We start from the raw sequence: 53,983 nt of genomic DNA, 5'->3' as shown, positions 1-53,983 counted from the left end.
GTAATTTTTAATTAATATATATGATAAATATCTATTTTCATTCCTGAAAGTGTGTAGCGCTAATAACTCCATCCCTGCAAAATGAAAAAGATAAATCTAGTCCCTAAAAGTATAGAAAATTAGACAAAGTTTATCCCACCATTAACTTATGTTAGTTAACATTAGGGCATTCACCTATGTGGCACGCATGGACAAAAATTTTATGAAATTGATGCTCATGTGGACATAGGGACTAAAGTTACTAACAAATATGTTCCTAAATTTAACAACTTATTGACATTTTCGTCCTTCAAAAATATAACTTATTGACAAATATATCAACGAAATATATAAACCTAATTAGTTAACATTAGTAATAATACACGCAGTAACAACACATTAAACTTAGAAGTTTTTGATTTTATTATTGCAAATATTTATTATAATGTAATATAACTATAATTATAATGTAAACTTATCACGGAAGAATCAAGACTCAAGAAGAGGCAATGCAAGAGTAGGTTCTCAAATAAATAAATCAATTTGTCAAATCTTAAATGGATGATCATCCACAGGAAGAAGAAAACAAACATGAGAGGTCTAATAAGCAGGACTACAATACTTTTATAGCTTTCCCAAGCTCACTAATGACCACCTATATAATTATAATGTATTTGCAATAACAAAAAGTGAGACAAAATCAAAAACTTCTAAGTCTAATATGTTGTTGGTGCATGTATCTTGTTAGTAATGTCAACTAATTAAGTTTATATATTTCATGGATATATTTGTGAGTAAGTTGTATTTTTGAAGGACGAAAATATCAATAAGTTATTAAATTTAGGGACATATTTATCAATAACTTTAATCCCTATGTCCACATCAGCATCAATTTCATAACATTTTCATCCATGCATGCCACGTAGGCAAGTTCCTTAACCTTAACCGACAAAAGTGAACAATAGAGGATGAATTTGTCTCACTTTTTACATTTTCGATGACTAAATTTTCCTTTTTCATCTTTTACGGACGAATTTGCCAGCACCACTCACTTTCAGGGACGAAAATAGTTATTTATCCTAATATATATTTTTTGATTTATTAATTTTATACATAAGTAAAATATGGGTCGCAGGTGTAGGTATGGGTATATAGGTACCCAGAGGGTACAATGATGGGGATTAAAGTTGCTACTCGTGTAGGTTTAGGACAAGATATGTTTTTTTTAAAGCAGGTATAAGGACAAATACTATAGGACCCTACCTAGACCTTACCCATTGTCATCCCTAATCTGTGTTGAAGAAGACTGAAGCTTAACCACCCCCCCCCTCGGTTCTATGCAGTGACTAATGATTTCAGTCGATTGTCGGCGAGGGTCCTATGAAAGTTCAATTGGCAACATGTGCCACCCTTGAATGCACATAATCAAAGGCTTTCTTTGTCCATACGTGGTTGTTTTTTGTTGGTTAGTTTTTATGGTCTCTTTCCATTGTCACGTTTGGTTTTCAATTTTGTTGGTAGTACTGGGTGAGTGTTGAATAAAGGGTTTTCGTTTTCCCCGAATTTCAATCGATGTGGTTGTTGTATTGTAGTGGCTATTGCTTTTAGGGTTGTTTGAAGATAAGGCATTTTAAGGTTGGTTGAAGATGGTACATGTTTCTATGATAATGTTTTGTTTTTTGTTCGAAATTTGTTTAGAATATACGTTCTGTTTGGATAAATTTTTAGCAAATAATTGATTTATAGGAGAAGAAAATGTTGGAGAATTTAATTTGAATTTATTATGGGAGAAATTGATTTCAAGATATGAAAGAAACTATTTTAACTTATGATCATCTCGTAAATTGTCATGGTGGAAGGGTGGAACAAAGGACAAGACTTTGTTGTTTAAGGTGTGGTCCATATGCTAGAATAGATTTTGATGCCAACTGTTTATTGTTTGAACTAGAGTTGATTTGCACACTAGATTCTGACTTTTTGGTGTATTAATTGGTGTGGTTCAATATTTGAGTATGTCATTTGTGTTTGAATTAACAATGAAACAATGTTTGATTTTAATAAAAGTTTGATGTCCACCAATTGGTTGATATATTGGATATGTGTTATTCTGTATTCTTATTAAGGTTACTATGCATAACATTGATTTGTTTTGCAACATTGCCTTCTTGTCACAAGTGTTGCTTCCCAAAGGCAACAAAGTTAAAGCCTCCAATTCAATGATTTAAATTTAGTTCTTGTTCTTGTTTGTTTTATAGTTTATTAAAATTTGTTTACCTTCATTTGAAGACAATTTTGGTTTTCCTATTTTTGGTGCAGATTGTAATAGCCCAAACGAATCACATCGGAACGAGAGAGATCTAAAGGTTATGTAGGTATGAGATTATATGAATAAGGATGACTTAAAGGAATTAATTAGTGCTACTTATACCAACAAGATGCATATACTTTCGGGTAGCCTATATCACTTAAGAACTCCACACTTAAACGTATTTGACTTAGAGTAATTATGAAATGTGCAACCTTTTAGGAAATTTCTTGAAATGTGTGTGAGTGAGGACTACAACAACAACAACAACAACGCCTTATCCCACTAGGTGGGGTCGGCTACATGGATCAACTTCCGCCATAATGTTCTATCAAGTACCATACTTCTATCCAAATCATTAAGTTCGAGATCCTTTTTGATAACCTCTCTTATAGTCTTTTTGGGTCTTCCTCTGCCTCGAATTGTTTGCCTTCTCTCCATCTGGTCTACTCTCCTCACTACAGAGTCTACCGGTCTTCTCTTTACATGCCCAAACCACCTAAGTCTATTTTCCACCATCTTCTCTACAATAGGCGCTACTCCAACCCTTTCTCTAATAGCTTCGTTTCTAATTTTATCCTGTCGAGTCTTACCACACATCCACCGCAACATCCTCATCTCCGCTACACCTACTTTATTCTCATGTTGGCTCTTGACTGCCCAACATTCTGTTCCGTACAATATCGCCGGTCTTACCGCAGTCCGATAAAACTTTTCCTTTAGCTTGATCGGTACCTTTGCATCACATAACACCCCCGATGCTTTTCTCCATTTCATCCATCCTGCTTGAATGCGATGATTCACATCCCCTTCAATTTCTCCATCATCTTGTATTACAGACTCAAGATATTTAAACCGTGTGACTTGAGGGATAATATGGTCTCCTATTTTCACCTCTGAGTTAGAAACCCTCCTTCTTTTGTTGAACTTACATTCCATATACTCCGATTTGCTTCTGCTTAGGCGAAAGTCATGTGTTTCTAGAGCTCGTCTCCAAGTTTCCAACCTCTCATTCAACTCCTCCCTCGACTTTCCAAGGAGGACTATGTCATCTGCAAAAAGCATGCATCTCGGCGCTATCTCTTGGATTTGTTCCGTGAGGACATCCAGAATTAAGGTAAAAAGGTAGGGGCTAAGGGTTGACCCTTGATGCAAACCAATTGTGATGGGAAAATCGTCTGACTCTCCACCCTGTGTCCTAACACTAGTCGATACCCTATCATACATATCTTGGATAGCTCGAATATATGCAACCCTAACCTCTTTCTTCTCTAGAGCTTTCCACAAAATCTCTCTAGGCACTCTATCATACGCTTTCTCCAAGTCAATAAAAATCAAGTGCAAGTCTTGTTGGTTCATGCGATATTGCTCCATCACCCGCCGTAATAAATAAATCGCTTCCATGGTCGACCTTCCCGGCATGAAACCAAATTGATTATGAGTAACTTGAGTCTCCTTTCTTAATCTCCGTTCGATCACTCTTTCCCATAATTTCATGGTATGACTCATGAGCTTGATTCCCCTATAATTTGCACAATTTTGTATATCCCCCTTGTTCTTATAGATTGGCACTAACGTGCTTCTCCTCCATTCCTCCGGCATGCGTTTTGACCTCATAATTTCATTAAAGAGTTTGGTGAGCCACTCAAGACCTCTATCTCCAAAAGTTTTCCACACTTCAATAGGTATGTTGTCTGGCCCCACCGCCTTACCGTTACTCATTCTTTTCAACGCTTCCTTTACTTCCTATTTCTGAATCCGCCGATAGTACTTATAGTTCCGGTCCTCTTCTCTTGTGTCTAGACTGCTAGAGTCATATCCATATCCATCATTAAATAAGTTGTGGAAATACGCCTTCCACCTTTCCTTGATATCTTTGTCATGCACTAAGACTTTGCCTTCTTCATCCTTAACACACTTTACTTGATCCAAATCTCTAGTTTTCCTCTCTCTACCCTTAGCAAGCCTATATATAGATCTTTCTCCGTCCCTGGTTCCTAGAGCTTGGTATAGTCCGTCAAAAGCTTGGGCTCTTACCTCACTCACCGCCTTTTTGGTTTTATTTCTAGCTATCTTATACTTATCCCAAGTTTCAGAATTTCTACACCTAGACCACTCCTTGAAACACTCCTTTTTTACTCTAACTTTGCTCTGAACACTTTCATTCCACCACCACGATTCTTTACCCCTAGGTCCAAAACCTCTAGATTCACCCAACGTTTCTTTAGCCACTTTAATAATCTCTTGGGACATCTTGTTCCACATATTATTTGCACTTCCTTGTGATTGTCCACACCATCCCTCCCATATCTTTTGTTGGAAGATTCCTTGTTTCTCATCCTTCAAGTGCCACCATTTGATCCTTGGTGCTACCATAGGACTTCTTCTCTTTGCCCTATCTCTAATTCTTACATCCATAACCAAAACTCTATGTTGGGTAGTCAAGCTCTCTCCCGGGATAACTTTACAGTTCAAGCAATACTTCCTATCAGACTTCCTGATAAGGAAGAAATCTATCTGAGAACATGTCCCTCCACTTTTATAAGTGATAAGATGTTCCTCTCTTTTCTTAAACCATGTGTTGGCTATAGAAAGATCCAAAGCCTCCGAAAACTCCAAGATGGATTTACCCTCCCCATTCATCTCCCCTAGGCCAAAACCCCCATGCACCCCCTCAAAACCTCTAGCCACACTACCTACATGTCCATTGAGATCCCCTCCTTGGAAAACTTTCTCTCCTTGGGGTATATCCTGAAGTACCCCTTCTAGATCCTCCCAAAATTTTACCTTAAAGTGTTCTGCTAACCCAACCTGAGGTGCGTACCCACTAATAACATTAAAGGTGTCCTGTCCCACTACCAATTTTAAGGCTATGATACGATCTCCTACTCTTCTTACATCCACGACATCCTTCTTCCACTCCTTGTCCACAATAATCCCTACCCCATTTCTTGATCTGATTTGTCCCGTATACCACAGCTTAAATCCTGAGTTGTCTAATTCTTTCGCTTTTTCACCTGTCCACTTAGTTTCTTGTAGGCACATAAAATTGATCTTCCTCCTCACCATAACATCCACTATTTCCATAGATTTTCCAGTAAGTGTGCCTATATTCCATGTACCAAAGCGAATCCTCCTGTCATGAACTAGCTTCTTTACCCACACCCGTTCACGAAAATGTGGGAACCCTTGCTTACTTTTCACTACATCCGGGCGGCGATGCAGCGGCCCTTGCTCTTTTGACACTGTACTCGAGCCATACAGCGCGTTGCTTCCGGGCAACGACCTAGCATTCACATTATTACGTAATTGATCCATGTCGTAGAGATTCGACAAAGTTTTACGTTGGCTGTCGAAAGCCTAACACAACCCTCTCTTTTTATCCGGGCTTGGGACCGGCTAAGAATAGCAAAGCTAACCTAGGCAGGATTTGAGTGAGGACTAAACACGCTAAAAATTCTTATGATGTTTTATGTGACAATCATTGATCCTAAAAGTAACCAAAACAAATTATTGAGGTCTTGAAAAGTACTACCTTGGAGAATTTTAACCAACAAGGAAATTGAGTAAAGTGTCAGGCATAACACAGATCCATGAAAAGGTTGATAAAGTTGTTCCAGTTGAATTTCCTCTGCATATATGTGAAGCTATGAGATATTGAGTCATTGGCATAGGTGGCAAGCGAGGCCAACCTTCTATGTGCTTTGAATGTATGTTTAGTGGAAATTATGTTGTGTTGTTCCGCTGCTAATAAGTGTTTTGAGCCATTTGCTTCTTAAAATTTTGAACATTCATTCATAGTTATATGTTTGTTTTTAAATGTCATATTCGTGTTGAATGCAAGTGTGTTGCTAGTGATTGATACACTGTTATCTTCTTTCAATTATGATTCCCATGATGATGAGATGCATGTTTTGAAACTAGATTGTGACATATAGTTTAAGATACTCCATGTGACATTGTGGCTGAGTTGCATAGTGAATTCCTGGGGCACTTCGTAGGCTCCATTTTAAAATAAGGTTTGAATTTTATTTAATAGATTTTGAGTACATTGAAAACCTTCTTGTTGGGGAGTTGAGAGTAATAATAATTTGGTCATCATAAGAACCTGAATCCATTAGTACATTGTATGTGTGTAGTTTTAAGCAGGCTATGGTGTGTTGGTTGTGCTTTGATGTTATTGAAATTTCAAATATGCAAAAATTGAAGGTTGTCATCTTGTCGAAGTATAATTTGTGGTTGATAATGTAATATATTTAAAGGTGTGAGAAATTTGTCTTTGGGCCTATCCAAATATGTTTGTGAGTCATGGGTTTGAAATGTATGATTATGTAAACCCAATCGAATTGTGAATGATTTTTTTAAACTTACTTAGATATAGGCTTTGTGAATAGGCACAATATATTCAAGTTATGTTTAAGACCCAATATAGTCAACTAATGTTGAATGCCCAAAATTTGTTGTTATAGTCTAGCATTTACCGACACAACTAGATGATACTATCTTAAAGTGGGCCTACATAATGTTAACATCATAGTTATTAAAAGTTGAACCCCAGGGTCGATGTTATTTGTTGTAATGGCTGAAAAATATCTTTTCAAAATTTTAAAAATCAAATATTTTTTTAAAAAAAATTAGCTAAGATAACTTTTATTATTATTATTATTATTATTATTATTATTATTATTATTATTATTAGCTACCAAATGATTCCCATTTGACAACAAATGTAAGTAGAATAATTATTCTATATTTTTAATAAGTATAAAAATAAAATAATTACATAATTATATAATAGTTACATATCATATATTTAATAATAGAATTATATATAATTAGATAACTATATTATTAATAACTATAAAAAGTTATGTAGTGGGGCTTTTATGTAATGGATCAAGTACAAGGATGAGAAGGGGCATGGAAAACCCAAAGTCAACACAAATACTCACATGTTTAGTTTTTATTGGCATTCCTAATTATTAATTGTTACACTAATATAAAATTGTTTAAATATGAAATATGAATTTGATTGTGTGAACATTGACCTTAATAATGTATCTTAAATAAACCACTTAGATGTGTTAAATGATTTTAAAATAGGTGACCTGGATGACCATGTGTTCCATCTCAATTTTTGAGCCAAATTTAAGTGTAGAAAAAATGAAACATGCAAAACAAAAGTTAAATAAAATAAATAAATAAATAAATATTTTGTTTTAAACTTCATAGCCTTTTAATTCAATTAAAGTGCCAAGGGATGGAGATGGAAATCAAACATTGCATTTTTTTTTGCAGAGAATTAAGCATTACAAATGGTATAATCACAATTCATAATTTGATCAGTTAGAGTGATCTTGTTTTGACTATGCATACATCTTTAAACTTCATCCAATTTACTTTTTTATCTCTACAAAGAGATTTGGGAGAGAATAGATAAATTAGTCTCTTCACTATGAAGGATCAAGGTTGAGTATCTTAGATGTGAGTGGAAATTGAAATAGCATTAAATAAAGAAATACCTTAACATTGTATCAAGGGTAGTTAGGCATGTTATGTCTCAATATATTTTAAATTCTGAATTTATCTTTAAGCATTTAAACACATTATCATCATCTTTATCTTCTATCTTTATCATCTTCTACTTTAAATATTTATCTTATCTTTTATTTTAAATTTTTTATCTGTTACGTGTAAATTTGGTTTGTATTAATCTAAGTGCAAACAAAATACATGTGAATTTAACCCTCGAACTTCTGATTATTTTACTAGACAAATTGGTCCACTTGCCAATGAGTCAACAAGGAACAATCTTGATGCCTTGAATGTTGATTTACAGGACTTCTTTCTCTATCTTTACAATCTTGTACTTGAATACAGGCCAGGAAGGTTTGCATTAAAATATGATATTCTGAAGTCTCGCTTCCATTTTTTTTTTTCAATTTATTTTTCAAATGATCAGTATTTTCTGTTTCTGAAAATCTACTAGACGCATGCAAGATAGGTCATTGCTGTGGATAACCGGAGATGATATTAATGTACTTGTTTTTGTGTTGTCTTACATGCTAGTTTACACACGTAATTAGTATGCACATAAGTTTAGTAACTACAATACGTCCTACAGATCTCTCCCCAATGTCTTAAGCTTTTTGAATAAGTAGGTATCAAACTCTTCATTATCCTATAGTTAGGAATTCATCAGTCATTTTCCTATATATTGACACCTAAAGCCCCAGTGGCCTTTTCATGAATGAATGCATTAGAGACTTGGAGATAAAAATGATTATCAGGCCTTCACCTAGCTAACTGGTTCCTTTGATTGTTAGAAAATTGATCTTGTTCCATATATGCATGATATATATATATATATATATATATATCCAATGGAAGCATGGAAATATAAAGTGCTATTGAATTTTGTTTGTCTTTTTTAATTTTTTCCTTGTTTCAACTTTAATGTTGTACAAGGAGATGCACCTTGTTAGTGAATTTTTCAGTTTTTTTTTAAAACTTATTCCAGTTAATTTATATGATTGATTTTTATGATACAGAGATCAAGGAGAGGTGTTGTCAGAAGCTTTGAAGATAATGTTGTGTGATGATAAGCAATATGACATGCAGAAGACTGCGGCATTTATAAAACGATGATTAGCAACGCTTTCAGTGTGTGTTGGATAAGCAGATTCCATGGCTGGTATGTTTTAATATTCTTATATCAACCTTCAATTTCATATGCCCTACTACCTTTGGTAATTAAACACGGGAAATAGAATACTAAAAGAATAAAAGAGAAAAAACTTATATTTATTTAATAGAATTCATACTATTTAAAAAAAATTAAAAATATTTAAATTTTTATCATAAATATACTCAAATTTAGATAAATATTATACATCATATATATATATATATATATATATATATATATATATATATTATTACTTGAAGAAAAAATAAATTATAGTAAAATTCAATAGGTTTAATAAATTTAAAGAGAAGATTAAAAATATAATATTTAAAATTATTTTTCAATTTTAATATTTATATATTTTTTTTCACTACTAAAAATCTTTAAAATAAATAATTTTATTTATGTATATTTTTTTTCAAAAGATATTACATCACCATTATTACTTAAATAAATAAAAAATTATAATAAATTTTAATATACTTAATTTTTAGGATAAAATTAACTCAATTAAAAATATAATTAATTGAATTTCTCATTAATAATATAATTATGTTTAACATAATACTAAATATTTAAAAATTATTATTTTTATTTATATAAATAAATAAATATAAAATGATATATATATATATATATATATATATATATTTATAATATATAAAAATTGAGCTCTTACCTCAATACAATTGATGATTTGAAGGAAAGAAAATGTCCATCTTTTGTATTTATCACTTCTATTTTTCTTCTCCATTCTTCAATGTTACTCACAACATAACAAAATCATATATCAAAAGAGTAAATATATATTATCTTTACTTTATCATTAATTATAAATTTTGTTTAAATAATAATTTTGTATAATTCATTAATATATATTTCTTTACATAATAAAATATAATATAAAATATTATATTTTTCACATATCCCTTTTTAATTGGTTATTTTCAGAAATGAAGTTATTAAAATTACTTTGCGGACAAACATAGCCTAAAAAAACCTATCTTTCTTTTCTTACTACTCTTTTCTTATATATATATATATATATATATATATATATATATAGATAATTAGGCCAAAAAAAATATGAATAACTAGATAAATAGATGGTTAAATTCTACTTAATGTTTACATTAAATGATTATTATATGTCATTTCACTATGGAAATTATAATTAATTTTTAAATACATATATATATATATATATATATATATATATATATATATAACATTTAAATAGAAATTGATCAATAATTTTCTATCTCATTATTTTTATATTAGCATGTTTATTTAATTTGATATTTATTTATTTGAGATGTTTCTTTATTGTCTTAAGTATTGTTTTCAATTCAACTTATTTAACAAATAAATAATTTTAATTGAATTAAGTTTGTATCATACTTTTTGCTTACAATAATTTTTTATATTTTATTTACTTTAATAATTTTAATTTACTAACAATTATATTTTAATAATTATTTTTCATATGAGTATTCAATCAACTCAACATCAAGTACAAAGATCTGTATTAACCTAAATAATCCTGATTTTACAAAGTTCAAGATAGGGTAAAAGGAATTTCTTTCTTTTATTTTATTTATTATACACATTTTGTAACATTCATCAAAAAATATTGTTAGTTTATTCTAATTCTTTGATTGACGTAATTAAAAAATTATAAATTTTATTCTAAACAACTACTTTGCAGAAAAAAAATGGAGCAACATCAAATAAAAGAACAATCTTCTTCAATTTCTGCTAATATTGATCTTGACAAGAGAATGTCAAAAAATAGAAGATCTTTGCAATATATAATGTCCATGAAATGGGTATTAGACTCATAATCATAGGTATGTTAACCTACAATGACCTTCATATTCATAATATTCAATCATACTTGATTTTTTTTCTTACTTTTAACATATATAAAATAATATGATAATGTGTTTACAATTCATGCAACAATCAATGAGATGAACGATACGTTTGGTTGAAATTATATTGCAGGTGAGAGATGACAAAAGAAAGTTACAAAAGAGGAAAATCAATACACTTGTAGAGAATGCAAACAACCATCTAAGTATCCAACAACAATGTTTAATATTTGTATATAATGAATTATTTTTTATAACATAATTAAATAAATATTACAATTTTTAAATTCTTTTTTAGGTTCAAGATACCATTGAAAGTCTCTACACCGGTGTAGCAACATTCACAACGTTCGATCGAGATGCACAACAACATCTGAACTCTAAACACCAAAAATGCAAATAAGGCTGACATACCCCCAATATTGTATACCTTTTGCAAATACACTTTTAATTTTGAAATCAAACTCACAAATTGAGGGAAGGATTTCAAACCTAAACCATCACAATGACTTTTATCCCAAAAAATATCATTTAACATGATTCTCTCCAAAAAAAAAATTAAACAGGTAACCATATTTATAATTTATTTTTATTTTTATTTCTTGTACAAACTATTAATCGTTTTGTCCACTAATTAATATTTTTAATAAAAAAGGAGTCAATTTTACCACAACAAATATCATAAAATGAGTGAGATGAAGAACTAATTATAAGTCAAAGCCCAAAGCTACAAACATCTAATAAGTTAAAAGATGTATCTTCATCATGAAAAAGTTTATCAAATCTCACAAAGTTCATTAAGAAAAAAGGCTAACGAACAAACTGTCACAAGTCAAAGTCCAAAGACACAAACATCCAAGAAATCAAAAGATACATTTTCATCATCAAATGAAGTTTATTCAATCTCAAAAAGTTCATTAAGAAGAAAGATGAATAAACTGTTCTGACATCAAACAAAACAAAATTTAACAATAGGTCACCAACAAAAGGAAATAAATACAAAAGTTTTGTTTAAATGAAAAATTTTCGGTTTATTCGCATCATTTTTATGTGTATTTACCATTATGATTGACTATTTTTCTTTCATTAAATATTTTTTTTATTGTTTTATTATATCAATTTCACTTTATTCTTGTATTGTTCTTATAAAATTTATACACAACACTTATTTATATCTTCACGTTGATTAACTTTAATTCAATGATTAATCTTTAATTTTGAAATATTTCCTTATAAATATATTAATAAATAAAATATCTTAATTTATAAGTAATTTTTTTATCTCCTTTAACAGAAAATAATATAAAATATCATCAATAATTATATTTTTAAATTAATCTATTAAATAAATAAATTATTTAAATATTTCTTTAATTATTTATAATCTCGCTAAGAACGCGGGTATTTGTCTTAGTATATATAATTTGAAAAAACCCGTGCGTTACACGGTTCAAAGTGTAGTTATAGAATATTAGCAAAACAAAAGGTAAAAACAATGATTGTGGGACCCGTGTGCCACGTATCCATCACTGGCCACATTCACTTCCCAGTCCCCACCTTTCACTACATGGCATCATCATTGCGGTGGTTGACGTTGACGCTAAATGCTTCTCCTGTTTGTTTGTTCAGTGCTCGTTCCATTTACAATTGAAAAATTAATTCTCAATTTTTTAATAAAAAAAGTGCCTATTTTAATAAAAACAATAATTATTAAAACTAATGTTAACACACATCTTAAATTAATTATATTTAGTAATTTAACATCAATTTTATGACAAAAAAAATTAATCTACACAGGAGTGAGCCCATGCTAAAACCAAACACAGCGGCTGAATGAGCTGGGAAGCAGCCAAAGAAAATAAAATAATGTTCCTTAAGAGTCGAGTCTTCTAAATAAAAAAATGTGAATAAAAAAGAAGAATTACATCAAATCAGTTTTTCATATACTTCTTACCAATAACATAAAAAAAGATACTATGATAGGAGAAAGATGAACATGACATTAACAACCTTTAAATACAATTTGCATGAGTGTCGTGCCCTTCAATGCATGGAATAAAATCCAATACATTGCTTCTATCTTACCATTTTCCATGTTTATCAATTTCAAGTTCAACTTGTAATTTATTTCCACTTTTAATTAAGTGGCTAAACAACAACGTGATGTCCCAAAAAGACACAAGAAACTGATACATGAACCTAACTAGCCAAACATTCTGGGGGCAAACTTGTTTTTATCCGTCTGTCTTAAACTTGCAAACCCATTTATTCCTTTTCAACTCTATCCTTAAGCCACTTTCAGCACTTGCTTCAACCCTTCAACACAAGTGCCTTATGACAACGTGTGCCTTTAAATACAAGAAGCAAAACACAAAGAGAGAATCATTTATCATTCTCTTGTTGCTTTTTTGTTACTAATAATCCCGAAAGGCAATGAGAACATCACAAATTCTGTTGGTTTTGCTTTGGTTCTTCTGCATTTATGCCCCTTCTTCGTTTGGAGCAAATGTCACGTATGACCACAGAGCATTGGTCATTGATGGCAAGCGCCGAGTCTTGGTATCTGGTTCTATTCATTACCCTCGTAGCACTCCAGAGGTTCTCTTCATTACCCTCTTTCTAAGTATGTGTAATGTACATCCTTTTTTACCTTAGTCCTTGAACTTCGAAGTTAAAAGGGGTAGTGTTTGTTTTTGCAGATGTGGCCAGACCTCATTCAGAAATCCAAAGATGGAGGACTTGATGTGATTGAGACTTATGTTTTTTGGAACTTACACGAACCAGTTAGAGGCCAGGTTCTGTTCTGTTTAGTTCTGTTAATGTTACTTTTACCATTTTTGTTTTGTTTCTGTCCTTCACTGTCTCTTGCATTGTATTGTTTATATTTGTGTGTGTTCATTTTTCAAACATGTAAAAAATATATCAGAGGGTCCAAATCAAAACCAAAAGTAAAAGTATGCAGCTTAAGAAAACAAATTATCATTGAACAGTGTAGTTAAGTCTTAAAAGCATGAAATTGGGAGGAGTATTTCTCAATGTCAATTAGAAGGCATAAATTGGAAACAATTTATAAAGTTGGGGTCTTGTGGTTTTGATCAAATTAATGATGAATTATATACTCTGGCTTGGCAGTATAACTTTGAAGGTAGGGGCGATTTGGTCAAATTTGTGAAGGTAGTAGCAGCAGCAGGTCTATATGTGCATCTCCGGATTGGTCCATACGCATGTGCTGAATGGAACTACGGGTAAAATTTGATCTTTTCTATGTATCTTTCTATAAGAATGTTCATATCTAATCATGGCCTTTAACTTTTCTGAACAGTGGTTTCCCTCTTTGGCTACATTTTATTCCGGGAATTCAGTTCCGAACTGATAACAAACCATTTGAGGTAATTCTTCCTTTCCTTTCTCCATATCTCATCTTGCTCCATCTGCTTCCTTCTATCGTGTGAAATTGAATTGTCTTCAGGCAGAAATGAAGCAGTTCACCGCTAAGATTGTGGATTTGATGAAGCAAGAGAACCTCTATGCATCACAGGGAGGACCTATTATTTTGTCTCAGGTTTCTCTTAAATTTTATTAAATTCATTTCAATTTTTCTTTTGTGAGAAATTATGTCATCTAGATGTGAAAGCATTCCTAATGGCCTACTGCCTACTTTTTAAATGTGAAAAACTGAAAATATTGTGTACTTTATAATGCCAGATTGAAAATGAGTATGGGAACATTGAAGCGGATTATGGTCCTGCTGCTAAATCCTACATCAAATGGGCAGCATCAATGGCAACATCTCTTGGTACAGGGGTTCCTTGGGTAATGTGCCAACAGCAAAATGCTCCTGATCCAATTGTAAGTTTCTACTTTTAGCCATGTGCAATTATCCTGAACAATTTGTTTTAGCTGTCTTCAAGTGTTATGTAGTTTATGTTTTACAATGTTGTCTGTCTTCTTGATTCCTGAATATAGCAATCTTACTATACTGCTGTCTACAACTATCCTACTTCATTGTTAATTTCATAATTTGTTATGTTAACTACTCTCAGATTAACGCGTGCAATGGATTTTACTGCGATCAATTCAAACCAAACTCTAACACAAAACCAAAAATATGGACTGAGGGTTATACCGGATGGTTAGTGTCCTTTTCTGTATAAATCATTAGTTATTTGAATGTCATACTCAAAATATGATATGATTAATAGCATCTCCTTTCTCATTCAACTCTACTTTCTATTTTTCTTGTAACCTTTTGAATTCTTTAAAACTGTAGGTTTCTTGCATTTGGTGATGCTGTGCCTCACAGACCAGTGGAAGATCTTGCATTTGCTGTGGCACGCTTTTACCAGCGAGGTGGAACTTTTCAAAATTACTATATGGTAATGCAGCCTTACATGTTGTTTAAAGCTTTAAACTATTGAAGATAGGAAACGAGCTGATGCCATAACTTTTGGTTGCTTGCTACAAAACAGTACCATGGAGGGACTAATTTTGGCCGGGCTTCTGGGGGACCTTTTGTTGCTAGTAGTTATGATTATGATGCACCAATTGATGAGTATGGTATAAAGTCTTTCAACCTTCAAATTTCATATTTTCTGTCGACTCTGTAGAATTAAATAAACTAGTCAGCCTTGCTTCCATATGCAGTCAAGAAGAAAATTAAACAGTAGTGTAACTTGACATCATATACTCATTTTATATGTAGATGACAACTGAAAATTTTATGTATGTTATTTAAAAATATCTGAACTGCATGATGCAGGATTTATTAGACAGCCTAAGTGGGGCCACCTTAAAGACGTGCATAAGGCCATAAAACTTTGTGAAGAAGCACTGATAGCTACTGATCCAACAATTACATCTCTTGGACCAAATATAGAGGTAATAAATGGTAGTTTTAAATTTAGGCCAGAATTTCTGGATTATTTTCGTGGCTTAAATGTCTCTATATTTTATCAATTTTTTAAGTTTCTGTCCCAAGAAATACTTTCAAAAGTGTGGAGGACGTAGGTCCACTGGATCTTTGTCAATTTGTCATAGTTTTCTATGGTTCCTGTCTCCTTCCCAATTTTGTGTTGCTTTTTAATGATTGGGGAAAAATATTGCTGTCTGCTGGTGCTGTTTTTTTTTTTCTTTCCGCATTATTACTTGTTTTAGATGCTTTATGAAGATTAGTCTCTTCTCTGCACACATTGAATGCTGTTTGGTGAACCTTCCTGTAAGCTTAAATGATGGTTAAAGGAGCATGAGTGTCAAATTCCTTAACATTTAGAACCAATTATCCCAAAGGCTTAAGCAGTTCAATAACATGAATGATTTTATTACATCTCTTAACATTTACTATACAAACCCAGGCTGCAGTTTACAAGACAGGAGTTGTATGTGCTGCCTTCCTTGCTAACATTGCCACATCTGATGCAACAGTGACCTTCAATGGAAATTCATATCACTTGCCCGCATGGTCTGTGAGCATCTTACCAGACTGCAAGAATGTAGTACTTAATACTGCAAAGGTTTGCCTCATCAATTTCCCGATCAAAATAGATAGTACAATTGAATGAAGTTACTTTCAAAATGCATGTGATTAAATCTATCTACAGTTTAGATCTTTTCTTTCATTTTCTAGTCCAAGAAGTAGCATAACCTATAGTTATTTATTTATAATATGACAGATTACTTCTGCATCTATGATTTCAAGCTTCACAACTGAATCTTTAAAAGATGTTGGTTCTTTGGATGATTCTGGCTCAAGATGGAGTTGGATTAGTGAACCTATCGGTATTTCAAAGGCTGATTCATTCTCAACATTTGGATTGCTGGAGCAAATAAATACAACTGCTGATAGAAGTGATTACTTGTGGTACTCATTAAGGTATATAGTATACCTTCTACGATGAGAAGGCTTTCTTCTGACTTGCAATTCTCTGCCCCAGGGTAACACTTCTCATGATTTTTTTTCTGCAGCATTGATCTTGATGCTGGTGCTCAAACTTTCCTTCATATTAAATCCCTTGGGCATGCTCTTCATGCTTTCATAAATGGGAAGCTTGCAGGTAAGTGAAATTTAAAGCAATGACATGATGATATGTCTGCTTGTGAGTTAAATATAATGGATGCCCCTATACATTCTTGTTTAAATTCCTTGGCAGTATTTTAAGGCCTGTCGAAGAAGTGTGTCTCTTGCACCACCCCACGTCCCCACCCCTCTTAAGCTCAAAGCTGCTTTATTAGAAAATGCTGCAAAATGAGGTCAGACTATGTCTAGGCCAGGCCATATCCAAGAAGGATTTGCCCCTTTAACCAACTGTGAATGTAGTCGTCAAAAGAGAAATAAAAAATGTGTATGGTGTCTCTATCTTCCTGCTATGTGTGGCCAGTGGCAACAGATGATTATCGGTATCCTGAAAACATAATACTGTGTAGGCTGCAGATCCAAAACTTTGTCACGCAAGTTTGCATTTGTAAACATTTAAATGTATACTGTCTAGATGAAACCAGTCAAATTAAGCATAAAACTTAGTGTTTCAGTGTTCACTAGTCTTATCTGGAACACTCTAAAATATCTTGCCAAATACTAGATTCATTAAATGTATAGAAGAGAAACTATTAACATAATGTTGATTTTATGCATTCCTTGGCAAACAAAATTTAGAGTTATGATACACATACAACAAATTTTTACAACATCCTTTACAAATTTTTTTATCTCTCTTTATCTTATCACCCATGTTATCCAACACTTATTTCCCTTCTCTTTCTTTCTCTTTCTTAAATTATAAAATTTATAGTATAAAATTGATGTATGAGTAACATTATCCCCAAATTTAATCCCTTTAAGGATGTAGTGAAATAAATTCAAGGTCGACTAGAAATAGAGTAAGATCAATCAGTTCTTTCTATATTTTAATGGAGAACTTTTTCAGGGAGTGGAACCGGCAACCATGAGAAAGCTAATGTCGAAGTAGACATCCCCATCACACTAGTTTCTGGGAAGAACACAATTGATCTCCTGAGTTTAACTGTGGGACTTCAGGTTCGTCTTTTCTTTTTATAATGTAGATAAGAATTTAGAATGAAGGAATCTGCATTGTCTTGTTAATCCCTCCTCATATCATTTCCCTTTATCATCAAAGTTCTCATTACTACATCAACTAACGCAAATCTTATGCGCATCAGAACTATGGAGCTTTTTTTGACACATGGGGTGCGGGGATCACTGGCCCTGTGATATTGAAATGTTTGAAGAATGGCAGCAATGTTGATCTCTCCTCCAAGCAGTGGACATATCAGGTTAGTCTCAGCCTAACTAAATCCAGTTATTTTCTTTCTCGTTTGAGTTTTGTTGACTCCATCAACTGAACAGATACAACTGCCAACTGAAATACTTTAAATTGGATTTCATTTTTCCTTTTTTTATTGAAGTCATAGCTAGAATACACTGTGTATTTTTGTAAATTCAGGTTGGCCTTAAAAATGAAGATTTAGGTCTATCTAGTGGCTGTTCTGGACAGTGGAATTCACAATCTACCTTACCTACAAATCAACCGTTGACTTGGTACAAGGTAATCTTTATAAGAATATAGCATTTACTAAAATTAATTATCCTCTTATTGTTTTAAATGCATAAGCAGACAAAGTCTCTTTGCACTTATTTGTTTCCCTTGGTTCATGGATTGTATGTTGTGTTTACTCAGCTGTGTTTGCATCAGATATCTGCACAATCACATACTTTAAAGAAAACTAATGGAATGCTACTATAGGACAAATGATTTTTCGTCTAACTAATGGTAATACATGTTGTATTAGACAAACTTCGTTGCACCCTCCGGTAACAACCCAGTTGCAATTGACTTCACGGGGATGGGAAAAGGTGAGGCTTGGGTGAATGGACAGAGCATTGGGCGATACTGGCCTACATATGCCTCTCCAAAAGGTGGTTGTACTGATTCATGCAATTATAGAGGAGCCTATGATGCATCCAAATGTCTCAAGAACTGTGGAAAACCATCACAGACATTGTAAGTGTTAGATATTCTGCATGAGAAGTTGAAACTTCAAGTAACTCTGAATTGTTTAAAGAAACTAAACACAATCTTGTTAGATACTTATTTGAGTAACTAATCCTGCAGATACCATGTACCTCGATCATGGTTACGACCAGATAGAAACACACTTGTATTGTTTGAGGAAAGTGGAGGCAACCCTAAGCAAATCTCTTTTGCCACAAAACAAATAGGAAGCGTGTGTTCACATGTATCTGAATCTCACCCTCCACCTGTAGACTCGTGGAATTCAAATACAGAATCAGGAAGAAAAGTAGTTCCTGTAGTTTCACTGGAGTGCCCTTATCCTAATCAGGTGGTCTCATCCATTAAATTTGCAAGTTTTGGAACGCCTCTTGGGACTTGCGGGAACTTCAAGCATGGACTCTGCAGCAGCAATAAGGCTCTATCCATTGTGCAGAAGGTGTTATCCAGCTTTCTTTTTAGATAAGAAGTTCATATGTTTTTTGTGTAGCTAATTTGACTTTATTTCATCGGATTATACTGACTCAACTGTGAAATTATTAACAGGCTTGCATTGGATCAAGCAGTTGTAGAATTGAACTATCAGTTAATACATTCGGAGATCCATGTAAAGGAGTAGCAAAGAGTTTAGCTGTTGAAGCTTCTTGTGCATAGACATGTCGCTTCAAGCGTTCCCACTAGCTTGGACTTGGCTGAATAACACTCTTCACTCTCGGAAGTCTTTTAGACTTATTGTTGAAGATGATTCCTCATTAGCCAAAGTAAAATGGTATTCTGGTAGTAAACCAGTAAAAAAAATTTCAAACAAAATAGTGTAATTTTACTTTATAAAAGAGGAAAGTCTCACTTATGCATTATGCGTGATAGTAGTACTTTTACTTAAAACAAAGGTTTCTAACTCATTATACAAGAAATTGTTCATACATCAGCGTGACAAAGATGAGAAATGAACAATTGGGCTATTTCTGATAAGAAAAGTTGGATTAACTAATTAACTTGTAATGAAAAGTTTCGCCCTGTAGTACATGTAAAATAAAATTCTAAGATCCCCAAAATAAAATTCAAAATATCTGTAGTACATGTAATCACTATTTCATTTACGAAATAGTGGGGCAACATATTAGGCCATTATTTGTCTGGACATACTAAGCTAGAAACCAAAATACTGGTATTTCAGTAATTCGTTCAGAAAACTTTCAAATTTTCATAATTATTGATGATATCAGTACTCACTTAGTTCTTCGTAGGTAGCAAACCACTGTATAAGAACGAGGCCATTATGAAATTCCCAGTCCAAAGTCCTATCAGTTACATACAGTCCACACAGAGATAAGGTTTCTCCCAAATCTGGATAATTGCAACTCTTTGATATTGATAAACCGATCATCTAGTCATCCTTGCCCACCAAGTATATATGACCTTTTCTGTGAATTGCAAGCGAATTATTATGTCATTATCCATAAATGTATAGTTTTAGGAGTGTAATTTCCAAAACCTATCAGACCGATTGTATGTTTATGGGTGTGTATATATATAATAGGCTTAAATATATTTTTGATCTATGATAAATATTTGATTTTTGTGTTTGTTTCCTAATAAATTTTTGTTGAGTTGAATTTCTAATAAAATAACACTTTTATTTTTTATCTTTGATATTTTATTTTAATTCATGATAAATTAGAAAATTGTGTTTGTTTTCTAATAAATTAACAAATTTTGTTTTAGTTTGTATTAATAACAAATGAGAAATATTTATCATGGAACAAAAAATCTACAAAATTGTTGTTTTATTGGAGACAGGTAGCAAAACAAAAATTTAGTAGAGAATAAAGGCAAAATCGAATATTTATTAAGGATTAAAAACATATTTAAGTGATAGGAAAAAGACAACTTCTCTTATACCTAATAAAGCTTGTTTGCCCATGATGAATTGATGATATAGACAGATAGAGAGACATGGATACTGCCTAACGTTGTTTATATGTTGTTTGATCAACATTCGTACTGTTTGATTACAATGGTTTCAGCACAAATCTGTACAATTCACAAATTGATTACGATTGGAGATTGGTGGCCTTCAATCATAAAATCGCCATTGCTCTGTGCTTACATCCGTATATCATTGTTGATGCAACACCTCAATATCCTTGCCAGCGAGCAACTGTGTGTATGCTCACAAATCACAATCTAAGGTTTTGAAACAAAGCCTTTCACCTGCCTATCATTGTCTCCCATTCCCACACTTGCTCTATAAAAGCCATGTCCACCATATCATCAATGCATCAAGTGCTCATTCCCAATACAAATTCTATCATTTCAAATCCTTTCCCAAATAATCTAAACCTTCATTTAACAAAACCAAAATCATGAAGATGATATCTCTCTTGTCATTTTCACTAGCACTTCTAGTTTCACTTTTGTATTCCACCACCACTTTAGCCCAATTATCACCAGCGGCCGCCCCTCTCAAACCACCCCAACCTACCCCTACCCCACCAGCTGCGGCTCCTCAACAACCATTGGTTCCCTCATTGCCACAATCACCAAGTGATGCCACCCCGGACACTGCAGCTGTTGACATTGTTGGAATCCTGAGGAAGGCAAAGTCATTCAACATCCTAATCCGCCTCATGAAAACCACCCAATTGATCAACCAACTCAATGCTCAGCTTCTAACTACTAAATCAGGCGGCATAACAATTCTTTCACCCGATGACAGTGCTTTCTCAGAACTCAAAGTAGGCTTCCTCAACTCTCTCTCTGATGGCCAAAAGCTAGAACTCTTGCAATTCCACGTTCTTTCAGACTATGTCTCTAGCTCCAACTTTGACACTCTGACGAACCCTGTGAGAACACTTGCAGGGGCTAAACCTGGAAAGGTGGAACTGAATGTGATAAGTTACGGAGGGAGTGTGAACATCTCGACGGGTGAGGTTAACACCACCATCACTGGCATTATATATACCGATAAACATCTTGCTATATATAAGGTGGGTAAGGTGCTTCTTCCTATGGACTTCTTTGCTGTTGCTAAGGCACCTGCAAAAGCACCCTCTTTGGCTCCAGAACCTTCAAGTGATGCGGCAAAGGCACCTAAAGCTGATAAGGATGAGTCATCATCTTCAGATGCATCGCAGGTTAATCCCACTGAACAGAACTCTGGCATCGAGAAGATCAGTGTGTACGGAATGTGGGTGTCCCTTGTTTTTGGACTGGTTCTCCTGATTGCATTTTCATAGTAAACCAAAATAAGTTTTGATGAATTTACCAACGTTCAAGCCAGTAGTTAAGTTACCATATTGTTCATGTTCAAGATGTGTTGTTATGTGTAATGTGATTGAGAGAAAGGAGTGAATACTGTAGTGGTGAATTTATCAGACTGGGTTGGGGGAATCTTGTATTTGACTGATTGTTGTGCATTCCTTTATAAATTGAAGTGTTATGACTTATGGTTTCGTCAATAATTTTTGCAAGCTTTATGTCTTTCGAAGAAGAAATTAATATGGCCCGTCTTTACTAATTTGAACCTCCATTTTGTTATGCATACTGCAGGTCATACTTAAATATTTCTTTATTTATATAAGGTTCGAATAAGACAATAACTAGTTGTGAAGTTTGATAAAGGAGGTGGAAAAAGATTTGCCTAATGTATGCAAATAATGGTTGGATTGTTAGACAAGAACAGTCCACTTTTCGAAAGGAGATTGATTTTCTCTCTTCTGACTAAACTTTACATTTAAGCTCTTGTCAGTCATTAGCCATTGTTTAAAGTAGCTAAATAATAAAAGCTATATACAGGCTAACTAGATTTGCACCAAAATATGATTTGTTAAGCATAGAGTTAACAGCTCATATGACAAAGGAAATGGTTTTGATGTATATGATATAGGATGCCTACCTTATCTAATTTTGTTTCTTTATAAGGGAACGTGCATGTAGTCATTTTTAAAAAAAAAATAGAATCTTGCTAATCAATGTCCTAAGGATACCAGTTCAGAAATTAAAAGAATTTTTTTCACCGAAAATCATATTGGAGTACATTTAAAAATTATAGGGAGTACATTTTCACACATCCCAATAAAATATTTTCTCCTTTTATTTCCTTAATCAACGTGCTAAGAGCACTCGCTAACATTTGCCAAAAAAATTAACAACTTAAACTTTACGTCAATAGTTGGAAGGTGAAGTTTGTAACACCCTCTATCCCGATATACATATAAATAAATAAAATATATAAAAATAAAGGTAAAAAAATTCACGTAGGTAAAAGGTTCACATTCATTTCACTATTATCAAATAAAACTTATTAAAGACATATCCGACTCAGAACAAGGCCGTCAAAGTTTACAAGAGAAATTTTATTAAATCAGTAAGGTAAAATAAAATAACACCATCCAATTAAAATAAAAATTCACCCCAATGTCACATCCTATCAGAGCATTGTGTCTTAGCGTTCTCTAGTACGAGGTTCTTTAAAGTCATCCACCTAGTTATCTGCTCCCATGAACACAAGGTTCAAGATCATCACAAGATCCAAACACAAATAGCACATAGGACGTGACTTATCACATTTCTAAAAAAAGAAATAAACAAAGACGTAATCAAAATAAATTATAGAAGTATTTATAACATAGTTCAACTTAATACAATTCATTTTTCAAGACGTAATAATACTCATCATTTAAAATTCATTTTTCAATCACCAATCACATTACATATGAATCACACACTCGAGTCAAAACGTAATAACACTCAACAATTTCATAATAGACAATTAGCAAGCGTTATGCAACAATTATACTAAGACTCAAACCTATATGCAATGTGGTACCATGTTAGTGAAAAACCACACTGGGACGCTTAGGAGTACATAACAAGACATACCACACAATGGGTATGCCAGGTCACTCTCACTAAGTAAAATCATAAGGTGACCAGTCAAGGTCACTCTGTTTTGAGAGAATGCTCCAACCATATAAGATCAACATAAGCTTAAAGGAGCACTCAAACCGAGAGTGTCTTTACCCCCAAGGTCTAGACTCCGAAGAATCCGTTAGGGCCTCACCTTCCTGATTCATATCCAACCCCTAAAATAATTTTTGCATGCAGACACTGTTTATGAAATATATAATACACACGAACTCACACTCGTGTTTCAAACACGTTTAACACATTGCGCTACAATTTAACATTTTAGGTTCCTAACTAGGAATCCTACACTTTCCCTTTAACATTGCGCATAAACAGTTTTCTCAAGGTAAACACCAGTCGGGTTATTGTAAATTCATAGCTCACAAACAAGTATTGTCACATAAAGTGTTAAACACACATTTATTCACAACTAAATTTTATGTCCATAATTTTAACATATTACAATGTCACAATCCACCATCACATGTTTATGTGTATCTCACAAATCAACACATGTTCAACTTTGCACTCAATCCCAATAACAATGTTATGATCTCAAAACAACATGTTATCTCACAATTTATCACATTCAATTTATCACTTAGGCACAATTTTAATCACAATTTCATAATCTTAATATAACAATTTATCATGTCAATCTAGCAAATCTTATCCAAAGTACAAACAATTTATACAAAAATACTTCTCACAACATGAGGAGTAAAACCCCTCAAATAATTTCACACAATCATATAAAATCAATGAATCAAAATCTTAGGTTAAAAACATGAAAACACCAAGAGCACTCAATTTTATCAACTAATTCGTATCAGGACATTAATTGGTCCGTCAAACACAACAATATCATATTTACAATCATAAAGGAAAAATTATAATTCAATAAACATCCCAAAATAAATCTCAATTTGATCCCCTAAGGATTCGTACACATGTTTATTCTAACCCTAATTACGATAAACTCATCCCTTACCTCTAAGCGGGCTCACGTGTATAGTCTAGTACTGATAGCGGTGTCTCTAGCAGTTCCCTAAGATTTCTCAAGTTTTTTCTCTGGTTGCTCTGTTAGAATTTCTAAGCGTTAGAGAGATGGGAAAGAGATTGTAACCTCCATTTTACTGTCAACATACGAGACTAATTTCACTCTACAAAAACATTATTTCAAAAATCCCAACGGTGATAATGTTTGAAAATGGGTTCCTAAGGTGGTGTCCAAATTTCACGACGATCCAACAGTTGAAGAGTCTGAGATTGTAATTTTATTGGGACATGTTTTGAGTGTCTACGAGAAAAGAGAAAGCTCGGTACGAGGGATATTTTTTCCACCACATACATTATCTCAAAAATCCCAATGGTAGGTTATGCAAAAATAAGTTCTGAACCATGATTTCAAATTTGACGACGATCCAATAGTTAACGAGTCAGGAATCGTCGTTTTACTGATATAGGTTTGAGTGTCTGCGGAAAAAAGAGAATTTTTGGAGAAGAAAGAAGGGAAAACCGATTTGAGAGGAAGAGAGAGCGCAAAGATGTATCGTAGAGGTAAAGAGTGACATGTTACGTCTCTATTTATAGCTAGGGTACCGGACCTTTTATTTACTCTTTTTTTTTATTTTTTTTAATTTATAAAAATAAACTATTTTATTTTCTATCAAATGAATAAATAAAATATCTTTTTTATTTTCCTTCAAATCATTATTTTATTAAATTTATTTCTCCTTATTTATTTAATTATAAAAATTTCATTATTTTTCTAAAACTCTATTTATTTTTAAATAAAAATCATTTTTAATTTATTTTATGAAAAATAAGGTGATACAAAGTTTATTTGTATTGTGGAGTAGTGGATCCCATGATCAAGCGAGTTCTTATTTATCTATACTTCAGTTGCATTGCAATAGTTCCACTAATTACACGTTGATAATTAAGGTAGCAATTAATATTCTGTTTTTGAATGCAGCATTTTTTTTAGAACTGAATTTGCAATCCCAACATATTTTCTTCTCTAAAATGCTTCAAATTTAACCTACCAGACAAAAGAAGTAAAATTAAAATATTATAGCAAAACATAAGAATTTTTGTGACAATTTTTTTTTTATATTTCGGGTGAAACAGGGTATCTCCCAGCTTGAAGTCTGAGTCTAATCTCTCCAAATACAGAGATCTATTTAAGAGTCTAACTTCTCTTAACAAATATTTTTTTATACACGTAGACCTCAATCAAATTAAAACTCTTACCACAAATTTAAGGGATATAGTTATCTATTAACTATTAAGTATAACACACCATGCCTTTTAAGGGAGACAGAGATTATCTATTTGGCCATGTCATTTTTATTGATGTGAATACACAACCAATATACAGAGTTACCCTATGCCTTTCGAGTTAGATTCCGATAGATCCATGCATCTAATTGACGTAAGATGATAACTCGTGCGTGGTGACATGAAAGCAAATTAGTTGCATGTGTTCACATCTTAATACACCAGCCAAAACTTCGTTTCTGCCTCTTCTCTGTGCCAACTCAGTACTCCTAGATGTCTCATCACCAATCCTGATTGATGCACCAACTTTCCATGATAGGTAACTAAAAATTGTTTTTGGAGCAAAGCTTAATCTTATAAGTTCCTAACACTGACCTTATACACATCATTCTTTCCCTGCCTCAGTATAAAAAGGTAGCCACTTCTTCCATTTTCCTCACATTAAAACAAACCACAGAAATAGCATATTGGAGTCTCAAGTGTGCAAAAAAAAATCATTATAACATTCCATTTCTATAACACAAAAATGATGATGCAACATTCTCTCATCTTCTGTGCCTCACTTGTACTTGTGATGATCACCACATCAGCCCAACACTCACCAGCAGCATCTCCAACAATACCAAAATTGCCACAATCACCCTTGGCATCTCCACAGGGAATGAATACTGTTCCATTGGTACCAGTGTCTCCCATTGGTGCCCCTACACCCGCCACTTCAAAAGCTCCCACCATTGACATTGCTCAAATCCTGAGTAAGGCCAAGAGATTTTCTGTTCTGATTCGGCTTCTGAAGACGACCCAGTTGATCAACCAACTCAACTCTCAACTCCTCACGTCAGGTTCTGGGGGATTGACCATTTTCTCCCCACCTGATTCTGCCTTCTCAAAGCTAAAAGCAGGATTCCTCAACTCACTCAACGACAGGCAAAAGGTTGAACTTTTACAATTTCACACTCTTTCTTCCTTCCTCTCAATCTCCAACTTCGACACTCTCACCAACCCCGTTCAGACCCAAGCCGGTGATGACTCTAAAAGGCTGCAACTTAATGTCACCACTTATGGTGGCAGCCAAGTGAGCATGACCACCGGTGCCGTCAATGCCACCATTACCGGAACCGTGTACACGGACAACAAGCTTGCCGTTTATGAGGTGGACAAGGTGCTTGTGCCACTTGACGTGGTTCTTCCTAAGCCTAAGGCTCCGGCACCTTCACCGTCGAAAGGAGAATCACCTAAAACGAAGTCATCTGCAGATGAAAGTGGTGATAGTAACAAAAATAGTGATGATGATGGTGCTGTTCCAGTGGACGCTTCTGCTGGTTCCATGAATTTCAACAGCGTACATGTAACGCGGATGTCTTTCGTTGTCGGGTTTGTTCTGATGGTTGGATCCATGATATGAGATAAAGTTTATGACAGAAAGGGTCCGGTGTTTTTGTTTGGTTTTGTGTGATTTGGATTCAAATGTCACTGTCCCTGCTAGCATGTGTATATCACCGAATTTCCCAGTCTGAAATATTGTGTATGCCATTTTGGGTCAATGATTATGTATTAGCCATCTTTCATTCCTCTATTTTTGTTTAATTTAATTGTTTTTTTTTAGTTTTTGAAAATCATACTTTTGCACTTTTTGACAGCACATGCACATGTCTCTATGAGGAGTGATAAAGCTTCGATTTTATTCTGGGTAGATTGAGGTAGAAATAAGAGATAGATAGAAAGAATTAGGATAAAAATAGGATTGAGATTAAAAGAAAAGAGAAAATAAATAATAATTGTGACAAGTAACGTAATGAAAAAAAAAAGAGAAGAAAATAGTAAAGTTAAAGAGAAAGATGACAGGTGTTTATCATTAAGGATACCTGTGGAAAAAAATAATCCTTAGGACATTGGAACTTCTTTTCTGGGGCATACTTTTGCAAGCTAAACAAACCTCCTCTAGCTCACTGTTTTATTGTACTAATTGCGGAAAACTAAACTCAAACTTGGCAACAGAGCTTATGCACTTCTGGAGGTGCTAGACTATTTGCCAATAAATGAAACAATGAATGATTCTGTTATGGTTGCATATACTTAAATTTACAATTGATGCCACTTAGAAATTTCAGTAGGATGGTCTGATGGTCAATGCATATAAGTTCAATCTTGCTTACTTTACCATTAATCTCTAGTTAGTTATCATCAAGGTTTTAATTATCAGTCCCGATCGCGTTACGGTTTTGTCTTGCGAACAAATGTGACTGATGCGATCCCAATTACGATTGTGGACAACTAAAAAATTTTGATGTTACAGTCCAAATCACAGCCTAAAATCATGTTTTAAAACCTTGGTTGTAATCTGGATCGGATATATGGCTAAGGGCGTGGGGACAGCTGCTCCCACTAAGTTTTGAGTTTTCTTTGATATGATATATATAAATATTATGTTATATTACTCCATTCTCTAACCCAAAAAAAATATTGTTACACTGTTAATAAATTTTAATATTATTAAAGAATATAAGCTATCAAATTCTAGTATTATCCTACTAACCATTCAATCTATTACACATGTTAACTTTTTATGGCAGAAATAAAAAAGACTTAAATACAATTTTGTTTCTCTTATTTAGTTTAATCTAAAATGTTTGTTCCTTTATTTTAAAATGAAATAGAGATAATTGATTTTTCTATTTTTAAAAATTCACAATTTTAGTTTAATCCGTAATTTCGTCTATGTTTTAAAAGCATCAAATTGGGAGGAGTATTTCTTGATTTCAATCAGAAGTCATAAATTGGAAACAATTTATAAAGTTGGGGATTATGTACTTTGGTTTGGCAGTATAATTTTGAAGGTAGGGGTGATTTGGTCAAATTTGTGAAGGCAGTAGCAGCAACTGGTCTATATGTCCATCTCTGGATTGGTCCATACGCATGTGCTGAATGGAACTACGGGTAAATTTGGATCTTATTTTTATGTATCTTATTACAAGGAAGTTCATATCTGATCATGGTCTTTAACTTTCCTTAACAATGGTTTCCCTCTTTGGCTACATTTTATTCCGGGAATTCAGTTCCGAACTGATAACAAACCATTTAAGGTAATTATTCCTTTCCTTTCTCCATGTCTCTCATCTTGCTCCACCTGCTTCCTTCTATCATGTGAAATTGAGTAGTCTTCAGACAGAAATGAAGCAGTTTACTGCTAAGATTATGGATATGATCAAGCAAGAGAACCTCTATGCATCACAGGGAGGACCTATAATTTTGTGTCAGGTTTTTCTTAAATTTCATTAAATACATTTCAAATTTTCTTTTATGAGAAATTATGTCATCTAGATATCAAAGCATATAATATAGACTGCCAGTTCTGAATTTCCAATGGCCTACTGCCTACTTTTTAAATGTGAAAATATTATGTACTTTCCAATGCCAGATTGAAAATGAGTATCGGGACATTTATGCGGCCTATGGTCCTGCTGCTAAATCCTACATGAAATGGGCAGCATCAATGGAAACATCTCTTGATACAAGAGTACCTTGGGTATTGTGGCAACAGGCTGATGCTGATGCTGCTGATCCAATTGTGAGTTTTCTCGTGTTATGTTTTTGTTGAATTTGCTACAAATTTCTAGAATATTCTTAAATATAATATGTATGAAAATAGTAGAATATCCTAGAACTATAGTGTGAATATGGTAGAACAATTTAGAACTATAATGTGTATGAATATGATAGAACAATCTAGAACTATAAGTGTATGTATAAGATAGAACAATCTAAAACTATCATGATACTAATCTATCATGAAAACTTTAGAAAGACCTAAAGTAATATAGAAACATTCACCACCATTGAGAGGTTGGTGACTTGAGCCTATAAATAGGCAATTGATATGTTGTAATTGATCATCCAAGAAATCAATGACATAGTCTTCTTTCTAAAATAATTCTCTAAAACTATCAACTATCAACTATCATCTAATAAACTACCAACAGTTTTACTAGATTGTCTGTCTTCCTGATTCCTTAATATATAGAGCAATCTTACTATGCTGCCGTATACACTTATCCTTCTTGATTATTAATTTCACAATTTGTTATGTTAACTACTTTTAGATAAACATGTGCAATGATTTTTACTGCGATCAATTCACAAGTTCTAATGCAAAACCAAAGATTTGGACTGAGAATTGGAGTGGATGGTTAGTGTACTTTTCTATATAAACCATTTAGTTTTTTAAAGGTCACACTCAAAATATGATCAGATTGATTCTGTATTGTAACACCCATTTTTCGTAAAATAAATAGAATAATGGTTTTATTTAAAAATAAATAGAATTTTAGAAAAATAATAAGATTTTTGTAATTAAATAAATAAAGATAAATAATTTTATTAATTAAAAATAATAATTTTAAGGTAAATAAAATAAATATATGTTCTTAGAAAATAAAAAAAAGTTTTATTTATTCATTTGATAGGTAATAAAATAGAGTTCGTTTTTATAAAAAATAAAATAAAGAAAAAATAGAGTAAATAACAGGATGATAGTATCCTACTTATAAATAAAAACATATTAAGTCAGCTTTTATATTTAGGATACGTCTCTACACTTTATTCCTCTCAAATTCGTTTTCTCTTCCTCCTCTTCCAAAATCCTCTTTTTTTTTTTTTGCATACATTCAAACCTGACCCAGTAAAACTATGACATCAGACTCGTTAACTGTTGGATCATTGTGAAATTTGAACACTGAGTTTGAACTCATTTCTTCATATCTCCACCGTTGGGATTTGCGAAAAAATGTCTATGGAGGGAGAAATGCTCCTCGTATGCAGACAGTGGAATGAAGGCTCCAATCCCTTATTCTTCTCTCTAACGCTTGGAAACCCTAGTAGAGCAACCAGAGGAAAAGCTTAAGGAATCTTAGGGAACCGCTAGAGACACAACTATCGTTGTCGGACTACACACGTGAGCCGACATAGAGGTAAGGGATGAGTTTATCACAATTAGGGTTAAAATGAACATGTGTAGGAATCCTTAGAGGATCAAATTGAGATTTATTTTGGGATGTTTGTTATATTACAATTTTTATGTATGATTATAATTACGAGATTGTTATGTTTGATGGACCAATCGATGCCCTAATGCAAATTGTTTGATAAAATTGAGTGCTCTTGGTGTTTTCGTGTTTTTTACCTATGATTTTGATATGATTATGTGAAATTGTTTGAAGGGTTTTACTCCCTATGTTGTGAGAAGCCTTTTGTATAATTTGTTTGTGTTTCGGACAATATTTACTAGATTAGCATGATAAATTGTTATATTGGGATCATGAAATTGTGATTGAAATTATGTGTAAGGGATAAATTGAGCATGTGTTAATCTGTGGGATACACGTGAACATGTGATGGTGGATTGTGACATTGTGAGATGTTAAATTGTGGACATGGGATATGGTTGTGAATAAGTGTGTGGTTAATACTTGATGTGACAATACTTGTATTATGAGTTGTGAATTATACAATAACCTAACTGGTGTTTACCTTAAGAAAAGTGTTTATGCACAAAGTGTTAAAAGAAAAGTGTAGGGTTCCAAGTTAGGAAACTGAAGTGTTAAATTGTAGCATAATGTGTTAAACGTATTTGAAGACAAGTGCGAGATCGTGGGTATTGTATAATTCATTAGCAGTGTCTGCGTGCAAAAGTTGTTTTAAGAGTTGAACCTGAATCAAGAAGGTGAGACCCTAACAGATTCTTCAGAGTCTAGGCCTTGGGGGTAAATACACTTGGTTTGAGTGTTTCTTTAAGCTTATGTTGATCCCATATGGTAGAGCATTCTCGCAAAACAGAGTGACCCTGGCTAGTCACCTTATGATTTACTTAGTGAGAGTGACCTGACATACCTGTTATGAGGCGTGTCTTGTTATATACTCCTAAGTGTCCCATTGTGGTTTTTCACTTATATGGTACAACATTACATATAGGCTTCAATCTTAGTATAATTCTTGCATAATGTCTGTGAATTGTTTATTATGAAATTTGTGAGTGTTGTTAAGTCTTGACTCGAGTGCGTGATTCATGTATAATGTGATTGGTGATTTCTATAATGAATTTTAAATGATAAAGGAGTAAAGTGACGTGGATTGTATTAAGTTCAGTTACGTTATGAATAGTTCTATAATGTATTTTGATTATATCTTTGTTTATTTGTATTTTATTTAAAAATGTGATAACTCATTCTTCGTGTGCTGTTTGTGTTTGGATCTTGTGATGATCTCAAATCTTGTGTTCGTGGAAACAGATGACTAGGTGAATGACTTTAAATGACCTCGTGCTAGAGGACACGATAACACAATGCTCTGATAGGATGTGATGTGACATTGGGGCATTAGTTTTTTGTTTTAATTGTATGATGTTCCAAATATGTATTTTACTTTATTTTATTCCACTCTTTAAATTGAGCTCTTTTATAAACTTAGACAAACTTATTTTGAGTCGGAAATATTTTTAATAAGTTTTATTTCGTAACAGTGAAGCGAATGTGATATTTTTACCCACGTGAATTGGTTTAAGTAATTTGTATAGAATTGATTTAATTAAATTTCATATTTTTATGTTTTTCTTACTTATATGTATGTTGGGGTAGAGGGTGTCACAAATAGAGTAAGATCAATTGTTTATGACTGTTCCTAAAGTGTTCATTTCTTTCTTTATTTCAATGGAGTTTTCAGGGAGTGAAATGGGCAACCATGAGAAAGCTAATGTCAAAGTAGACACTTCACACTAGTGTTTGGGAAGAACACAATTGATCTCCTGAGTTTAACTGTGGGACTTCAGGTTGGTTCGTCTTTTATTTTTATAACTTAGATAAGCATTTAGAACTAAGGAAATTTTGGTTAGTAATATACATTGGATTGTTAATCCCTCCCCATATCAGTTCACTTTATCCCTGTTCTTATTACTATATCAACTAATGCAAACTTTATGTACATCAGAACTATGGAGCTTTTTTTTGACACATGGGGTGCAGGGATAACTGGTCCAGTGATATTGAAAGGTTTGAAGAATGGCAGCACTCTTGATTTATCGTCTCGAAAGTGGACATGTAAGGTTAGTCTCAGCCTAACTAAAGCCAATTATTTTCTTTCTCGATTTGAGTTTTGATGACTTCATCAACGGAAGAAATACAACTGAAATACGGTAAATTGGATTTCATTTTTCCTTTTCTCTTTGAAGCCATAGATAGAATACACGGTCTATAATTTTGTGAATTCAGGTTGGCCTTAAAGGTGAAGATTTAGGTCTATCAAGTGGTAGTTCTGGACAGTGGAATTCACAATCTACCTTACCTACAAATCAACCTTTGATTTGGTACAAGGTAATCTTATAAGAATATAGCATCTGTTGAAATTCTCAACTTTTTTCTTAATTATCCTTTCATTGTTATAACTACATTGGCGGACAAAGTCTCTTTGCACCTATCTGTTTCCTTCGTTTATGGACTGTCCAATGTCATGTTTACTCATCTGTGTTTGCATCTGATACTGCACAATCACATACTTCAAAGAAAGTTAAGGACATACTACCATAGGACAAATGGTTTTGCTGCTAACCAACGCAAATACATATGCTAGACAAACTTTGTTGCTCCCTCTGGCAGTAATCCAGTTGCAATTGACTTCACGGGAATGGGAAGAGGTGAAGCTTGGGTGAATGGACAGAGCATTGGGCGATATTGGCCTACATATATGTCTCTCCAAAAGGTGGCTTTACTCACTCATGCAATTGTAGAGGTTCCTACAATTCATTCAAATGTCTAAAGAACTGTGGAAAACCATCACAGACATTGTAAGTGTTTAGATATTCTGCATCAGAGAATTTGAAACTTGAAAATAATTTGTAATTGTTTGAAGGAAGTGAAGGCAATCCTGTTAGGTACTCATTGAGTAACTAATCTGGAAGATATCATGTACCGCAATCATGGTTACAACCAAATAGAAACACACTTATATTGTTTGAGGAAAGTGGACGCAACCCTATGCAAATCTCTTTTGCTACAAGACAGATAGGAAGCGTGTGTTCACATGTATCTGGATCTCACCCACCACCTGTAGACTTGTGGAATTCAGATACAGAATCAGAAGGAAAAGTAGTCCCTTTAGTGTCACTGGAGTGCCCGTATCCTAATCAGGTGATCTCATCCATTAAATTTGCAAGTTTTGGAATGCCTTATGGAACTTGTGGGAACTTCAAACATGGACACTGCCGAAGCAACGAAGCTCTATCCATTGTGCAGAAGGAGTTATATATCAAGCTTCCTTTTTAGGTAAGAAGTTCATATATGCCTTTTGGGTAGCTAATCTGACTTTATTTCATTCGGATTAACTGACTCAAATGAGCATTAATTAACAGGCCTGCATTGGTTCAAGCAGTTGTAGAATTGAACTATCTATTAATGCATTTGGAGATCCATGTAAAGGAGTAGCAAAGAGTTTAGCTGTTGAATCTTCTTGTGCATAGACATGTCGCTTCAAACCTTCCCACTTCCTAGCTTGGACTTGGCTGAATAACACTTTGCACTCTCCCAAGTCTCTTAGACTCATTGTTGAAGATGATTCCTCATTAGCCAAAGTAAAATGGCATTCTGGTAGTAAACCAGGAAAAAAAATGTCAAACAAAACAATGTATTTACTTTACAAAAGAGGAAAGTCTCACTTATGCATGATGTGTGATAGTGGTATGTTTTACTCGAAAGGAAAGTTTCTTACTCACTAGACAAGAATATTGTTCTCATACATCAGTAGTATGACAGACGAAAAATGAACAATAGGGCTACTTCTGACAAGAGAAGTTGGATTAGTTAATTAATTTGTAATGGAAAGTTTCCCTAAATTAGAATTCATCATAATATCAGTAGTGCATGTAATCACCATTTCATTTACGAAATCGTGGGGCAACATATCAGGTCATTGTTTACATCATCACCAAGCTAGAAACCAAAATACTGGCATGTCAATAATTCGATCAGGAAACTTTTATCATGATTATTGATGATAACAGTAGCCACCAAGTTCTTCGTTGACAGCAAACAACTGTAATCAGAATGAGACCATTGGCATTATGAGATTCCCTGTCCAAAGCCTTTTTTCAATACATGCAGAGATAAAGATTTCTCAAAATCTAGATGATAATTTTGTGTGAAATAAAATACTTGCATGTCTTTGATATCGATAAACCTTCCATCTTCATCATCCATGCTCACTAGTTATAGATTACAGAAGACTTTTTCTGAGTTGCAGCCGAAGTATTACGTTATTATACATAAATGTTTAGTTATAGGAGTGTAATTTCCATAACCTATAAATGAATAAATAAATAAATTGTTCTGCTTGAGTACAATCATCAAAGCAGAAAACACTAAAATTCACAAAATCAATTGATTGCGATTGGAGATTGGTGTGGCCTTCAATCATAAAATCACATTGCTCCATCATTGATGCAACACCTCGATATCCTTACCAGCTAGCAACTGTGTGCATGCTCACAAATCACAATTTTAAGGTTTTAAAACAAAACCATTCACCTGCCTATCGTTGACTCCGACTCCTACATTTGCTCTATAAAAGTCATCTCCACCATATAATCAATGCATCAAGTGCCCACTGCCAACACAAATCCTACCAATTGTATTCCTTTACCCATGATGAAAAACCAATCTATCTTGTCGTTTTCCCCAGCTTCTGCCCCTCTCAAACCAACCCAACCTGCTCCTACCACACCAGCTGCTGCTCCTCAACAACCATTGGTTCCCTCATTGCCACAACCTCCAACTGATTCCACCCGACAGTACTCCAGCTGTTGACATTGTTGGAATCCTGAGGAAGGCAAAGTCATTCAACATCCTAATCCGCCTCATGAAAACCACCCAATTGATCAACCAACTCAATGCTCAGCTTCTAACTACTAAATCAGGCGGCATAACAATTCTTTTGCTCGATGACAGTGCTTTCTCAGAACTCAAAGCTGGCTTCCTCAACTCTCTCTCTCTCTCTGATGGCCAAAAGATAGAACTCTTGCAATTCCACGTTCTTTCAGACTATGTCTTTAGCTCCAACTTTGACACTCTGACGAACCCTGTGAGAACACTTGCACCTTGCACGGGCTAAACCAGGAACGGTGGAACTGAATGTGATAAGTTATAGAGGGAGTGTGAACATCTCGACGGGTGAGGTTAACACCACCATCACTGGCATTATATATACTGATAAGCATCTTGCTATATATAAGGTGGGGAAGGTGCTTCTTCCTATGGACTTCTTTACTGTTGCTAAAGCACCGGCAAAGGCACCCTTATTGGCTCCAGAGGCGCCTAAAGCGGATAAGGAGAAGTCACTATCCCCAGATTCCTCAGAATCATCTGAGATTAATTCCACAAACGACAACTCTGGCACTGTGAAATCAATTTGCATGGAAAGTGGGCGTCCCTTGTTCCTGGACTAGTTCTTCTGATTGTATTGTCATCATAAACCAAAATAAGTTTGGATGAATTTGCCAACGTTCAAGATAGTAGTTAAGTTACCATATTGTTCAAGTTCAAGAGTGTAATGATGTGTTAAGCAATTGCAAGAAAGGAGTGAATACTGTCGTAGTGAATTTATCAGAGTGGATTAGGCAATCTGTGATTTGATTGATTGTTGTATCCCTTTATAAATTTAAGTGTTATGCTATGATTTCTTCAATAATTTTTGCAAGCTTTATTATGTCTTCTGAACAAGAAATTAACAGAAACTATCTCCATTTTTTGCTAATTTAATCCTCCAATTTGTTAAGCATAATGCAGGTCATACTTTATAAGTTTATAAAGTTAAACAATGACTAGTTGTAATTAAAGGAGGTGGGAAACGAATATTTGCCTAATATTAGCAAATAATGGTTGGATTGCAATACAAAAATAGTCCACTTTTCCAAAGGAGATTTTATTTTCTCTTCTGAGTAAACTCCATTTAAGCCCCTGTTAGTCCTTGGCACTTTCTTTAAATAGCTAAATAATAAAAGTCATATCTTTAACAGGCTAACTAGATTCACGCCAAATTATGATTGGTTAAGCATGCAGTTAATTGCTTCTATGACACAGAAAATGGTTTAGTTTTTATGTATATGATATAGGATGCCTGGCTTAACTAATTCTCTTTCTTTATAAGGGAACAATGCATGCACTACTACAAAAAAAGTCTTTCCACATCGATTCTAAAAGGCTTTCAACATCAGTTTTCAAAACAATGTAGAAAGTCAATTGACATCGATTTTTTGTCAACCGATGTAAGCAGCGTGTCAAAATGTATAAAAATGTCTTCTTGCATCGGTTCTGTTTAGGACCGATGTAGAAGTCATTTTTTAAATATACATATATTTGTATTATGGAGAAGTGAATCCCATGATCATGTGAGTTCTTATCTTTAGTTGCATTGAAATAGTGTAGTTCTACTAGCTAGAAGTTGAAAACTCGGCATATAAGGTAGCAATTAATAAGGTTATGTTTACTGATACGACATTTGTTTGAGAGCTGAAATTTATGATCCCAAGTTCCCAACATATTTTCTTCTCTAAATGCTTCAAATTTAATCTATTAGACAAACGAAGGAAAATATACATTAAACCAAAACATAAGAATTTTTGTCACACATATTTCTTTTTTATGAGGCTTCAATTGTAGATCTGTTCTAAAAAGTCATAATAAGCAGTGTGGACTAAAGTGCAAGGTTTACTTAGTTTTGGATAGGCATCATACAGCGAATAGAGAGTATGGCACATCTCACATCGTACTAGTTCCATGCACAATCAAACACCTGTCAGTGATCGAGACAGTAATTATCAATTTGGCCACTCAAACACCTGTCAAGTGTACAAAGTCACCCTGCACCTTTCAAGTTAGATTTTCATAGATCCCTTCCATGCATCCAATTGATGTAAGATGATAACCTAAGAATTATGACATATGAAAGCAACATAGTTGCATATTTTATGTTGACATCATAAACCATCAGCCAATGTTCTGGTTTTGCCTCTTCTCACTGCCAACTCAGTACTCCCGAATCTCTCACCACCAATCATGATTGATGCACCAACTGTCCATGATAGGTAACTGAAAATTGTTTTGGGAGCAAAGCTTTAATCGTCCTAACACACACCTTGTACGCATCATTCTTTCCCCTGCCTTAATATAAAAAGGAAGTCACTTCTTCCATTTTTGCTCACTTCAAAACAGACCACAGCAATAGCATATTAGAGTCTCATCTCTCAAGTGTGCAAAACAATCATTATAACATTCCATTTGAATAGCACAAAAATGATGATGCAACAACATTTTCTCTTCTTCCGTGCCTCATTTGTACTTGTGATGGTCACCACATCAGCCCAACACTCACCAGCAACATCTCCTACAATACCAAAATTACCACAATCACCCTTGGCATCTCCACCGGGAATGAATATGATAGCAATCCTGATAGAAATAACAGCACAACAGGCCTCATACCACTACCTTAGGCAGTTATAACAATTCCACAAACTAGCTGAGTAGGATGTTAGCAAATTCTGTTATAACAAATTATATTCTGTTAGAAGGAAAGCACTATAAATATGTAAGAAGTGGAATTAAGAAATCAATCAGAACAATTATCTCAATTAGTTTTCCTTCTTAGTTTCTTAGCAGTAGTATGGCAGTAGAGTAGCATTACGTATCAGAATACTGTTCCATTGGTACCAGTGTCTCCCAACGGTGCCCCTACACCCGCCACCGCAAAAGCTCCTACAATTGACATTGCTCAAATCCTGAGTAAAGCCAAAAGATTTTCTGTTCTGATTCGGCTTCTGAAGACGACCCAGTTGATCAACCAACTCAACTCTCAACTCCTCACATCAGGTTTCGGGGGATTGACCATTTTCTCCCCACCTGATTCTGCCTTCTCGAAGCTAAAAGCAGGCTTCCTAAACTCACTCAACGACAAGCAAAAGGTGGAACTTTTACAATTCCACACTCTTTCTTCCTTCGTCTCAATCTCCAACTTCGACACTCTCACCAACCCGGTTCAGACCCAAGCCGGTGACGATGCTCAAAGGCTGCAACTTAACGTCACCACTTACGGAGGAAACCAAGTGAGCATGGCCACGGGTGTCGTTAACGCCACTATTACCAGCACTGTTTACTTGGACAACAAGCTTGCCATTTATGAGGTGGACAAGGTGCTTCTTCCACTTGACGTCGTTCTTCCTAAGCCAAAGGCTCCAGCACCTTCACCGTTTAAAGGAGAATCACCTAAAACGAAGTCATATACAGAAGAAAGTGGTGATGGTAACAAAAATAGTGATGATGATGGTGCTGTTACGGTAAACGCTTCTGCTGGTTCCGTGAATTTGATCAACAACGTAAATTTAATGTTTGTTGTGGGGCTCGTTTTGATGGGTGGAGCCATGCTGTGAGATAAATTGTTGATAACAAAAGGAAGGGTCCAATGATTTTGTTTGCTTTAGTTCGTGAGTTGGATGGGATTCAAATATCTTTGTCGTGCTAGTTTTTTGTATCACCGAATTTCCGAGTCTGAAAGGTGTGTAGTATATGTATGCCATTTTGGGTCAATATTTATGTATTAGTGATTTTTCTTTCCATTTTTGTCTTCTTAAATTGTTTTTTTTTCAATCATGTTTTTGCACTTAGAACATATTTCTATTTCTCAAGGTATTTCTTCTTCCAAAAATGTTTTTAGATACCTAAATATTATTCAACACCTACTTAGAGAAAAAAAAAAAGAGATATAAAAACTAATCAAGGTATTTCTTTTTTTGATTGCTCGTGCAACACACCTTTGGTGTAATTTTTATCTTATTTATGTCTTTTTTTTATACGGATATTAGGTGACTTGCATAATTTATAGGTAAGTAAATTTAATTGAACAAGTTTTATGTCCTAAATCAATAAAAAAAAATCAAAATTTTGTCTTGAAATCAAAATCGATCAACATTACTTAAGGGGTTATTTTATAACTTTTAATAAATAAAAAAACAAATCACAACATAAAATAAAGTTACCAAACCATACAAATAATTTAGCCTAAAGATCATGATATTCTATAAATACATATCTTATTCCTTTTCGTCAAGGCTCATTTTATGAAGGTATGGAGGAGAATAATTACAAGATAGCTTCCCCTTATATACACAAAGAGGCTATTTTTGGATCTGAGTCCATGATCAATTAGTCACTAAGACAACTTTATTGATAATCAAATCTTGTTCACATAATTGTATTGTAGAAAAGTAAAGTTATAATAATTTTACTAAAATATTATTGCACTATTATAATTTTTATATAATACCAACATATAACACTACTAGAAAAAACATAATTTATGACGCACATTCTACATCGATCGTGAGAACCCATCATAGTTGCCTTAACGGTGGCATTTTTGTAATTAGGAGCTTCTTCATCAACGACGGTGCTATAAAAGCACGTCGTTGAACAATGCTATCCCCTTTTTCCAGTGTGTTTTTCGGAAGCACCGTCATTGAGTAGCCCATCATTTAGTCACCTGAAACCAATCCTCGTGCACTCACTCACTAGTCTTCGTGGTAGCTATCTTCCACGCCGCCTCACCCCGTCGTCGAACATCTTCAGCCGCCGTCACTTACCGTGATCATGTAGCTAGGTCAGTCTCTCATTTCCTCTATTTGATTGTTACATATATGTTGAAAACCCTCCATTAGGGTGCGCATCCTGAAAAGTCGAACATTTCCTTCAAGGCCTTTGTGGTCTTTAGTAGTTCTATGCCAGTTTTGAAAAATTTCAAACATTAGGGTACGCATCCTAAAACCTGGAACATGAGGGTACGCATCCTAAAAACTCGAACATCTCTGCTAGCAATGCATAGGACACTATGAAATTCCAATTAGTTAGGGAGTGTAAATTATAGTATACTACATCTCTTTTCAAGTATAACATAGGTTGTTGAGAGCACTTGTGCTTCTCTGAATCAATTTTGAAATTCAACTTAGCATCTAAAGCTAAACTTCATTTTTCCTTCCTTCTTGTTTTAAAACAAGATGGAAGGATAAATGAAGTTGCTCCCTTAAGTTAATGACAGAATTTGTATGTATTAGCTTTATCATAAGTTAGTTTTAGGTTTTGGACAGGTGCATGTATAGAACCTAAAGTTTGAGCTTCTAAATGAGAAATAGCTTCTGGTTGAAATGAAGCTTCCACAAGGAGTGAAGCATAATTGGTTGGTTTATCTAGAGAACCTTGAATTGGTTTGTGGGTAGCATTTCATGGTTGAGTTGTGAGTTGGGTAACTCCTATTCTTGTTTCAATTCATGAAAATGACAGTAGAAGGTGAGATAGACAGGCAGGGCTATGAAGGTAGCATGAAGCATAGGTTAGACAACGAAATAATGTATATGAGATGTAGCAGCACTTTATTTTCTTTTTAGCAGTTTTTTTTTCTTGTTGCGCATTTATGATTTCTTTTGCTACTTTTTTTGTAACGTTAAAATTTAAAATATTGTTATAATCAATTAAATTCGAATTTCTTCAGTATGTGTCCCTATGATTAAAATGAACGGGTTGCCTGATGGTTAGAATGGCTACTTTTTTATGAGAGGCAAAAAAAGATTGATTGAGTGCATTGTTTTAGTTTAATGAGTTACACATTCTTCATATTTTGACTTCAATGTTATTCAGTTGCCTAAGCTTGTAACATACGTAAGAATTCAATTTTCATGTGGTGAATGGGATATGGTGGTGGCAGACATATTGGTTGGATACGTCATTAGTTAGATTATAATAGGAAATTGCGCATGCAAGAAATGAGATCGTAAATAGTGTCCACACATTAATTATAATGTGTCTAGTCAGCCAAGGTAGTAGGAATTAGACGATTAGTTAATAAGGTTGGATTTACAAGAAAAAAAATCTCATTGCAGCACATTGTTAATTTGAGTGCTCCTCTGCTTAGCCTGTCCTGCTCTGTTAGTGGAATGGATATATGTGTTTGCAAGAATGTGGGCATAAAATGTGTTATAATAACATGTTAAAATACTAGTAGGAATAATAAGAGCCAATGCTAATAGGTCTCGTAAGCAAAGGTTAGCTGGTATAGGATTTTACCAGGATTAAGGAACACGCGTCCACCTTCTCTGAAAGGCTTTTACCAAAACGCTATTTTTTTAATAGTGATACATGTGTATTTTTTAATAAAGCAATAAGTAATAAACTATTTGATGGAATATAAGTGAAATCTATATAAGTAGATCTTTGTAAAATGTTGCTTGAATTTTGAGACATATTCTAGTCCTAACTCGCCTAAACTTTCTTTCAAGGAAAATAAAAAGATAATAAACAATGTCAAGAAATATAAGTGATAATAAACTAACCAAATCAAAGATATTAGTCTCTATTCGTGCAGATAATGTTCATACAATTTAGCATTCTCCTTCCTTTAAATTTTTTTCTTTTCTATCACTCACATAATTTGAATTCATTTTAAAACATATATACCTAAGTAACCTAACCATGCATGTGTATGGAAAGTGGGTGTCCCTAGTTCTTGGAATAGTTCTCGTGGCTGCATTGTCATCATAAACCAAAAATTAGGATCTACACTTGGTTAGCTCCCATGCATGCAGTTAACATGCAAAATTGTTATGACATATTGTGTGATTTGCGAGAAAGGAGTGAATACTGTTGGGGTTAATTATAAGAGTGGATAAAAAGATCTGTGATTGTTGTTTCCGGCTACGAATTTATTTTATATACAAGAGTGTTAATTGGTTACTTCAATATTTACTAGCTTTATGAAGTCTTCGATCTGAAAATGAAATAGATATAAACTTTATTCTGACTTACCAGAACCTAGTCATCAACTTATTATTATTTTATGTAAACAAGTTAACCCTTCAATACTATTCAACTAGTAGCAGAGGAGGAAATTAAAAAAAAAAAAAAGGAAAAATATTTCTTGCATGAATTGCCCAAAGCAATACGTATTTATTTTTTAAACTAGTACCATGTAAACAATTGCATTTGATAGAAGAGAATGCTTAATACAACGCAAAATAAATTTGAAGTGTAACCAATCAAGCTCATTTATATTTCTTTTACGAAAGCATTTTTGTTTACAATTAAACTTCTACCCCAATTTATACAAAGAGCGAAATCACAAGTAAGAAATCAAAATAAAATATGTACCGTCTTTTCCCGCCATTTATATAACTAACTTTTTAGTTTAAAAGTTTGAGAACAGAAAAATTCCCCCAAGAAAACGAAATTATTTTTCGGAAAGAGAATGTAAGCAATAGCAAAAAAAGAAAAAATGCTCACAAGCTGTCTCACAGTACTTTAAGATGAAAGGAAATATATAGCATAAAATTAAGAGTTATATTATTTTTATTTATTTATTTTCTAATATTTCTATAAATTTTTTTATCTCGTTTTATTATATCATCTGTTTTATTTTCTTTGAATCTCTTATATTTTATGAAAAAAATATATAAATTTAAGGTACAAATGTAATAGTTCTCTAAAACTATATAGCCACCATTTTATATATATCTTAAACATATTTTTTTAACAGATAAAATAGTAATTATATAAATTTAATGGTTCTTAACACCATTCATTTCTTAATTTTCAACAAAAAAAGAAAACACTATTCACTTCTCATTTTTTTTATTTACAGATGGATCGGATATCTAACATTTGTTTAAAAATATATCGTATTTAAAACTTAATTTTTATTGATTGAAATATCGTTCTCCCTGGATCATGGTGACTGAGAAGTAGGAAAAAAAAACAAAAATATACTTTCAATATTAATAAATTGCTAATAGAAAGAGGAACCACTTGAGATCTATTTTTAATAATTTAATAATCCATTTGATTGTGGGAAAAATGGATCTGGATCACTAACCATTACTAAAAATACAACGTTATTAACAAAACGATTTATATGTAATTTGAAAAAAAAAATCGCCACTGAAACTTTTGCATAGCAAATTATATTATAAATATATAAAATATGAACCATTAATTTTTTTATCAATAATTAATATTAGTTGCTTTATCTTTAATCATTATTTTAGAGAAATTAATCCCTTCAAAACATAACATCAAATTTCCTTCTTAACAAGGACTGCTACAGTGATTGTTGTCGGTTACGGGAGAGGCTCTCGCAAAACATTAAATCGAACCTGAATATTTGATGGATTATAAATATTTTTTCTGTTAATTAATAAAAAAAAAACATGACAATGTTAGGTTAGGTAAGAAAATGACATAAAGCAATATAATTAAAGCTTACATAAATCATAATAAATTCTACAAGAATTCTTCTCCGTTTTTCTCTCACTGTCGTGATAAAAATTAGTAACGTGAAATGATCTCGATTGTATTAATTTGATGATCCATCCCCCACATTTTATTGCTATAAATCTCTCTCTAGCTCCCATCTCACCACACTAATAACCTTAGAATATGGATGTAGCACTTTAATTAATTTCCTCGGTAGGTAAGATGCTTATTCTCATCAGAACTAACGTAACTATAGCTTTCCTCTTTAACTAAATCCTGTACATTCACCTACCTGTCATTCTCTCACGGCAATTTATATAAGCTAGGCATCCCCCCACATGCCATTTTTTGTTCTTTTCCTCACACGTACACGTAGCTATTAGTAATCACGTGTGTGCAACACAATTATGCACCACCACGTAATAACATTCTACTGCTTGGTTGGTCCCAACTCCCCAAATCAACAAAGATTAATTTAATTGTTAAGGAATAAACTAATATTCCAAAATAACATGAATTTAATTTTTATTGTTAATGTGAAAACTTTAATAGTGGATAATTTATTTTTTTAAGTATTTTTTGAGTTTTGGGATTTCTCCTTATGAGTATTTAGACCACTCACCTAGACTTGATTTTATTCAGAAAAAAAAAATAAAAATTCACCAATACTTTCAAATTCTTTTTAACTGTATCACCAATTCAGCCCAAGGTGATAATAACGATACGATGCACTTTCAGTGAACTTCGGGTTCCATGATTTTCAGCGTATAGTCTATGTGGATGTGGCAGGATGTGTAGTTTTTGTTGCTGAAGCATGAAGGGTCTAATCTTATCAGTTGTAACTTACTATAATGTTTTTTTTTTTGTGTGTGTGTGTGTGTGTGAAACTTACTGTAATGTTTGATTTTTCTTATCAGTGTACGGCCACGATATAGTCTGGTTTGCTTTGCCATCTCACGCACCAGCATGTCTAATTTTGTATCTGCCTGGCTTCGACTTGTTTTTTGCTTTGTTTTATTTTATCCTTTTAAACTTTTCAACTTTCAAGTTGTTTCTTTGGTTAGATAAGGTATGATTTTGTTTTTCTTCTTACAAACATTTTACACGTATTTTCCATTTTTTCTTTGGAAAGACGTATGAGCATATGCATGATAAGATTGGGATATAGATATAATTTATATCTGGTCTTAAATTCAGATTTCGTTGTCACTATTATACCCATTAAAAAAGTATTCATACAAAGTTCGTTTAGTAAATAATTTAATTAAGTTTTTATTGAATAAATGTTTATCATATAGCTATCTCTCTATAAGCTGTTTTTAATTATAATCCAAAAGACAAATAAAGTTAAATTGTTTTTATATAAATTATAAACTGTTTCAATATAAGTTATCTTAAAGAATTTATTGAAATGAGTAAAATGAAAACAACTTATAAACAAATCATAAGCTATTTTTATAAGTCATCTCAAACACTTAGACAAGTGTTTATTACTAGTATGTTTGGTCTAGTGTTTACTTTACGCACATCTCATTCAAAACCATCAGTTATAGCTTATTCATTTTTTTTTAAATTATTTTGGTTGTGGTTTTATGCATGTGAGAAGTGTCTAAGTACATGTTATTCCATGAAATAAGCCAAAATAAGTTATAAATAAATTCTTCCAAACACACTCTTATTTCAATTTTAAGTATCTATTTTTATAATAAAATCCTTTTATGTTTAGATATTTATTTCAAAATTTATGATAATTTTAAAAAAAAATAATTATGTCCCTACTTTTACTTAATTTTAAATATTTAAAAATTATACACTTGCAATGAGAGTATGTAACTTAAAAAAATTGTAACATTTCTTCAGTACGATTTTTTAACAAGATCTAAAATCCTGCCTGGGTAGTTAGCAATTAAAATTAGCCAGTTCAATCTGTTTTTTAAAACCATATTATATATCTTTAATTGTAAAGGAACTACCTCCATTATTTAATTTGCAGGTGTTCACAAGCTTGATAAATTTTTCAAAAAAAAAAACAAATCAAATTAATTAAAATGGCTTTGATCCAAACCTAACCAGCCAAATCGATAAAATCAAATCACCATCAGTTAAATATCAGTTTTGTAATTCGAATCTCTGTGACTCATTTTCAACCAATTGACCTCTAATTAATCATGTACATTGTATAAATAGTGAGCATATTTTTTTGACAGACATATATACTAAGCATAATAAATAAGATCTTTTCTAGACTGTTATTATTTATTAGAACAACAAATCTAACTATACGTTTATTTATTTATTTTTACCAACTAACTATACATTTATGCTTGTATGATTTTTTTATGATAACAAATATAAACAGTACTCTCACTTAATATTGTTTCGCAGACACACATACACTATACGACCTTATATCGCTAGCAAGGATGGTTAACTAATATGTGCAGTATAATGTTTTATTTAAAAGGCTAGATATTGAATTCTATAATTTTTAAAAAATAAAAAATATTTTCAAATTCTATGAAAAAAAATTCAATCAGCGTGTTTTCCATCATGTTATTCTAGTTTAAATTTGACGAAGGAAAAATACAAAACATTTTTTTTGGTGCAGAAAAACTAAATTAAATTTATTTATTTTTATTGATTCCATTTTTTTTCTTAAAATTAAGTCAAATTTATCCAAAAGCATTTTCACTGTAGTGTTCATTCATAAATCCCATTTTGTTCTCCTTTGTAATAAAGATTGAATGAAAATAAAAGTAACAATAATAAATTGCTCTGTTTATTTATGATTTTCAAAATAAGAGGCAAAATACCTTAGTTTTAATTATTTCTTTTTGGTTCACGTGATATCTTCTTGTCCTATTCCGCTCATTAACTATTCATTCAATCATTACGTAAGGAAAACAAAATTTATTATTTAAAGTGAGTGACACGGATTAATTCCTTTTAAGTATCTCCAAAACTTCCTATTTATTATTGAACTTTTAAATAATAAAAAAATTCTTCTTTTCTTCAATATTATTTTTCTTTTCTTTTCATATATCCAAATCTTAATTTAAAACTAAAATTATATATACTTTTAGTACTAAAAATAAAATTAATTTTTGTATAGATAAATAAATAACATAATTTCAAAAACTAAAATAAAACTACCCCTTTTCTCCTTAACAGAATATTGTTAATTTGTTGTGAGTTATGCACAAACGAGCATAACTATTTAGTTCAAAATAATTTTTACACGAAACTATATGAATTGTATTAAGGCATTTTACACGAAACTAGTATGACATGTCAACAAAATCTATATTACTTTTTAGTTTTTACAAGAAACTAGTATCAATTATGCAGACACAAACTGTGTAAAGCTATTATTCACAAGTTAATGTAATTCTTCAATTCATATTAGTAGTATATTAAAATAAAACTTTAATTTTATTATTCTTCTTTCAAATTAAATCCACATGTGTTGTAACCACTCATAGTCATGAAATGTGATTTTTTTTTACAGAAAAATTATATATAGTAAAATTGCAACTAGAAGGACGACATAGGTAACGAAATCATAGAAAAGAAAGCATTTAATTACCTCTATATATAGTCTTTTTTATTTCACGATGGAAAGCATTTCACGCCCTACACAGTTAAAAGGCCACTGAAAAGGGGAAAAAAAAAGAACTAGGTCACAGCCACCAGGTAATTAAATTGTACAACAATGAAAAGTTTTATCAACGTTACACGTCAGAGAAAACATTCTAGCTCTAGCTAGCTTGGTAAAAAGAGAAGATAAAGATAGTGATACTGCTTCATCCATCCATCGACATGCATGGCCATAACGGAGAATCAAATCACCCTTTGAGTTTTGGACTGATATATATATATATATATATATATATATTACTTTTGTCCCTTCTCACATGCATTGGCCCCACGTAACTCACGAGACCCCTGTATGATATCACACGTGAAATCTCCCGCCACCACGTTTTACTGTGCATGAAATGCCAGAATCGATATATTTAAGAGACATAAAATTAATTTAATAATTAAAAAAATAAAAAAATCACGGATTCAAATTTTCATGAGTTAACAAAACTAACATTTACTAATAAAAAATATACTCAATAACTTGCTTAATTAATTTCTCAATCGGTCTAACTCGGTATAATATACTGTTCGGTTTATAAGAGAGTAGCGGCTACTACTAGCTGGCTAGCTATATATATATAACTATGACACAACTTCACTAGTTTCTTTAGCTCTAAGATACAGTTTCAATAAATTGGAAAGTTTGAAATTAAGTTGAAACTGAAACTATAGCTAACACTAGCAGTAGTGTCCACCGTACTGGCTCTGCAGGTTCATGACTGATGCTGAGGCTGAGGCTGACCCCATTGCATTAAATTCAACAGGGTCTTGTTGAAGAAAAGGTCTTCTTATAGAGTCAATACTATTATTATGATCTCCAACACCCAAGAAATCTCTTGTTAAACCAAGTTGTTGATTCTTGTTATTTGAGCTTAGTGATGAGTGTAATTGCTTTCCCATAATTGATGCTTGTTGTGTCTCTTCATCCACCGGCATCACCATGTGCTCCAAACCACCACCCTTGTTGGTGCCATTCACAACCACAAACGAGTTACTATTGTTTGAGTCGTTTAATAAATACCCACCTCCAAGGTTGTTGTTGGTGCACCCAGCAGCTTCCACACTCACCAACTCGTTCAGCTTCTGAACCTCAACAACAACGTTGTTGTTGTTGCTGTTGGTGGTGGTGGTGCCCAAGATGGAGCCAAATACGTTGTCGTTCATCAACCTTGAAGATCCCATTTGAACCGCTTTGTGCAACAGTGTGGTGGCTGACATGTAGTGATGATGATGAGGTGGTGGGTTCTGAATATCACTACTACTCAAGTACAAGTTATTATAAGAGGCTCCGCTATGCGACAAGTGTTCTTTGTTTTCTTCTTGTTCTTGCTTCAGTTCATGTGGCGGTAGCACAGACACGTTGGCATTGCCACCTCCAAATGATGCTTCTGGGTAACGGTAATTCACAAACTCTGTCTGTGACCCAAACATGTCCATTGTTTGAACTAGATCAGTCACAGAGTTTGGTCCTGAACCTGAATTAGTAGTGAAACCATTTGGTTTTGTTGAGAAGTTGTTAAGAGTGTGGTGGTGAAGTACTTGAGGATTATTATTGACTTGGTGATGATCCAGCCATAGTGGTAGCCTTAGCTTTTGTTGTTGATGATGATGATGATTCGCCAATAATGCTTCTGATGATCCACCACCGAATAATTGATCTGATGAGTGGAACCCGGAAAAATTAATCTGAGGGATCCTCGAAGCTTGAGCATTGGTCAAATGATGATGATGATCGTTTCTCAAGTTGCTTAAAGCTGCTGGAACTGTTGTTACCCTCGCACTTTCTTCAGCCAAAGCGTCACAAAAAGCTCTATGCGTTATGAAGCTGTCCTTCCTGATTTGTTAGCACATATAGATATACACACAATAAATAAACATCAATTAAGAACCCTCATTTAATATTATTCCAAACAAATATTCTCTCAATTACTACTCATTTCATGTATGAAATTTGTTTCCTTCATCATCCCGTATGCATTAGATATTTTTTTTATAGGTGAGAATCAAAGAGAGGACTTGAAAATTTACAACAACAACTTATGCACTAATGATCAATCACGGGAACTAGACTTCTTGACAAGCATGTACTAGTTTAATGAATTAACCGAATATTAAATTGCAACTGTATGTAATCATGGAAGATGAACTAATTAAAAGAACAAATTAATTATTATAAGATGATGAGACATTAATTAAAGGAATTGTATTAATTATTATATAGTATATAGTATGTTTATGTGGAAATGCTAACCTGGAGAAAAGTGTGCCACAGTCACATTTGTACTCTCTAGTCCCACAAATCTTGCTATGGGCCTTCCAATCGGATTGAACAGCGTATTTCTTGGAGCACTTGTCACACTTCCACTTCTTCTCGCCATGCTTTCGGCTATAGTGCTTCTTTATCCCTGTCAAGTCCCCCAAGGCTCTTGAGGGGTCATGGTGCACGCAACTCTTCTCAGGGCACACGTACACCTTCTTCCTCACTTGATCTTTGTTCGCTCTCTGTTTCAGCTTCCATGGAAGGTTGTGTCCACGTCTATGCAGCTGCAAATTCTGGTCCCTCTGAAAACCCTTGTTGCAAATTTCACATAAGAAACGGTTGGTAGCCATGAGGGACTTTGGCGAAAGAGCCACCACTTCTGCATCTGGATCTGCTTATATAATATTAATATACAATTCATGTTAGTAATATTATTTTTATATATAATTAAATTAACTAGCAATTAGTTAAATCAAGAAGAATTTTTTTGTTTGTAAAAAATGAGTAAAAGAGATTAGTTAATTAATCACTTGCCTGGTGTTCCGGGTAGACTTCTCCTTCTCTTAGCTGGATTTGAATTAGGGTTAGGATTAGGGTTTGGGCTTGGGCTTGGGGGTTGAACATGAGCATGATGATGAACCAAGGAGGTGGCTCTGATGGTGGAGTTGGGAGGAGGAACAGAAAAGGTTTCTTCAGACATCATTTTTGAAGAGAAGAAAAATTGTGTGTCCTAAACTAGAGCTACCTATGATGGCAAATTTCCAGAAACAATAGTGGTTTTGAGGAAGGTACTGCCAAAACAAATATATATAAAACCAAAAAAGCAGCGTGTTATTAGAAGCTAGCCGCTACCGGTGCTTGTGCTGGGAAAAGAGATTAAGATAATATAATATCTAGGCACATATATTGAAAGAAGACTACATATAGATAGATGGATAATCATTTTCTTCATTCGATTGATTTTCTCAATGTTTGAAACATGGAAAAAGAAAAGGAATATGTGTCTGGGAAGAAATTGAAATTGGTTTAACATGTGAATCGCGCGGAAAGCAAAGTCATAGTTAGGAACGAGAGAGTTAAATGAAGAGAGAAGGGAATAATAGTTTATAAAAAATATCTTTCTCAACAGAATGATAGATAGATCTCTTCCTTTCTCTCCTTATCTAACACGGCTGCTCTGATGAGGGTCAGTCAGCCATAGACTCTGCGGACCACTTTCTCTTTCTCGCTTTATATATACTAACTACTAAGTAGTAGTATAAATCTACCCAATTATGAGAAACAGTTCAAATTGCAATTCTACCAAGTCAACCGAACCACCAATTAAGCTCACACTACAAAAAAAAAATTACTTTTAACATCGTTAGAATAATATTGATTTTATATAAAATCAATATAAATAAAAATGTGGTGACATAATTGTAAATAACATGATTTCATTAATATCTGATTTTTTAAAACTGATGTTAATGAATTTTCGTTAACATTGATTTTCCAAAAAATAATGTTAACAAAGTCACTTTAACATCAATTTTTGGAAAAAATTGACGTTGTGTTATCTTATTTATAATATTTTTTTAGCGTTTTTCGCGCTCATTCTCACTCTCTCTGTCTGCGACGTTTTAGTCTTGCTCTCATTGTCACTCTCACCCTTCACCAGAGCTTTCACTCTCACCCTCACCCTCACAACGATCCTCTCCTTCACAACTCTGACTCACCATCATCACTCGCAAAGGTGCTTCCCTGCATTCTACTACAACATCGTTATTGTTTCGTCTTCTCGATACCTTACGACTTGAAGCTTTATTTGGTTTCGAGGCCTATTCCCTCGCGACTTTCTCCCCAAGTTAGTATCTCCTGAAAATGTGCTTTCTGTTCCTGAAAATGTGACTGAAATGTGCTAGTTGACCTTGATGGTATTGCTTCAACCATGAACATTTTTTCAATATTACAATATTCAACTCTAGTTGACCTTGGCCCTTTATATATAAGAGCCTTCGAATTGAGTATATTCACATATTGCATTGTTCATAATGGTTGGTCACCCTGTTTGAAATTGATAATGGTGCTAAATGTTACTAAACCCTTATGAGGTGAATTTGTGATTCTCTAATGAAGCTTGTGTTCATAAGCTATGGTAGGGTTGTTGTTTTTTATTTTTTTGCTTGATTTGCGGTTATGCACGTGGAAGTTAAAACTATACTTGTGTTTTTAAGCTATGGTAGTGCATCCTTTTGTATATAGTTGTGGTATTGTGGGTTATGTATATGGTAACAGCTTCATGTAGATTATATGAGGTTAATGGTAGTTCTTTGTAAAACTCTTTGGTGGCACAGTTCTGTTTTTGTAATGCTGCATATATGGTGGTTTTATAAAATTTTCATAAAAGTGACAATGCACCTAATACATAAGAGGTCATATGAAGCTCTAGTAGCAATGTAGTTAGTTGTACCAATGGTTACAATTTAGTTGCATTAGTTGGTCTCAATCAATTTAGTTGCATTAGCTGGTCTCAATCAATTAAGATGTATAAATTAGATGATAATCAATCATGCAATCATGTTCTATGGTTGTTGGTTTTCTTTCATACGTGGTATAGTACTTAAAAGATACCACTGCTTTAAGCAAATTTATGGTTCTTAAAATAGGAAAAATGAGCATTTTTTTACCAATCCACACACTCCTTTTCTTTTATCATCGTCTTTGAATTAATCCATAAAATAAGTATTATTAGTATTCTAGTATTTTACTTTTTGCTACAAATAGTTATACTAATTTACTTTTAATTGGCATGGAGCTTTATGAATGGTCCAAAGAAAATGAAAAGATTAGTGTTCTAGTATTAGTGTATGAACAAATTTTTTATACAATTGTATACTGAGCTTATTGAGATGTTATTCTTTTTATATGTTTATTTATGTTTCACCATTTAATAATAGTAACTTTTATATTGTAAATGGAGTTTAGAAATGATGGATGAAGATGAAAAGAATTGGAATGAAATGGTTAAGACAATGATGAAGATTAACATAAAATCATATGAAATATTCAGCACAATTCATATTAAGGATCAGGTTAGAAATTTCAAGATTATTCTCAAATAGACATGACATGATATAACACATCAGTATTACTTATATTAATTTACTATAAATGTAGCCTTATGGTGAAGTGAGTAGGACCTTTGCTATAAGATGGAAGGATCAACTAGAACATACTTGGTATCTGCTAGACAACAATGACAACATCCACTCTATTACATACAACTAAGATTAGGTGAACCCAACTATACTAACTAGATGAACAGAACTCAGAAATTTTTATGGACTCACAGGAAATCATCAAGTGACCATGACCCATTTTGGACTGAGTGTTTTCTTTCTAACCATCTTCAAAAGCAACTCTCATCCAAAAGCTTATCCTAAATGACATTCCTTGTACCACCAAATTCCTAACTCAGACACTTTTAAAGTCCTGTTGAATGAATACAAAGTGACTTACAGCAGTTTGGTGAGTAACTCAACACGATATATAATCAATACAAAAACACCTATGTCTGTCAAATTATAAAATCATATACATATCGAAGATGAACTTAATACTAATTTCAGGATGTGCTGAGTATCATGTACTCATTTATGAAAGGTGCAAGATTCATCCATCTGAATTTGGAAGAGATTACGGAATG

At 33.2% G+C, this 53,983-nt stretch overlaps 5 protein-coding genes, 1 long non-coding RNA gene and 1 pseudogene across 6 annotated transcripts; 6 read left to right on the top strand and 1 right to left on the bottom strand.

Moving 5' to 3' along the window:
- The first annotated feature begins 13,140 nt into the window (after positions 1-13,140).
- LOC114376381 (beta-galactosidase 8-like) lies at positions 13,141-19,727 on the top strand. Its single transcript, XM_028334477.1, has 19 exons — positions 13,141-13,444; positions 13,546-13,641; positions 13,979-14,091; positions 14,169-14,235; positions 14,316-14,408; positions 14,552-14,695; positions 14,890-14,978; positions 15,117-15,222; positions 15,316-15,403; positions 15,606-15,724; positions 16,198-16,356; positions 16,516-16,715; positions 16,808-16,896; positions 17,767-17,876; positions 18,020-18,133; positions 18,304-18,405; positions 18,650-18,861; positions 18,973-19,309; positions 19,417-19,727. The coding sequence occupies exons 1-19, from the start codon at positions 13,280-13,282 to the stop codon at positions 19,522-19,524; spliced, it is 2,511 nt and encodes an 836-aa protein (XP_028190278.1). The 5' UTR covers positions 13,141-13,279; the 3' UTR covers positions 19,525-19,727.
- A 1,010-nt stretch (positions 19,728-20,737) lies between these two features.
- Positions 20,738-22,363, top strand: LOC114373683 (fasciclin-like arabinogalactan protein 12). The gene has a single exon (XM_028331198.1). It carries the CDS (start codon positions 21,237-21,239, stop codon positions 22,107-22,109), a length of 873 nt encoding a protein of 290 aa, XP_028186999.1. The 5' UTR covers positions 20,738-21,236; the 3' UTR covers positions 22,110-22,363.
- A 3,938-nt stretch (positions 22,364-26,301) lies between these two features.
- On the top strand, positions 26,302-27,640 carry LOC114373682 (fasciclin-like arabinogalactan protein 12). The gene has a single exon (XM_028331197.1). It carries the CDS (start codon positions 26,591-26,593, stop codon positions 27,467-27,469), a length of 879 nt encoding a protein of 292 aa, XP_028186998.1. The 5' UTR covers positions 26,302-26,590; the 3' UTR covers positions 27,470-27,640.
- Positions 27,641-32,641: 5,001 nt separating this feature from the next.
- Positions 32,642-34,765, top strand: LOC114373684. The gene is made up of 4 exons (XR_003658453.1): positions 32,642-32,884; positions 33,043-33,425; positions 33,682-34,373; positions 34,460-34,765. It is a non-coding gene; the product is annotated as an uncharacterized LOC114373684 (long non-coding RNA).
- Positions 34,766-35,693: 928 nt separating this feature from the next.
- LOC114377264 lies at positions 35,694-36,594 on the top strand (annotated as a pseudogene).
- Positions 36,595-38,628: 2,034 nt separating this feature from the next.
- LOC114377255 (fasciclin-like arabinogalactan protein 12) lies at positions 38,629-39,710 on the top strand. Its single transcript, XM_028335691.1, has 2 exons — positions 38,629-38,688; positions 38,774-39,710. The coding sequence occupies exons 1-2, from the start codon at positions 38,629-38,631 to the stop codon at positions 39,524-39,526; spliced, it is 813 nt and encodes a 270-aa protein (XP_028191492.1). The 3' UTR covers positions 39,527-39,710.
- An 8,780-nt stretch (positions 39,711-48,490) lies between these two features.
- LOC114376390 (zinc finger protein BALDIBIS-like) lies at positions 48,491-51,516 on the bottom strand. The gene is made up of 3 exons (XM_028334483.1): positions 50,830-51,516; positions 50,287-50,686; positions 48,491-49,869 (listed from the first exon to the last, which is right to left on the bottom strand). Exons 1-3 carry the CDS (start codon positions 50,996-50,998, stop codon positions 48,714-48,716), a joined length of 1,725 nt encoding a protein of 574 aa, XP_028190284.1. The 5' UTR covers positions 50,999-51,516; the 3' UTR covers positions 48,491-48,713.
- Between the last annotated feature and the right edge of the window lie 2,467 nt (positions 51,517-53,983).

This window comes from Glycine soja, chromosome 11 (assembly GCF_004193775.1).
Source record: "Glycine soja cultivar W05 chromosome 11, ASM419377v2, whole genome shotgun sequence".
Lineage (NCBI taxonomy): Eukaryota > Viridiplantae > Streptophyta > Magnoliopsida > Fabales > Fabaceae > Glycine > Glycine soja.
The sequence above is the reverse complement of the archived record's forward strand: the minus strand, read 5'-3'. Positions and strand labels throughout refer to the sequence as shown.

What these genes read in the sequence shown, in the direction of transcription:
- LOC114376381 (XM_028334477.1), top strand. Translation starts at nt 13,280, where the DNA reads ATGAGAACATCACAAATTCTGTTGGTTTTGCTTTGGTTCTTCTGCATT. An exon ending in TGTGCTGAATGGAACTACGG is followed by an intron (nt 14,092 to 14,168) that starts GTAAAATTTGAT and finishes TTTTCTGAACAG; the next exon opens with TGGTTTCCCTCTTTGGCTAC. An exon ending in CCAAGCAGTGGACATATCAG is followed by an intron (nt 18,134 to 18,303) that starts GTTAGTCTCAGC and finishes TTGTAAATTCAG; the next exon opens with GTTGGCCTTAAAAATGAAGA.
- LOC114377255 (XM_028335691.1), top strand. Translation starts at nt 38,629, where the DNA reads ATGTTAGCAAATTCTGTTATAACAAATTATATTCTGTTAGAAGGAAAG. An exon ending in AAGGAAAGCACTATAAATAT is followed by an intron (nt 38,689 to 38,773) that starts GTAAGAAGTGGA and finishes GTATGGCAGTAG; the next exon opens with AGTAGCATTACGTATCAGAA.
- LOC114373682 (XM_028331197.1), top strand. Translation starts at nt 26,591, where the DNA reads ATGATGATGCAACATTCTCTCATCTTCTGTGCCTCACTTGTACTTGTG.
- LOC114376390 (XM_028334483.1), bottom strand. Translation starts at nt 50,998, where the DNA reads ATGATGTCTGAAGAAACCTTTTCTGTTCCTCCTCCCAACTCCACCATC. An exon ending in AAGTCTACCCGGAACACCAG is followed by an intron (nt 50,687 to 50,829) that starts GCAAGTGATTAA and finishes TTATATAAGCAG; the next exon opens with ATCCAGATGCAGAAGTGGTG. An exon ending in TGTGGCACACTTTTCTCCAG is followed by an intron (nt 49,870 to 50,286) that starts GTTAGCATTTCC and finishes CTAACAAATCAG; the next exon opens with GAAGGACAGCTTCATAACGC.
- LOC114373683 (XM_028331198.1), top strand. Translation starts at nt 21,237, where the DNA reads ATGAAGATGATATCTCTCTTGTCATTTTCACTAGCACTTCTAGTTTCA.